A 72,089-nucleotide genomic window follows, 5' to 3' on the forward strand; every position below is an offset into this window, starting at 1 on the left:
GCAGTTACTATAGATGGAACTGTAGAATTGAAATCTTTTTTTCGTTGTTTCTATATATAGCAGTTAAAGAAGGATGCTTGAGAGTGAAGATGAATAGTTTCCGGTTTGGTAAAGTTGAACAAAGAGATCGATTTGGCCAAGAAAAGAAGGAGATCAGTTTTGGGCTGTTTGTGTAGTTGGTTTGGTTGTGATGCGTTGATGTTGATATTTTGAAAAGTGTCCGCATGTTATGTTTTGGGTTAATGGAAAAGTGTCCGCAAGTTAATAGAAATGGATTTGGTGTTTTTGGTTAATATTTTGCTTTGTTAATACTTTATAATTAATGGACTCTACTTTTTATCCTTCTAGCATATTTGTCATCAAATATGTGACAAATGACCAAGATATGAAATGGTATAACTCAGGAGAGAGCTTGTGTACTAGTTGATGGGCCATCGTGGACTGGATCCTACGTGGCAAGATGGCCTCTCCCTTTAATGGACCGAGATTCACCCAATCTCATCTCCAAATTAATCACTCTCTTGACATAGGAAAGCAAATGAGAACAATTTCATAAATGCTCTTGGCAAGTTTATAGCAGTTGTCAAATTGAATGACATTTTAGAAGAATAGTTAGCTAATAAACAACTCGTTTCTTGATAAAATTTCTTTTACGAGTTAGTATTTTTATTCTAACACATAATGAAAAGGACATCCAAAATACCAAATTCAAAGAGATCTTCAGGTACTATCTTATGACCATTTCTCTACACTTAAAAAAACTATGATTAAAACATAGTTGAACTTGAGCATCCCCTTTGAGGAAAAACCTACCAAAGTGTTCATAGTGAATTTTGTTCATTTAGTAGGAAGAATTTCCAACCTAAAAGCCTAATGTGGTATCTTGGAAATTTTGAGCATATATCATCATGTGCCTAATTATTGTAATTTTATTGTTGTTTGATTAAACGTGAATCACTAATTTGACCTTGACAATCCTATAAGGTATGTGGATGAGGGTTGAGGGTAAAATGGTAAATTCACCACCTTGAACAATTGGGATGTGACACATGGCATGTGCAAGCAAGTAACTTGAACTCCAAACTAGGACTAAGGTCACACACGGCAACACTAGTGAAACCCTACATTTTATTTAAATTTACTTGGTTTTTTGGTCATTTTTATTTATTTATTTTATTTCCAATTTGGGTGTAGAGAGTAATTACTCTCACAAACCTTGTACCTCTTAAAAGCCCAAAACCTTGGAGAGGTTTTAAATTTTCTGATTTGTATTTGGACCCAATAATTGATATTTGGCTTATTATTTGGTTTGTCCACGGAAAGTATTTCGAATTCTCACATCACCCCATGATGGTTGTTTTGTCTCACGTTACCCTCTGATGTTATATCATGTGTCTCACTTAACCTGGTTCCGTCAAGTCCGTCAATATCAACCGTTAGAAGTGGGTAAAGTGGAATACATGAATTAGTTTCAGAGGGTAATGTGATACAAAATAAACCTTAGGAGATGAAGTTAGACTAGAAGTTACTTTCAGGGGTGAAATTGTAAGTAAGCCTAAAAATAATGATATTGTGCAACAACAACTATGCAACTCACTGTGCAACAACAACTATAAAAAAGGCAAAAACATGATACTTATATTTTTTTTCTTATATAAACATGTCAAAAGTTCATAAAAATAACATAACACACAAAAAATCACCCTTGGAGTCACATAATTGCAAAGTTACTGTCGAAAAGAACTACCACTGCATAGTTACTATCAAACAACGGCTATCAGCATAGTACAGTGTCTCATGTGCACTTAGCACCTCTTTATTTTTTGGTCAATTTGAGCACCTTTTATTTTTATAAAGCAATTTTATTTCTCATTAGGTGAATCTTTGTAACATTTTGATATATTAGGTGGATTTATTTAACATTAAGGGGAATACCCTTGAAAATCATTTATTTTAAAAATAATCATTTATGATGATTCAAATTGACTAGTATATATGGAGATTATGAGATATCAGATAGATGCATGTTGTGTTCTTTTCTTAACAAAAAAGAGATAGGCCAGCTAATATGTAACTAATGACATTTAAAATAAACAAATTGAATATGTAATACTTAGGGCTGGGTCGGTTTGACCGCAAAATCGGGAATGGACCCGAAACAGAAAAAAATTGAACCAAAGGGAAACCGAAACCGAGACATCGGTTTGTCAACTGAACTGAGAAGGCCGGTTTGGTTATGATTCCCAGACTCTGGAACCGTTGATAAACTAAACCAAACGGAGCTGAGTGTATAACACAAATCACCACCCTACCCTAATCAAATAACACTCTCATTTCCTGTTTGTGCCCCTCCATACCCTTTCTCATATATATATATATATATATATATATCTCTCTCTCTCTCTGTGAAGCCATCATCTCCGAACCCCGCCATCATGTCCGAGCCCCTCCATCATCTCCGAGCCCCGCCATCATCTCTGAACCCCTTCATCATGTGTCCATGCTTCGCACAAGCACACGTAGCCACGTACTGGCTTGTCTAAGCTCCCCATAATATACTAATAAAATCTTCTAGAAGGTTTAGAAATTTGAACCTAAGGTCACATATTGCGCTACCCGAACTATCAGATCAATCATACAAATATAGCAAGTTATAATAATTTAAAAACACAAACATACACAAAATCCATAGTTAGAAATGTAGGATAAATCCCCCTACCTGAAATCTAATGCTCTTCAAGTATTCTCTTACATAGCCTATGCATCCCCATCCGTCTTGAATCTATCGCCTTCTTGTCACGTCACAAAGAAATCCTTCAGTAACTGGTGTTCCTAGTGTTTGACAATACGACAACTTAGTCAAAAGTTAAGTTCAACACAATCTCGTTATGACTCATCTCTTTACGTCACACGTCCTTAAATACTCTAGCCCTAAATAGACTCTTTAGGATTTCTAAGTTTCAAGTTAATTTTAAAGTCAAACTACTTAACTAATTGCCTTGATTTAAAGTAATTCTACAAATTAATTTAGGTTGGAATAAATCAAACCTAAGTATTATCCAAGTATTTAATTAATTAGTATTTCTCCAAAATATTCCACTAATAATTAAGCTTGAATAATAGCTTAAATCTAATTTAATCTCTACAAGGTTAATAACCTTTAAATGAATTTCTAAATTAAGGTTACGACTAATCATGCTTAATTAAACAAATAGATTAAGCAATTAGATCTCCAAAATAAATCTAAGCATGCTTAATTAATAAATAAATCATACTTAATTAATCTAAGTATACAACCTAATATTAAAGCCTAAGAAAATAAAATAAAAGATTTACCCGGTTATAGACCTCCAAAGCTAGACTCCACTCCTAAAGGACTCTTCCAAACTTGGGTCTTCTCTTCCAAGAGAAGGCCTCAAAATGTTTTACTAGGAGAGAGCTTCTTAAAAATATAAGGTTGCTCCAGAATAGAAAGAATAATAACTTTTCTAGAAAGAGAAAGAGAAACCAAAGTTAGCGTGAGAAGCTCTCAAACTCTATTTGGTGGTGCAAGTGAAAATGAGATACAATGGTCTTTATTTATAGGTACAAGGGGGTGAGAAGGAGTTGTAAGTTTTCAATGTGAGATATGATGCTCAAAAGTGTCAAAAACAAGAGAAAAACACATAAGAATCACGAGTTTGGTCAACACAAACTAGCGGGTCACCCGGTTTGTGAGAGAAAACGGGCCGGGTTACCCAGCTACTGTACACGTAGGTCAGGAGAAAGAAAGGCTGGGCTTGACCGGTCTTCACACGAAATGGACGATCCAGATTAAAAGCCTTTAATGAGGCGCAACAACCTTGATTAAAACACCGGAACTGATTGGGTGCAGCATGAGCTCGCTTGCTGGCGCCTCGTCAGTGTTAGTGGACTAGTCGCGTTGCGACACGTGTCGTGTGTCAGTCTAGTCAGCAACAATTTCACTTTTAATTCTTTTTCCTATTTTTCATATTTCTCCAAATTTCGTTAATTCACCAAAAATAGCTCGGGACTCCAAATAATTTCTCTAAAAATCCTACGGACTCGTAATGACACTACTACAAAATAGCATTCAGACAACGGATTTTCACCGTTGTCTAAGTTTATAATTTACCGTCGTCTAATCGAGTGTTGTCTATTCATACCCCCAATAGACAACGGATAAAATCCGTTGTCCTGGTGCACCTACACAACGGTTATAGATGTACCACCGTTGTATATACAACCTTTAAAATCAATGATTTGGAAGATACCGTTGTTGAGTGCCAATTTAAACAACCTTTAAAATCAATGATTTGGAAGATACCGTTGTTGAGTGCCAATTTAAACATCGGTTTATATTTAAAAACCGATGTGTATATATATGTTAAACAACGGTTATGTTAAGTAAAGAATTGGTTTTACAACTATTTTAGGTAGAAACACGAGGTGAAATAGCCATTAAAACAACGGTTTATTGTTAATAACCGTTGTGTAGGCTATTGAAAATAGGTATACTGCCATGTCTATAGGTCTTTCATACTACGTTGTTTACATGAAACCGTTGTATGAATGCATTAAAAACATCAGGTTTTAACCATATAACCATTGTATATACTTATTTGGTACATCGGTTTTGAGTTAGAAACTGTTGTATGAAGGCATTTAGCACAATGGCTTTTTAAGGTTTGTATGGTATGCTTATGGATTAGACAATGGTTTCTGATATTGAACAATTGTAAGTTAAGGGTATAGACCACGCTTTTGATCGAAAAACGGTTGTATAATGTGCCTGTTTACATCTGTTTTAAGAAGCTCCCAATTGTCTTTGACCACAATGCAATTATAAACAAAAATGCACAATCTGATGAGATAGACTGTTTTGGTACAACCATTGTTCCAAATTGATTCCCATCATAATTAACATTCCTAATAAATTATACATTTACAAAATACCATTCACAATAATAAAGAATTGGAATTTATAAAATACTAAATAATATAAGATATTTCAAGATAGTAATTGTATATATGCCTTAACCCAATTCCATTTACAAAACCAACCATGCCATACACAAAAACCCTCCATATATGCCTTTCCAAAATATCAAGCATCAATCTAATCTACCAAATTGCTGCCATATATCAAAAGTACTATCCAGCAAAGCTAGCCTATCAATCATTAATATCCCCAAGCTAATCTAACAAAGTAATCAATCATATATATACTCCAAGCTAATCTAACTAAACACATGGCCTACAAAATCAAGTCAAAAAGGTGTCATATATGCAATAATCCAACATTAGTCTACATATACTACCCCACAAAGTTTGCCCATTTAGCCCGGACTTCATTGATATCTAGCTTCTTGGGTATAAGTGTTGTCCTTCCTCCGCTTCCACTGAAACAAGGCAGAAATGGAGTACTAATTAAAAATAAAATTCAACCCAAAATGCAAACCTTCACAGCAGCAACATCAACACCCGGGGTCTGAGTCTTAAAAATTATTATCAATGCTATTAACAGAATCATTAGAAAGCAAAAAACATAAAAGAGAAAGAACACATGAAATAGATTCCAGACATGTAGCAGTAACATTGCATCCTCTAAATTCAGCATATTAAGCTTGTTCAAGCCTGCCATGCACAAATGAAAGTCGAGCAACTGAGTCTTAGAAAGGTAAAGATAAACAAACATTATGAGGGATAAACGTAAATGATCCAGCAAATTGATACCCTAAAGAAAACAGTATGATAATGTCAAATAGGATGCTGGATTTTCCTTGCTCTCCCTTAGAAAAATTCCTGTTTATAGGCTTTTTCCTTTTATTTTCTCTTAGTACTGTCAACTATAATAATAATAATAATAAGAAATACTCCTAAAAATAGGAGCATCAGCAGTTGTTGCTCCTTTACAGCTTGAGCTAAGATGGTAGTGCATCAAAGTTGGATTCTCTCTCTATCATAGCCAGTGTGTAAGTAGTGTCACCATCCTACTCTTCTAATTGCATATATAAAGAGTCTATGATTGTGTTTGAATGTGTGTGTGTGTACACACGCAAATAAGAAAAACAGAAATTGAGAGAAGCAGAAAACTATTGATGCATTGACAACTAGAAAAACTATGGAATACCTTTCAAAGAAGAAACTCCATAATCATTAATGTTACAGTTGGATATCTATAACTCATTCAAGTTAGCAAACTTCCTACGAGCACATGTTGGAGACATGCATCAATGATGCCTTACCACTCAACATCTCCTCAGTGAGCTCCATCTACTCATTGTAGTCTGCATAAGTCATTGTACTCAGTCATTTCACCTTCCTTTGATTAAATGAAAAACAATATAAGGAATAAGCTAGTAATGAAGTAGTATTGATTTACCACTCAACATTTCCTCAGTGAGCTCCATCAAGTCATTGTAGTCTGCAAAAGGCATACAGAAATTACAGGTAGGGAACTGAGGATTATGAGTCATTTCACCTTCTTTGGATTTAATGCAAACAATATAAGGAATAGGTGTATCAATGTTGGAAGGGACATACGGACAATGCAATGCTGGTATAGTTTAACATTGAACTGTAAACATAATGAGGTAGTATTGATTTGTCTCATTGAATCAAGATGTCACTGTAAGACACAATAATAAATTACCATGAAAATATTTGCCGCTCATACATTTTATTGGTGAAAAAGTAGTATTTGAAATGAAATATTTCTTTGAAATTGTCAGTGTACATACCTTTGTATCAAAGTGCAATCAATCAACACCTTTCCAATTATCAACATCATAAGTAGTGTAATGCTTGCAACACCTGCTACCTTGAGCCTACAACCAGTGGCATTGCCTTGACCACTCACTTCTTGCAGATCCCTAACATAATTCATTGCATAATTTGACACCACCAAAGAATCCTATAGGCATGAAGACTGCAGCAACTAATGAGTCCAAAAATAATCCAAATCTTGTATCTGTTCTTATTGATTCAAGCACACATGAAATTCACTTTAATTGAAAAACGTAGAACAAGAGATTAAAGCATAACTAAAATGAGAATCCCAAAGACAATTTCAGTCAATTACATACCTAAAAAACCTATACATGGAACTCTTAAATTGCCTAGAAAATTTGGGAAGTTAGGAAAAAGAGATAACCAAAAATCTTAATTTCTTTTTTTCCTAATTATGATCGTCTTGGTACTAAGATGATTTTATTTTTCTGCACAATAGCAACAGAGGACTCCCAAAAATTCTTATGTCTATCAGACTCTTAGTAATTGTCACCTTACTCATAATTTTATTAACCCATAACTCCTGTTTAATTTCTGAAAATAGATTAACCAAAAACATAAGTAAAAAAAAAAAAAATCTTGCTTTCAAGAATTTGGAACCCCTTGATTAGTCTAGTTTTTCATTTGTGCAAACGAAATCACTAACAAAAAATAAATAAACTGAATTTTCTTTTCTAGTCCGGCCCTGAACTCTTAGCATCCAAAGACAACCAAAATAATTTTCTCACCAAGCAAACACCACAAAACAGAGCAAGCATCGAGACACCAATTGCTTCAATTGGAACAAAATTCACCGTAGAAATGAACATTTAAACCCTAAACTTCCAAGAGAGGTAACGGAATTCAAAGAAGAAAAACCAAGAACCCTAAAATCGAGACCAAATTCAATGCAAGAAAGATAGAAATGAGAGAAACCCTAACAGAGAAGAACCACTAGGCAAATGAATTGAAGAAATTCAATCACAATAAAAAACACAGAGAGAAGTTAGAAGAGGGATAGATAGGGAACGTACGTGAAGGGCATGTGCGAGAGCGGAGTCAAACCAGAGCTCGGCCTTGTGCTTGTCGTCGTTCTCGTCCTTCATGAAGTCGAAGAAGCACAGCGCCGAGAACTCGTAGACCTCGTCGACCATCATCGTCGTTGTGTTGGAGTCCTCAAGCACAGGCATAAAAAGAAAAAACAGATTAGACACAACACAATGCACAAATAGTGACCAAGCATTTTTTATGCACTTTAGTGACCAAATTAAAAATAGGTCACTTAAAGTCAAATATTTGGTCACAATTAATTAAAATTTAAGGGGCAAAATGAATTTCCTTAGAGCCAAACCTTTTAGTGATTAACCAATATTATTGGTCACTAAATCTACTTCTTTAGTGATGAATTTTACATTCATCACTAAAATTTTCATCACTATAGCCAATATTTCTTGTAGTGAATGTCAGGAAGTACAAGAGTTGCTCCTAGATACCTTGCCACTACAACTGCAGCAATCTACAGAATACCAAGGAATGGATTACTGAGAGGATAAGGAATTGGTTTAAAATATCAGTGGCTAATTGAAAAAAGTACAACAGAAAATCTTTATGAAAATATAAACAAGATATGCAACATCCATAGAGTAGCACTACACATTTCCTATCATATTTAACAACCATTTGATCCACCAATGGACAAAAGGATGAAATGACTGAATTTGTTGCAATTTAGGGAAAAAAAAAATTAGACTATATTCAGGAAGATTAAGTTCCAGTTTAGAGGACCCAGAAAAATAAAAGCCAAATAACTCCATCAACTAAATGGACTTTTAATTTAAATACCTGTGAAACATGGTATTCAGGGCCATTTGTTAATGAGAAAAGGACAAACCCCTCCGTCTGGTCAACATCATCTGCCAACCAGGTAACATGTAAGAATTTACAGAAAGGAATTAGGCAACACAGGACTGTGATAAACAATACATGAAACTATCAGTCACTTCAAAATGTAAAGCAATCTTACCCAAAGCTGGCTTAGACCAACATGGTTTTAACTCTTCGCCACCATTTTCCCAAGGCCCACCATTCTTCTTAGCAGAGGTAACAAGGCCCTCCTTTGAAATCTTGGCATTTTCTAAGGTATCTCTTCCTCCCCCTCCTGGAAATTTCTCCTACATAAAGCAAAAGAGAAGGAAGCCCTGTAAATAAATGCTCAAATTTATTCATTGTAAATAAACAATGTCAACTTCATCTAAATTTATACATGATCTAAATTTATTTAAATTTATACATGAGCTCCACTAGAACTCTATACAACTCTTTTAGAGTGATGACTGATGAATACCCCTAAAGAGAAATTATAACTATTGAATTCAAGAGGGAAAGGATAACAAAAGAGTCTTGAATTCAATAATTAACTCAACATAGAGTTCATCATAACTATATGACTTAGTTGACCAGAAATCTTTCTTCAACTCTTGGAGAACTAAAATTCTGAATCCATTTTGCCTCTCTAATTCCGACAAGCAAAGGATGGGGAATGACACAGTTAAACATTTCAGAAAGTGGCTAAATCTATAGTAACCCGGAAAGATGGGTATTGCTATGATTCAACTTCAATTACAACAAATCAATCAAAACCCATAAAGGAATACAAATCAACTGAAACAGAGACCGAGACAGAGAGATCGATATTACACATATTACACAATGACATTTATGTTGTTATTCTACAAAATGACAGAGAAAAATCATACAAATTAAGAACAGTTAATGAACAAAATTAATAATAATTAAGAACAAAAATTCCTATTAAAAATCCTAGTTCATGAGATTAAACCAAGCAAGAAAATTTTAAAAAGAGATGACATGAAAGGAATCAACCTCAAAAAACAGACGAATCTAACCTCAAATCCCTCCAAAGTAAACCCACAAAAAAATTACAAAAAAAAGAAAAAAAAAAAGATAACAAAACACAAATTCAGCAACGTAGAGGAAATAATCAAGAACTTCATGTGAGAACCCTAGCACAGAGGAAAAACAAAAGAGTAAAGTGAGGGAAAAAGCACCTGAAAGCCCAGTGTGAGCTCAGCGAAGTCAATGGTCCAGATTAGGGTTAGGGTTTCAAGCTTTCCCAAATCTTTGTGTGATTTGGTTGGAGGATAGCATAAATCCAGTGATTTCAGAAGGCATAAACGACTGAGAGTCGACATGATAAGAAGATGTGTGCAGCCATGGCGACGGTGATGAGAAGACGAGTGCGTACATGGTGGTGAAAGGGCGACACAATGGTGGTGAGGGACGGTGATGGGTGATGGCCATAATCAGAAGAGAGAAAGAGAAAGAGTGAGCAAAGTGAGAGTGCGGGAGGTCTGGGTTTTGGGAAGAAGCAAGTCTGGGTTTGAGGGCACGAGGAGGAGGAGGTCTGTGTTCTGTCTGAGGGGTTAAAGGCGCGATGGTTTTTTTCATTAACGCGGGCGTGTATTTTGTCAAATACAAAGACCCGCAAATTTTTTTATTTTTCTGTAACTTGTCCAACACAACGGTTTTACTTAAAACTATTGTGTTTAATAATTTAAGAAAATTCATCCGACCAAATAGCATTGGATATGATACCTTCATATAACAGTTTATTAAAATCCGTTGTGTATTAAATTAAGATAACGGACAAAATAAGAACCGTTGTCTATTGACTGTTGTCTATTTATACAATTGTAGTAGTGTGATGAAGACTAATTTCCTATAGCCTTAAAATTGTCAAATCACTTCCAGAAAAATTATGAAAATTCCTCCTCTCATTTTTTAATTTAGAAAAATGAAAATAAATAAAATAATTACCAAACTCCTAAATTTCCTTTTTCAAGAATTCACTTTCACACAACTAACTCCAAATCTACGACCAAAGGTCTATGTTAGTTAAAACAAAATCAAGGAAAACTTTAATTCATTTAAACAAACCTTAAGAACAAGGTTAAGAGCTTAAGTAACAAAATTAATATAAGTCGAAAATTCACGGTGTTACATCGGTGGTCTCGGCTTGGCCGGGTTCGCTGGCGAGCACCGCCAGACTGAGAAACCGAGAGACAGCTAGTGCAAAGAGAGTCGAGGAAAGAGAACAGAGAAGAGAGAAAAGAGAAAAAATAGGGAGGTCTGGGTTTGTTCGTGAGTGAGAGAGAATCAGAATAAATTCTGATTTGGGCCCTTTTAGAAAAAATCCTTAGGGTGTGAAAAGACAAATTTGCCCCTACACTTTAATTGTCCGTAAAACTCAAACCGCAACTCCGATTAACGACCGTTCACGCCTATGCGTTCGTGAATTCGAGACCTTTCCAATAAGCCCAAACTCAAAGTCAAAGACCCAATAAACCACAAAGTCAATCTTTTTGTCAAACTAATTTTAAAACAAAATTTTAAAATTAACCCAAAACCTTTTATTTCTCAAATCAATTCCCAAAATCTTTAAAATACTTTTCAAAATAAAACTTGAAAAAATACGGGTTCTCACAATTTAAAACAAAACATTTTAAACCCGATAAACTTTAAATAATTTTAAATCAATTTCGGTGAAAACGTCGATTGCATTCTCAAAAACTTCCAAAATAATTTAGTAAAATTTCCGAGGTCGTACAACCCAACTTCTTTAAAGCCTTTTAAAACCAAAGTGAAATAAACACTCAAATTTCTAGTGAAATTTGGGTCGGGTCGTTACAGGAGGAATGAGTGAGAATTGCTGGAATGAGTGAGAGAGGGAGAGAGAGAGAGAGAGAGAGAGAGAGAGAGAGAGTGAGAGAGAGAGTGAGTGAAAGAGAAGGAGTGAGAAAAAGGGAGAGAGTGAAACAAAACCTCCTCCCCCGAGGGGTTGGAACTGTGACACGGATGGGGTGGGGGGAGCTGTTGGGGTGGCAGAGAGAAAGAGAGGAGAGGCAGAGAGAGATGAGAGAGAAAGTGAAGCAGAGAGAGGAGAGGGGCGCGGCTGGGTGGTGGGGGGAATGATGGGTCGGCATGGTGGAGGTGACGGCTGGTGGAGGTATCAGAGGTGGAGAAGTTTTATTGATTTTATTTATTTTTATTCAATTCATCTTTTTTTAAAAGTTTTATTGATTTTTTTATTAATTTTTGTCCATGTAGCTATTTTTAAAAGCCAAGTCAATGCGCCACTCCAACGCCACGTCAGCAGTTAACATATTTTTAATGGCTAGAGTAACAGAGGTAGTCAATTGACGAGATATTGAAGTTGATGTACTCTTATGCAACTTTTTGAAATTGTATAAGTTGGGTATAATTGAGGTATTTAAATGTAATTAGCCCATAAAAATAATATCATTAAAAAGGAAAAAAAAATAAACAAACTCGTAACCCTTCCTCCATCCCCACCCTCTCTACCCTCACTTGCAGACAGTCTACATTCCGGCAACTTCTCTTCGCCAGTCCAGCGGGCTCTCTCTCTCTCTCTCTCTCTCTCTCTCTCTCTCTCTCTCTCTCTCTCTCTCTCTCTCTTTCTCTCTCCCACTTGCGACATATATTCAAATTCCCATTCTCTTTTTTCTTTTTTCCAAATGAAACACATACAAACCCATTCAAACAAACGAAATCAAGAGCCCATAAGTTTTAATCGGTGCTAGACCCAAAGATTACACTTTGAACATCCCAAAATGGACCTAGTTTGTGCCTTGTATTAACAAAAAAGACTTTGGGTGATGGCTAAGCTTCCATTCTTATGAACATTGACATAATATTGCTTGATTCCCTTAAGGATAAGCTCAAATCAAGAGCCCATAAGTTTTAATCGGTGCTAGACCCAAAGATTACACTTTGAACATCCCAAAATGGACCTAGTTTGTGCCTTGTATTAACAAAAAAGACTTTGGGTGATGGCTAAGCTTCCATTCTTATGAACATTGACATAATATTGCTTGATTCCCTTAAGGGTAAGCTCATCATGCTTTACCAATATCCTCACAGGTTTGTTCATTAACTTCCTTGTGATTTCAAGGGCTTTTGGTGGCATTGTAGCAGAGATTGAGAACACCCCAACCTGAACTTTTGATGGAAAAAGTTGGAAAATATCATAAAACTGATGAACAAAAAATTGATGTTAGAACATTGAAGGGCAAAAGGGCATTTAAACTTCCCAAAGATTGCATCACACTTTTGGACCCAGAGAGTGGGGTCATTGGATCTGCGAAGAGATGTCGCAGGAACCCAGACGGCCCGCTGGTGAGGGTGGAGAAGGAGGAGGGGTTACGTGTTGAGTTTTTTTTTGGCTTTTTATCATGTAATCCACCTGAACTTTGACCCGTTATTCACTTCATCATCTAATAAATTTTTTAACTCGATGTGGCACCTTAATTTTAAAAAAATTTCAATGTGAGACCTTCGTCCAATTCCGTCACATTTTGCGTTTAAAATGAGGGTTTGGTCTTTCTATGTTAATTTACTATTCATCATCTTCAACCTCAAGCCCCAGGTTTTCCATTTTTTATCTCAAATTTACCTCTACTTTTGACCCATCAAATCTCCACCAAAATCAACAATCTTATACTCATTTTAATCATCCGTATAAAATTAACTCCGAGTTTAAACTGAACAAGAATCATCTTAACCAAATTGATTTTGAATATACTCATCTTATACTCAACAATCTTAGGCTACTCGACACTGCCACATAAAAATAATCCAACAAAATTGTAGATTTTTCAAATTTCATCGAAATTCAATTTCCTTGAAATTGATCATCACCCAAAGTTAGTTTCGTAGGCTACTAGAACATGTGTATAGCTTTCAAATCAATCATCCAACCTCAAACCAACTTAGAAATAAAGAACATAAAAAGCCTCATTTTGATTTTGATTTCATAGTTTTGGGGTTTATGTTCTTGATAAAGATTTTGATTTGTAGGTTGGTTTGAGGTGAATGATTGATTTGAAAGCTATACACATTTTCTAGTAATCTAAGAAACTAATTTGGGATGGTGACTTTGAAGGAAATTGAAGTTGGGTGAAATTTGGAAATTAAATCTACAATTTTTTTGAAAAATTTGGCAGTTTCGGGTAGTCTACTTTGTGACCAATTATCTCGAGTTTTATAGTCCTTTTTGAATTATTTTTATATGATTGTAAAGAGAAGATTCATAGCTTCAAAATGAGTATAGGATTGCTGATTTTTGTGGAGATTTGATCAGTCAAAAGTAGGGGTGAAGTTGAGATAAAAACTAGAATACATGAGGCTTGAGATTGAAGATGATGAACAATAAATTAACATAGAAAAACCAAAATACTCTCATTTTTAAACGGAAAATGTGACGAAATTGGATGGAGGTCTCACATTAAAATTTTTTTAAAATTGAGGTGCCACATCGAGTCAAAAAAAATTTATTAGGTGGTGAAGTGAAAAAACGGGTCCAAGTTTAGATGGGTAATTTGAAAAGTTTTTTTTTTTTTGCACACGTGCCTTTTAAAAAGAGTGCTTATATTCTCACCCCTTGTCTTATTTTTTCACTCACTTTATTTTTATATCCCTCATTAAATGTGAGAAAAAAAATATTAAAACACTATGCACACCCCTCATTATTCATATAATATCATTTGATATACCAATTGAAACACCCACTCAATAAACACTCTTTCCACTCACCCATTTTTTTTCTTAATTTCTTTCGTCCAAAATCTCTCCAATTATATATGACATCATTGATCAAATATCTCGTGTTCTCCAAGGTTACCCCAAGATGCTGACATGCCTAGTTCACTATGAGCATCAAGTAATATGCATTATTGTCATTATAGATAGTATATACACGAAATTTATTTATTTTTGGCCAAAATATACACGAAAAAATTAGAGCTAATTACATATTACTTTTTCACCCTTTGATATTCCTTATTATAGTTTTTCTTTTATGTTTGTAAACTACTTGCAAATGATGTGGCGAGGGATCCAATTTTTGTCCTCTCTTGACAAAGGATAAAACTTTGTCTTTACTAATACGGTACTCCCTTTTCTTAATTTTTCTCATGCCTATTAATAATAAAAAAAATTAAATGAAATAAATATTATTTATTTTACATGTCCAGGCTCGCATATCCAGGCAATCATTACCAAGATGTGCTAAATAAGATCAAGTCTGATCTATTCCTCATCAAGATTGGATTGAAAATGAGGTCCTACTAAAAAAAAAGAATTGAAAGCATCTCACACAAAGAATTGTTTTGCTTACCTTTTCACTAGGTGAATTCTCTTCGACGTCAATTTGATTGTCCATCATCCAAAAACAGTATAAATAAAGGAATAATGATATGAAAAAGAAGATAAAAAGGTTTCAGGGTTTACGAATTTTAGGTTGTTGTAAAGAGGTGGATGAGTAAGTAGGAGTGGGTAGAGTAGATTGATTTCTTTTTTTATAGTCAAGTCCTTAGAGGTCATTTTACAAACGGATAAATTTATCATTATATTTTTCATTAAAATATGGGTGAAAAAATAAAACAGGGAGTGAGAATAAAACCACTGTTTAAAAAAGGCCGGATCAAACACTTAATAATGGCCACGTCAGCAATTAACAATTATTTTGACGAAACGTGTAATAAGGTATGAAATTGCCAAAAAATAAAAGTTCAGGTATCAATTTACAACTTTTTAAAATTGAAGTATTAACTTGAAAAATATGGTATAATTGAGGTACTAAAATTTGATTCGCTAAAGTTTTGGACACTCAGAAAACTAAAGGAGGAAATGCCTTTTTTCAAAAGAATTATACTTGTATGGCTTGCCTTCCTCGTATATGGTGTGGCGATTTTGAGAAATCAACGGCTTAATCACGCTGGATTTGGCCATTTTGAGGCGATTCTCCCACTTGTTCTTGGCGAGGAGTCTAATGTCCATGTCAATTGAATCGGACTCGAGGATGGTGACGAGTTGACAAATCAGATCGTCGGAGTTCTCCGAGGTGCAAGCAATCAGAAACCTCCGACTTTGAGACGACTCCATTTGGAACTCTCCGGATCTGTCACTATTAGAGTCACTGAAAGCAGTGGATTTGTCGCTGTTACTCAAATCACTGAAGTTCCCCCCCATATAATTAAAATTCGCCTAATATATGGATGAAATTCTCAGCTCCCACAGCATGAAATCCTCTCCTTCAATCACTCGAAAACGATGAAATTCTGTAATTGGAAAAATTGAATCCAAAAGTGAGAGCTTATACGGGTTGGGGTTTTTTGTGGCTTAGAATTAGATGAAAGGAGTACTCTTTCTAGAGAGAAGGAGAGAGCGATGAGAGAGAGAGAGTAGTAGAAAATAATAGATTGTCCTTGAGTTAATATTTTATTTGACTGGATTTCAACATAAAAATCTTTTAAAAACTGGACTTAGGAGTAATTTATTAAAACTTTAATGCTCTTCCCGTGAATATCTCCCCCTCTTTCTTCTATTTCTACTACACACGAGTTTGTGCAAATTCGCTCCTTTGTATTTTTTGTTCTACTATTGTACAAAAGCTCCCTTCTAGGCTCCTTTTAGTGTCTATAGGAATTTCGTCTATTTGTGCTTGTTCTGTTGGTATATAAAGGCTCCCTTGATATGTTAATATGTTATTTTCTTGTTAGTTTGTGAAGTTACGCTAGACTAATTATATTACTGGTCAGTGACTTAGTTGGAGCTTTACTTGGATATCCCGTGGAGGATATGGATTTTTCTGTCCATGCTTGCTTGCATATGTAGATGGATATGATGTTTTTTAATATCGTTTAAGTGTTTTTTTTTTTTAATTTATTGTTGCATGCAAATATATGTGATGCTTCTTGATGTTGTTTGAAGCATTTAAGAAGAAAATTACGCAGTAAACAGTGCGCGCGATGAACAGTACACACGTGAACAGTGACATATGAACCGTGCACGTGAATAGTGACGGTAAACATCATTGCATGAACCGTAATGGGTGAACAGTAGCGAGCTTTTTTACATTTGGCTTGGAGTTTAAGTCTTGTTCTAGTTGGGTTTAGGCTTAATAATCTTTTGGGCAAATTACACAAAAGTACCTAAACTAACCACCCTATATTGCTTGAGTACCCCAATTAAAAAAAGTTGCTCGTAGGTACCTCAATTACTGATTTTGCACACCCCACCTCCGTCAACTTTTCCGTCTGAAAACCGTTAACTGGCTACGTGGCGCGCTGACATGGTTTTAAAAAAATGCCATGTGGATAAAAAAATAATAAAAAATTAAATAAACTTAAAAAAACTGAAATAATGATTAAGAAAACTAAAAAAAATAAAAAACCCAATAATTAAATTAATAAAAAAAAAGAGCTGAGAAGAATCCAGCAACCTGTATCCCCGATCCTTCCTCCCTCCGTCTCCCCCTGTCGGCCACCCAACCCACCCACCTCCCTCCTTCCCCCTCTACGGCCACCAGCTCCACCCCTCCCTTTCCCTTCCCTACCACCTTCACTGTAGATCGCGTCGGCCACCCAACCAGCATCGAGCCCTCCTCCCTCTTCTTCTTCTTATTCTGCAAACACCTCCAACCATGGCTGCAAATCGAAAGGACCAGATTGAAGTCCGAGAACTGAATCTAGCCCCGCCCCTCTCCTCCCCTCCCCGCCCAGCCAAGCCCCCTCACCAAGCCCCAGCCCCAGCCTCGCCTTGCCAAGAAAACCCAGAAGAAGATCAAGAAGATGCACTTTCTCTTTGTGATCTCCCACTTCACAATGACACTGACCAACAACAAAACCCAACCTCTCCTTCTGACCCATCAGACTTCTTCGAATTCTCCACAGACCCAAATGGGTATTCACCCATTGACACCGTTCTTTTCTACGAAAAATCCATCCCTTACGCAGGACCCATTTCCATTCCGACCCGAAAGCCTCAAATCAACGACCCATTTTGCTCCAGATCCGAATCTTTGAGATTTTCACACACCTTCAATTCTCACCAGCTAGTTCCGACTCTCTCCGGTCGCCGTTGAGCAATTCGCGGAAGCACAAGGCGTTGATGAGGGGGTGCAGCAATGGGGTGGGGAGGGGATGGGCAGAAAGTAGAGAGGAAGAGAGAGAAATTGACAGAGGAAGAGAGAGAAAAAGAGGAATGGAGGGAGAGATGAAGAGAGAGGGGGTGGGTCGGCGGCGTGGTGGCTGGGGTAGGCGGCAAGGTGGCTGGGGTCGGAGGGGTGGGTGGCTGGGTTGGGTGGGTCTCGGAGGGAGGGGTGGGAGGCGGAGGGAGGCTGTAAGCTAGCCTGCAACTCCATTTTTTTTCTTTATTTTTTTGTTTTTTTGTTTTTTTGAGTTTTTAATTTTTTTAGTCTTTTTAAATAATTATTTTATTTTTTATTATTTTTTTATCCACGTGGCATTTTTTTAAAACCATGTCAGCGCACCACGTAAGCAGTTAACGGTTTTTAGACGGAAAAGTTGACGGAGGTACCTGTGTGTGCAAAATCAGTAGTTAAGGTACCTCTGAGCAACTTTTTTTTATTGGGGTACTCAAGTGAACAAGGGTGGTTAGTTGAGGTACTTTTGTGTAATTTGCCCTAATCTTTTTTATTTTGGGGTGTAATTTAAAGCACCCTTATAATAATCAGTTGAGAGTAAATTACATATTAACATAATAATTTCGAAAAAAAGGCCTATATTTTTTTATTTTTTTTAACAGGGCCACCCAAATGTCAGGGACGACCCTATTAATTGAGTTGTTGTTTGCTAAGCTTCATAATAGTGTCGAATTTATGGGTACTGAGAATCTTTGATACTAAATGTTATGGTTCGTTATTGTTACTAATTTACTATTAAAATGCAAAGAATTAAATTATAGATGTGACTTTATAAACTTAATTTGTTTTAGGATTAATTACTTGTAGGCTTTATTACACTTTACCCACTGAACTTTGGGGTCAATTTCATTTCACCACCTAAAGCAAATTGTGCCAGATTACCATATGAATTATAAATTTGTTGCAACTTACCACCTCTGACTCATTTTGTCTAAACTTTTGTTGAAAATAAGAGTGTTTTGGTTTTTTTGAGTTAGTTTTTCATTGTGTCAAAGCGGGGAAAGTGTAAAAAAAAAAAAAATATTATTATTTTTTTTTTCTAAAACAAGAACTTGAAAAAGACCAAAATACCTTTATTTTTAACAAAACGTTAGACAAAATGAGTCAAAGATAGTACATTGCAACAATTTTTTAATTCAGGTGGTAAATTAATACAATTTTTTTTTAGGTGGGTGGTGAAATGAAATTGACCCAAAGTTCAGGTAGGTAACATATAAAAAAACCTTATTTGTTAGACCTGGCAAATAGGTCGTGTTTTACGGGTTCGGGTCAAACACGACACGACCCGTTAAGTTTAACGGGTGATAAAAACACCAACATGAACATGATCCGATTATAAAGGGGTGAACACGACACGATCCGTTTTATCCTTTAAAAAAATTAATATTTTTTAAACAAAATTATAATTAATATATATCTTACAGTACTCCAAAAATTTCTACCTAAAAAAAAGTAGAAAAATCGAGATACATACCTAGAACTAGAAAAGTCAAAAAGCTTTCCAATATTAGAGACGATAAAAACAGCAAAAAAAAAAAAAAAAAAAGAATAGCCAATTCTTGAGCCTTCTTGAGCAACCCAGCACATCTATTTGAGAATGTGACTTGTCTGCTATTAGCATTCTCAATCCTGTTGAATTGTTGATCTCAATCTTCCCCCTATGGGCCCTACCCATTTCCTCTCTCTCACAATCCCTCAAGCCCCAAATGCTCTTCCCAAACAGTTAATTATAATTAGGTCTAATTTTAAAGGGTCATTCGGAATAAAACCATATAGAAATTTAGATTTATATTTAAATCCAATTTTTTAGACTAAGGTCCAAAAAATAGACTTTTTAAAAATTTTGACTCATTTTATCTCTTAAAATTAAGATAATTAATATGAATTAATTTATGAAAGATAATATCCATTAGGACTTTTTTAATTTTTACATTTTTTAATTAAAACATTCAAGATTATCTTGTTTTTATGTTTTATAATTTAAAATAATAAAAGATAATATCTATTTAAATTATACAAATATAAAAAAATACATTAACCCACAAAATCGAAAATAATCAAACAAGTAAAAAAAAGTATACATAGGTACATTTCAATTGTACCAATACCTGAGTTGGTATATATGTACGTATATATATTTGATTAGGTGCGCATCAGTGAACATGCATACCTGATCTGAACGCTCGGTTTTCGCTACTGATCGCTTGGTCATGCTGCTTCCTTTCTCGAGTTTTAAGAGTAAATCCTCATCTTTTCACCTCATCCCCTCTTAGGGTATAGAATGAGCTTTATGGAGGCGTTAGGCGCTAAACTATATCATAAACGTCGACAAACCATCGATCGATTATACAATTGAAATGTACCCATAAATAATTTTTTTCCTTATTTGATTATTTTATATTTTTTGGGCTTATACATTTTTATTAGATTAATATAATTTAAATCCCACAATTAATTTTAAGATAATATTAGAATATTAGAATATGATAATATGTTAATATTATAATATTAAGATAATATAAAACTAGGATAATATTCAGATTTAAATATTATTAATTTTAGGATAATATTAGATATTTTTATAATTAAAAATATCTGGATAATATTTTTGAACCTTAGTAAAAAATTAAAAAACATTAAGACATTAGTCTAAGATAAGTGGTAAAATTGGACCAGCCTGTAAATGGCTCATACCCAAATACTCAAAAACCCACCAAGGTAACCAACCCACCAAGCACACCAAAAAAACTTATCTTTTCTCTCTCTCTAAAAGAGAGTATTGTTTCCCTCTCTAGCCATTCTGAGGGTTCTCTTGGGAAAGAGAGGTGGGTTGCCAAATTTATATTGGAGGTGGGTCTATCACCTTCAGACCTTCGACAAGCCCGAAGCCTCCGATTAGGGATGACCATTTGACCCAGCGGGCAGATACCCACAAAACCAAACCCATTCTGTGAAAAATTTGTCAAACTTATACCCACGTAACCCACCCCATAGTATAATAGGTATTACCCAAAGATTTAAATTTCGAAAATTTCGGCGAAATTTCGACGAAATTTTCGATTTTTTGAGGTATGAAAATTTTAACACTAAACCAACAAAATTTCGTCTGGATTTCGATGATTTCGCCGAAATTCTCAAAATTTCATCAAGTTTTCGGTTGGGTGGGATTTCTAGGTTTTGGGGAGGTTAGGATTTGGGAGGAGCTGAAGATGTGGAGGAAGAGAGGAGGGGCTGGGTTTTGGTGGGTTTCGGCAGAAGGGGGCGACGACAGAAGGCGAGAGCAGGGAGAAAGAGGTGAGGGTGGGCTGGTGGTCGGCACAAGTGAGGGGATGGAATACTGAGAGAGAGAGAGAGAGAGAGAGAGAGAGAGAGAGAGAGAGAGAGAGAGGGTGGGCTTGTGGTCGGCGCAAAGGAGGATGAAGTTACTGATGGAGGAAATGAACAAAAGGAAGAAGAAAAAGGAGAAAGAAGAAAAAAAAGAAAGAGAGATCAGGCCATCCGAGTGGGTACTGGGTAGTGGTATTGGGTTGTGTGAATTGATACTGTGGAGAGAGAATTAACATACAAAATTTGATTTTGAATTTTTAAAATTTATGTTTATAAATTTACAAAAATGTCTATCATTTCAAATGTTCATATCTCTCAAACCGTAGCTCCGATTGATGCACAGTTTGCGCTCACATATTCGTGTCTTCGTGACCTTTCCAACAAACCACAGATCGAAGTCAAAAGCACAATAGTTCAAAAAGTGAAAAAACGGGTCAAACTAATTTAAAACAAAAATTATAAAATTAACCTAAAATATTTTATTTCACAAATAAATTTTTAAAATATTTAAAATATTTTTCAAAATAAAACTTGAAAAAATACGGGGTCTCACAATCTACCCCCTTCAAAGGGGTCTCACAATCTATCTCCCTTCAAAGAATTTTGTCCTTGAAATTTCCAATGAAAGTAATAATGGAACAACTTCAAACAAGCACAAACAACAACAATCCAAAACTCTAAAAAGTTCTTTTTATTTATGAAAAACTGGAAAATAAATTACACAAGCTCTGAGGTATTTGTTAAATCAAATTTATGTAATTATTAATTAGTAAACTATTTTTTAACAGTATTTGTCTCCAGCGCGCATTATGTTCATCTTATATCACATGAAACCTACTATATAATTTGGTTTTTTCAATATTTTTTTATCAATGTAGTAGATAATATGTTAAATAAACATATAGTAAAGTTTTATTCAAAATTTCCGTATTTTGATAGCAATTTCCATCGTTTTCGTCTAATTTTTGTCAAAATTTAAAAATCTTCAAAATTTTCTTCGAAATTTCTATCGAAATTTCCTTCGAAATTTTATTCCTTGGGATTACCCTTATCCGCCCCACTAAAGTAACGGGTCACCTGCATTTTGAAACCGATTAGGAGACAGTTTTGGGTTTGGACTAGGAAAATACTCGAATAATCTCTTTTTACATTGAATCGATCTCCCCAAATTGGAATTCAGAAAGCACCCAACAATACCATGGACGCTCTCACTCTTGGTACAACTACGAGTGTCCCCCTTCAAACCCTAGACAAGAGAAAACTTTCTCATAAAACCTCCAAAATTGGAGCAAAATATTGGGGAATGGAAGCATTGTCAGGCTACTTCCCTGAAGAAATCATACGCGAAATTCTGCTTAAGTTGCCCATCAAATTCGTAATCAAATGCAGCGCAGTGTGCAAGTTATGGAACTCTTTGATCAGAAGCCCGTCCTTCATTCACACCCACCACATGATCCCATCCAACAATCAAAACGACGAGGGCGTTCATCTCCTTCTACTAAGGGCTTTTTCCGAAAATACAAAAATTGCCCCTTACTCATTGCGTTGGGACAACCCTGCATTTGGTGAGTATACCAAGCTTATATGTCCAATTTACAACAACAGATCCATGGAACATCGTGTGGTCGGAACTTGTAATGGGCTTGTATGCCTTTCTGCTTACTCCGACGAAGATGGTTATTTCATTGTAATTTGGAACCCATCTATTCGAAAGTATGTGATTCTTCCTAATAGTCCTACCCTCACTAAAACTAGCAGTGTAAGATATGCATTTTGCTATGATTCAAGCATCAATGACTATATGGTTTTGAGAATTGTGAGTAAGGGATCAATTTTTTGGCAATCAAACCCATGTGAGGCTGTTGAGGTTTGGTCATTAGCCAGGGGATCCTGGAAGAGTGTCAGTGCCGCTGCTATTCCTGCCGACTTTTTGCCTTATGGCAACAAACATGCTTTTGTCAATGGTGCTCTGCATTGGGCTCGATGCTGTGAGACAGATGACGAAGACCATGTACTTGTTTCCATTGTCACCTTTGATATGGTCAATGAATCATTTGGCGAGGTGCCCGTGTGTGAAGCTGTGAGAGGAATGTCATCACCCTATGTTTTCAGATATGGGGAGTTCCTTGCGTTGTTTGATTATTTTGAACCAGCTACTGTTGATATGTGGGTGATGACAGAGTATGGTGTGGCAGAATCATGGTCTAAATTATTCAGTTTATGTGTGCAAGAATCTGGTATAGAGCCATTTGGTTTTAGAAAGAGTGGTGAAGTAGTGATTCAAGTGGATGGCGGAATACTGAAATCGGTCGACCCTAAGTCCCAAGAAGTTAAAGACTTTGGAATTGATGGATATGAGTACTACTTCTTCATGGATTCTTTTGTAGAGAGCCTTGTCTTACTTGACCAAGCCAATGCTATATCTTACTAAGGAGCAGGAACAATATGGATTATATTTTTACACATGCTTTCTTTTGTCAACGGTGCCTTGCAATTACATTTTTTTTCTATTGTGACTTTAATTTGGCTAGTGAATAGGTTTGGTAGGATCATTCCTGCTGTTTATTTCATGGTTATGTATGTATTTTTGATTAAAGTTCCAGTTTTATTTGAAATTTGGCGTCCCTTTATTCACTGTTTGATTTCATCGGGTCTTCAAGATTGTGTCTTTGTTTGAGACAGTTGGCAAGAGTTACTCTCTGCGGTAACAGATGCCTAGCAATTGGCATTCTACTTAACATTTATCCCAAATCAACACATAATTGTAAACTTTCAATCTTTTGAAATAGGTTCTTTGGATTTTTCTTTACATGAATTTGGGGTTGTGCATTTAGTGACTTGAATCTAATTTAAGAAAAGTAATTGGGTTCTGAATATCATGTTTACATAGCATCATGTTATGAGGGTTAAAAGAGCATGATTGACAGAACATCTCTGTTAAATTTTCATGGGTATGACCTTATGGCATCAATTTTATTTGAATATATGTGTGTTATATATTGGTGTATATTTCTATGATTGGGTATCTACTTTATTCATTACATAATATTGCATTTATCAACTTTTGGGTTCTCTGTTTTTGTTTTATATACTAGTTTAAATTTCAATCTTTTATTTCTGTTTGGTCAATGATTCAAGGTTTTTCCTATTTGTGGATCTCATTTCATCATCGTAGATTTAAAATAACTTGATTATGTGACTTTCAAATTTGTGCACAGTTGGGTATTGATCATCTGTAAGCGGAAACTATTGATACTGATACTGTCTCTATGAGTTTTTGTTTTCCTTTTTGTTTTTAAATTACTCTATTATAAGAATCTGCCTCATTGAGATATGGTTGTATTGCTTGGCATCACAGATAGAATGTTATCTAAACTCTTGGTATGCAAATGGGAACCCTTCACTTACCTAGGAGTTCTCTCTTTAAAGGGTGCCAAGGGAAGACTGATTGCTGTCCATTTTGCAGGATGTAGTTTGGTTTCAATAGTTTTCTGACATCAATATAGACAAGGTATGTTTTGTGATTTCACTGGAAACACTGTTCTGTCATCTTTTGGATCTTAACGATGTTTTGCCTAGTGATAGTAGCATGTTGACCAAACAGATCCCTCTTCGCATACACACGCTCCTTACTACTGTTTGTTAATTGTATTGCTATTAGTTGCAGTTCAGAAGGTATATATGATTATTTAATTTAATACATGATTATGGTCTTCGGACTTGAGACTTTTGAAATTCTTGCTTAATGTAGTTATGATGACACATGTAACATGTTAAATACAGTCCTCACAGCATATGTTTGGTTTTTTTTTTTTTTGGTTGAAATTCTTGCTTAATTTAGGATATATAGGCCCTTTTATCTAGACTTATCAAACTGAAGATGACTTTACTGGTCATATTTGTTACTTATCCCTTACTACACGCAAGCACACACATGCTGGGAGGGAGGGAGACTGGGAGAGGGTGCCTAACTGCATGTTGAGTTGCAGATTAACAAGCCTCATCTTCCATTGGGATATGTGCAATGTTAAGTTCTCTCAGCATATGTTTATTTATTTTTTTCCCCTTAGTGACTGTTTGATGATTTGCTTGAATGGGTATTTGAGCTTTTGTTGTTTGTAAAACTCTTGAACATTTTTGAACCTACACCAATTGTTTTTGTTTTGGTTTCCTCTAATTTTGGTAGTTTTCAATGAATTAGGCTTCAGTTGTTGATGTAGGTAAATTCTGTATGGGTAATTTAGGCTTTAGTGAATTTGTCTTTCAATAGTAGATGTAAGTTCTTTGTTGTATTTTGCAAAATGGTTTGGTGTACATTAAATTTTGAGCAAATTATCCATAAGTACCTCAACTATACACTGACTTTCAACTTAGTACCCCAACTTTGAAAACTTGACAAAAAGTACCTCAACTTTCATTTTGTGTCAAAATAGTACATTCATTAGTTTTTTTATCAAATAAACCGTTATATGTTGACGTGGCAGAGATATTTTCGTTTTTTTCCCCCCATTTAAAAGATAATAATATTTTTAAAAGAGCAAATTACAATTTAGTACTTTAACTATACACTGACTTTCAACTTAGTACCCCAACTTTGAAAACCTGACAAAAAAGTACATCAACTTTTATTTTGTGTTAAAATAGTATCTCCGTTAGTTTTTCTGTCAAATGAACCGTTATCTGCTGACGTGGCAGAGGTATTTTCGACTTTTTTCCTACATTTAAAAGATAATAATATTTTAAAAAACTTTTTAATAAACAAATTTCTTAAAAATATTAAAATTGAAAAATTTCATAAAATAAAAACCTTTCCCCCTCCCCCTTCCCCAGCTTTGCCCCATGCAGCATCACCCCTCAGCCCCAACCCCGTCCCCATCCCCTCCCATCCCCCACCCAGCTAGCCCCCACCCCAACCCCTCTCCCTGCTCGACCCACCCTCTCCCCCCACCCCAGTCCCGTCGCACCCCCTCCCCCCCCAACCCCAACCCTATCGCACCCCCTTCCCCTAGCCAGCCCCTCTCCTTGCCACAGCCCCCACCATGCCTTCCCTCACCCATCTTCTCCCCTCTCTCTGCCCAACCCACCCTCTCCCCCCTACCCCAGCTCCCACCCATCCCCTCCGCCCCCACCCATCCTCCTACCTCTCCCTGCCCGACCCACCTTCTCTCCCCCACCCCCACTCCCGTTGCACCCCTCCCCCCCCAACCCTCAACCCCGTCGTACCCCCCACCCAACCTCTCCCCGACACCCTCATACAGCCCCTCCCCTCCCCGACCCACCCCAACCCCAACCTCGACCCTCCCTACCCATCCCCTAAAATGTTTTTAAATTTTTAAAAGTTTTAATTATTTAAGAATTTTTTTTATTCAAAAGTTTTTTAAAATATTATTATCTTTTAAATGTGAGGAAAAAGATGAAAATACCCCCGCCACGTCAACATATAACGGTTCATTTGACAGAAAAACTAACGGAGATACTATTTTTACACAAAATAAAAGTTGAGGTACTTTTTTGTCAGGTTTTCAAAGTTGGGGTACTAAGTTGAAAGTCAGTATATAGTTAAGGTACTAAATTGTAATTTGCTCTTTTCAAAATATTATTATCTTTTAAATATAGGAAAAAAGATGAAGATACCTCTGTTACGTCAGCAGATAACGGTTTATTTGACAGAAAAACTAACGAAGGTACTATTTTGACACAAAATGAAAATTGAGGTACTTTTTGTCAATTTTTCAAAGTTGAGGTACTAAGTTGAAAATCATTGTATAGTTGAGGTACTTACGGATAATTTGCTCTTAAATTTTTGTGTAGGTTCAATTGTTGATGAGTAAATACAATGACCATTGTATTCTAAAAAAGCTTCGGTCATGTGGCTGGTGATCTTTGTACACGTTCAACGCGCTTCTAACGAACTTCTATTTTTGGTAATTCTGGGTGATTAGAGCCTTTTCGGGGACGTAACTACGAGACTGTTGATTTTTAGGCTCCTTGATCAAAAGCAGGTGGTGGAGAGCTGGTGGTGAGAAATCGGGGAAGAGGGGTACATTTGATGAAGGTTCTGGGCTCGTGAATGGATCTCTTCTTCCCAAGGTTTTTGATGCTGATAAGTTAGTTGGCTTAGAGCTTTAAAGATAAACTCATGAACTTCACATCTTCTGGTTAGGGAGCTGGATCTAATCCGAACTTCGGGATAGAACTTGATGATGAGGTTACTGTGTGATCAGTTGAGGTTCCTCATTTCTTGATAAAATCTCTTCTATGAGTTAGTATTTTTATTCTAACACATAATGAAAAGGACATCCAAAATACCAAACTCAAAAAGATCTTCAGGTACTATCTTATGACCATTTCTCTACACTTAGAAAAACTATGATTAAAACATAGTTGAACTTGAGCATCCCCTTTGAGGAAAAACCTCCCAAAGTGTTCATAGTGATTTTTGTTCATTTAGTAGGAAATATTTCCAACCTAAAAGCCTAATGTGGTATCTTGGAAATTTCGAGCATCATCATGTGCCTAATTGTTGTAATTTTATTGTTGTTTGATTAAGTGTGAATTACTAATTTGACCTTGACAATCCTATAAGGTAAGTGGATGAAGGTTGAGGGTGAAATGGTAAATTCACCACCTTGAACAAATGGGACGTGACACGTGGCATGTGCAAGCAAGTAACTTGAACTTCGATCATAGTGGAGCTCAACTAATTATGCTATTCACTCAATGCAATATTTTGCAATACACAGATTTTCAAGATTGATATTGCAATACCAACATCATCAAGATTAAAAGCAATTCACTCAATGCAATCAAAACCCATTTGAGAAAAACCCACAAAGAAGAGGCAAAGGAAGAATCTTGTTATACCTGGATAAAGCAATAAAAAAGAAGAGGCACAGTAGCTGAGCCAAGACATTCTTATGCTAGGAATAATATGGGGCTTTGCCTTTGGGAAAAGGGTCGATCAGATTTGGGGGGGAAGAGAACGACGGCAAGAATGGGTTTAGGATAGAATCGATGGGGGAGAGAGGCTGGGTGAATTGATAGAGCTTTGTCCAGTCGCGCCGAACATCCAGTTCCAATCCGGATAAAATTTTGGTCTACATTAATATTACTGAGTTTAATTTTAACAACACACGGTGCACGTTGTTATATTTAATAAATTGCACAACGTGCACGTGCATGTTGCAGTATATGCTTTTAACAGCGTGCAAAACCTGCATGTTGTCAAATACTTTTACATAACACTAATGACAACGTGCATTAAAGGCACGTTGTAAAATACCTTATTTCGCCACTTGCATCAGCCGCACGTTGTTAAATGCATGTTGTCAAAAGACATTTTTCTTGTAGTGCATATTCCTCTAGAGTTTGAAACAACTCTCTTTCGGCCAAGAGTAACTAGGCTACGTTCCCAGTAGTCTTTCTACTTAAAGCGTCGGCTACTTTATTAGCTTTGCTAGGATGATACTGCAGATCAAAATCATAGTCCTTTAAGTAATCTATCATTAGATTGATTAATTAACATACAGGTAAGTTCAACTAAATTAACATGCAAGTAAAGTAAATAAATCCAACTATAAACTTTATTTGCATGCTTCCTAATAAGTCTACCCTTTTTAGTTTTTGCCAATTCTCTAATTCCATTTGACATGCATAATTAGTTAATTTAATTAATCAAACTTATTAACTAATCATGCATTTTATATAATTTAAACATGATTAAGTAATTACTTAAAGAGAGAGTAATGACTAAATATCTGGTTGTAGACCACCTTAGTTTAATCTCCAACAATAGAATTGTTAAAACATAAGATTAAAGCCTAATAAATAATTAATTTTAAGCTTAACCAACTTAACCAAGTTCAAGGCTCTCAAGTTTCCTTACCGAAATACCTTACTTAGGGGCTAGTAGAAAATCCGGCAGAGTTTCCCTTTAAATAGCTTAATGTTTGATTGTTATGTCTGTAGTGCAAAATCCTTAATGGGCACTATTTGGACAACCCAATAAAAAATTAAACTAGGAACTACTTCAACTACTGAAGCTTGTTCCAAGAATGAAGGAAAAATTTTGAACTATGGAACTCCAAAAAAATGGTATGTTCCTTAAATGTGAATTTCACACTTAGAGAGAAGAGAAAGAAAGATGGAAGTTTAGGAGTGAGAAGCTCTTACTTTCAACTTGTGGGTGCATGAAATTGCCACACTTAAATTTAAACTTTCACTTAAATTTGTACGTAATATATATATGACTAAAATTGAAACAAATAAATAAAAATAAATATAGCACATAATTCATTTACATGAAATTTCCAGTGAAAGTCTGAAACATCGCTATTGGAAGAACCACTCATGAGAATTTGGGAAACTAGAATTTGTGACTAGAAAGAAGCTTTGGTATTGAAACGGCCCACTCCGCCCCCCCCAGCCAACCCCACCCCACCCAAATTTTGTATATATATATTCTCCTCTACCATTACGTACCAACAGTTTTCCTTTTATTTTGTTGGTGCCAACATGTACAATCATTAATTTCTAAAACTTTAAATCCTAAAAAATACCCTTAAAATCGTACACGTGTTACAATCTAAGTGGATTGGTAATACCACGTCATCATGCCATGTGGTATTACGGTTACATACAATAATTTTCTCAATAGAAGGAAGAAGTTGATCCATTTTTTAATCTATTGATCATTTGACACTGTTTTTTTTAAGAAAAAGCATAGAAACTGTTTGACATTTTCACTCCGGTCCTAAAAATTGTTAGATAGTTAATTTCAATCCTAAAATCGTGTAAAAATGATACTTATAGGGGATCTCTTTTGACAAGAACCAAAAAGAATTACATTGTTCGGATTATCTCGCATTGTAAACCAATAATTTGAACCTCCTAATTTTTAGATATACATTCTCTGCAAAAAAATTAGCAAAATCGATAGTCGTTTGACCATTTGATTACCCTTATGATGATTTCAATGTTTATCGAACACATTGTGTTTGTCTATTTATTTGGTCATCAATATAACTAAATGAGTTTCAATTTGGTTAATTTTTTGTAAAAATAATCTTTGAATGAAAAATTTAAAATTAGACAGTTCAATCATTATTTTACATTAAGAATTGGGCTCGATCACATGAGATCCCTTTTCGCTTATCAAATGAATCTCTCTTAAAAAAAACTTCTCCTATAAATTGGACAAACACAAACATCTATTACATATGAATATGAATATGATATCATCGATTTGGTTACATATCAATAAGTTATATAATCGATACAACCATACCCTTTCAATTGAGGGATTCCTTAAATAATTTTATTAAAGGGATCCTCATGGGGACTTCATATGATACTTCAATGATCTCAACCGTATATTTTTTAGGTCTCTATTCAAATATCATCTATACAGAAAAACAAGACCGGAAACTATTAAGCTATCTAACTTTGATCAAATAAATAGACGAACAAAATATTTTCGATAAACACTTAAAATGATGACCATTTAATCAAACGGGTAAATGATTTCCAATGTATCTAATTTTTTGGCAAAGATGATCCTCATATACCTAAAATGTATATGATTTCGATAATTGAAATATTATGTAGAATGGGCTCCACAAAAAATTCCTTATTTATCCTTAAATGAGGGATCTCTTAATAGAAGGAGCTAGCTCTTCAAAGATCATCCATACAGAAAAACTAGATCGGAAACTATTAAGCTATCTAACTTTGATCAAATAAATAGACGAACAAAATATTTTCGATAAACACTTAAAATGATGACCATTTAATCAAACGGGTAAATGATTTCCAATGTATCTAATTTTTTGGCAAAGATGATCCTCATATACCTAAAATGTATATGATTTCGATAATTGAAATACTATGTAGAATGGGCTCCACAAAAAATTCCTTATTTATCCTTAAATGAGGGATCTCTTAATAGAAGGAGCTAGCTCTTCAAATTAACGGATGTGGCAGCAAATTCCGCCATCATAGGGAGTATATCTGACAGCAACAAGCTGACATTGAATACAACATGGAGGCAGAAGGAATATAGGGACCTTTTTTTCTTCAAGCCTTGGTGGTCCAACACTCATTATTTCTACCGTTTTCCGAATCTTCCTCAGTCGTTTTACCACCAACACTGGATCAACATCCCCCACAACTGTTAGTGTTCCCTTCTCACCATCTACAGCCACAATATCTATTCATGTTCATCAACCATGCATATATGAGAACATACATATATATATATATATTTACAAAAATGCTCTAGAGCTAACTAGTTAGTAAGATAATACAATACTAACCACCATTTTGGACCCACTACACAATGTAATCTCATAATCCAAACCGTTCATAGTTTAGGTTTCCATTCAAAGATTAACCTTGCAAAAAATCAACCAAATCAAAAATCATTTAGCCATTTGATTATCATTACAATCATTTCATCTTTTATTGAAAAACTTTTGTTCGTCCATTTACAGGAGCACAATTAGCTTACTAATAGTTGGCTAAACGATTTCTGATTTTGTTACTTTTTTCTAAGGATGATTTGAACGAGAGCCTAAAAAATAAACGGTACAGATTATGAAATTACATTGTGTAGTGGGCTCGATCAAAATGATAGTTAGCGTCATATTATCTTACAAACTAGTAGCTCGATCTAGAGCACTCCTTTATATTTATATATATATTGTTAGAATAAATGTAGAAATATGGAGAACTACTTTGAGGTACAATTTGAATCGTTTCCTTAAAGTGTTATTTGTCCCCACTCATATGAGTTTGCTAATAGGTTCTTGGCAAATCACTTCCAGGATACAACAAAGTCTGGAATCTGTGATGTAGCAAAATCAAAGAATTCCCTTAGATCGAAAAATCTAGAAGGAATGTGTATGAGTTGAAGAAGAGGAGGAAAAAGAAAGCAAAGAAACCAATTAGATTTATGGTATAACAAACTGTTGACATATGTAAGTTTATTTATAGAACAGAAAGGGTGCCAGTAATACCCATTAAATTTGAATGTATATACCTTTTCAAATTGAACGTAAGTTGCATCCATTCAATTTGGACACAAGTGTCCAAACGATAAGGCACCCATTGATTTTAAACATAGGTGTCCAAATGATAAGGCACCCATTCAGTTTAAGTGTCTCAAGCAAACCAACTGATACAGAGGTTTTTCACTTTGTTACATATATATATATATATATATATTGAAATCTTCAACAATTCTTCCCAATTTCAATATATATATATATGAAATTGCCACAATTTCTCAAATTAAATATGCCAACAATTCCCCTTTATTCACTAGTCATAATCATACCCATATTATCATGCATACAAGAAGGTGTCTTTCAAATTAAACCTTCAATTAGTGTAAGTAATTCAAAGTTGTAATGAAAACTTTGGTGGTCTTAACTTAAACCAAGTCTCCTTATATTAAAACCGGAATTACCACAAACATGATTATATTATATTTCCTTAAAGAAAAATTATGAACTAGTTAAGCACTATTATGGCCCTGTGCTTCATCCTGGTTTCATGAACACTTACAAGAGAAAACCCAACTCTTGTTAGAAGCGGCACCACTTCTTATGTTCATATAGGTGAGGTTCTTCCCATGCCCTTGCTACTATATATAGACATGAAATAAAATAAAAATAAATTTAACCTCATTAAGAGATAATAACTCATCCTCCTAAACATAGCAATTTTGCACTGATCATTTTGGAATCGGCTTTTATTATTAGTTTCAGTGTCTTTATAACCACATATCAATAACTTGTTATTACTCACTAAACTTTCAAATAGTGATGTTCTAAACAAAGTAGGGTTACCATTACTGGTGGCTTTCGGTGAAGGGTTTTAGCCCCATTCCACTAGATGTTTTAACTACCAAATCTCTCGAGAGTGCTTTTGTAAACGAGTCTGCTAAGTTATTACTTGACCTAACATATATAATATTAATAGTACCATCTGCTATTAATTGTCTGACATATATACTCATGTCTTAAGCTAATGTGTCTAGACTTTCCATTATATATTTTACTATATACTCTAGATAAAGTAGCCTCACTATCACAGTAAAAGAAATTGATGGCATTGGTTGTGGCCACAACTCTATTTCCAATAATAAATTTCTAAGCCATTCTGCTTCTTTGCCTGCCGCTGCCAAAGCTATAAATTCATATTCCTTAGTTGAATGTGCTATGCATGTTTGTTTCTTAGAAGCCTAAGAAATTGCTCCTCCCGCAATTGTAAAAATCCACCCTGATGTAGACTTATTATCACTAGCACTTGTTATCCAACTTGCATCCGAATATCCCTCAAGTACTGCTGGAAATTCAAAGTCATATAAACTCAGGTGAATGGTTCTTTTAAGATAACCAAAAACTTTACTAACTGCTTTCCAATGCACAGTACCCGGATTACTGGTGTATCTAGAAAGCTTGCAAACTGAAAATGCAATATCTAGCCTTGTACAATGCATTAAATACATTAAGCTTCTCACTGCACTAGCATACTCAAGTTGTGCAATTGATCTGCCATAATTATTAAGTGAAGTATGATTAGACTCATAAGGAGCAGTCTCTTCTTTTATTTGTAAATGCTTAACAAAGTTAAGCATTTTCTCTACATAATGTGATTGACACAAAGCATATCCCTTATTATGCTTCTTCACTTTCATTCCTAAGATAGTATCAACTTCATTCAAGTCCTTCATCTTGAACTTTGAATTTAGATACTTCTTTATTTCAAATACACCTTTCATATTTGTTCCAAATATTAGCAAGTCATCAACATATAAACATATAATAACACCATATTCTTGTGTGAACTTAGAATATATGCATTTATCAGCATTATTATGTCTAAATCCATATGACAAAAGTACAGAGTCAAATTTCTCATGCCATTGTTTGGGTGCTTGTTTTAATCCATATAATGACTTAACTAATTTACATACTTTCTTTCATTTCCCGGGAGAACAAACCCTTCTGGTTGTTCCATGTATAATTATTCATCTAAATCACCATTTAAAAATGCAGTTTTCACATCGATTTGGTGTACTTACAAGTGATATAAAGATGCCAACGCAAATAGCACTGTAATAGATGTGATCCTAGCTACTGGTGCATAAGTATCGAAGTAATCTATTCCTTTCTTCTGTTTAAAACCTTTGGCCACAAGCCTGGCTTTAAAGGTCTGTATTGACCCATTGGTTTTATATTTTAGGGATTAATGTCATTTTGCTTCCCAGACTATTACACTTGTATCAGTTTGCTCCCCAGACTTTTAATTTGGAAAAATAAGGATCTTGACTTTGTCAATTTAGCCAATTTAGGATATTCCGTCAACTTATACAATTTCCATCTAAAATTCCGTTTGTATAGAACCACGTGCTAATCACTTGAGTTCCTTCTTTAGGGCAAAATGGTCTCTTCCCTTCCATTGAGACCTGACCATGTTCTCTCCTTCATTTCCCTCCTGAACCTAGGGAATGTTCATTGGTTAGTAATTGAGGCCACGTAATACGAATCGTCCATATCTTCAAAAAGGGATTGTCGGTTCTAAAGCTTGGAGAATCTTCTACGTGGAAAGCTTTTGAAAATGCCCATCAAGTTGAGGGACAAAGGTGAAGCTCCACTGTACTGTAAGTTCCCACTTTTCTCTTTTTGTTATTGCTTGGTTGGGGGCTGCAGATAAATTTGACCATAAAATTGTTACTAGTGAACAAGGAAGCCATAAAATTATTACTAGTTTTTACAACAAAAAAAAAAAAGGAAGCCATAAAGAGTCTTCCGACTTGTTCTGCTTTAAAAATCATGGTTGCTTTAAAGATTAGAAATACATGATATAACAGAGAGATGAATAAACAATTATGCCTTTGCATTATTAAATGATATATATTATACAGTAATGCTACACTTACCACATTTTTATACCATAATTTCATACCATTTTACATGACATTCATACATTGGACACTAAAAATTAAAAATTAAAAAATAAAACCTAAAAAATAAAAAGGAAATACCCTTCCAGTAAAGTAATGACACATCAGGTGGGATACAAATGTGGGACAATTAGCATTATTGATATACTATATTGGTTTAATATATGCTAGCTAAATCTGTACCAAAGAATAGAAGTCGCCAGAAATTGAAGTCATACTTTGTTTTTCAAATACTCCATTTAATTTTGATTTTTTTTTCTATGTTAGGAATTGAAGTCATACAATGATTGTTTTAATTTAACAATTTTCCTCTTTTAACTTACACAAAGTTTTAAATTAATAAGTTATAATAGTTAATTAGGTGCTTTAGTAGATTTTTATAATAATCAAGAATATATATATATGCAGTAGATTGTCTCAGTATACTTGTTGTTGACTACTTCTTTTGGTTAAATGTTGCAGCTGATCCAGATAATTCTCTTTTGAATTGCATTTTGGTGGTGAATTTATTAGTAATAGCTTATACAATGGGGGTAAAGTCAAATGGGTTGATGATATGAATGTTGACTATGTGGCATTGGTAGACTTATTTGATTTTTCTGACCAACTTGGGTACAAAGGGGAGAAGTATGTAGAGTATTATATGTCACACCCAATAAGGGGTATGGTGCATGTGACTAGTGATAAAACACTACTTGAGTGCATTTAGGGGTGTGATTTGGATTGGAAAATCCGAATCCGACCGATTCCTATCCGAAAATTTCCAATTTTATTCCGAATCCGAAATTGCCGAATCTGAAAATGCCGAAATCCGAAAATTCCGAAAAAAATTGGATTGGAATTGGAATGTTTATGTAAATTCCGATTCCGATCCGAATTCCGATCCAAAAAATTCCGAAATGTTCCGAAGGCATTCCGATCCAATATTTCCAAAATTATGCCAATTTATTCCATATTATATATTTTATCATTTATTTAGTATGATACATATAACATATATTTTAAAAAAGATGACTAATACTATTAATATAAACATATGTACATTATTAATATATGTGTATCATAATAACATAAATGGTAAGTTGGTAACACAAACACCCACATTTTTCCGTACATGTAATTACTATTTTTTTTTTATTAGGGAGGGGAATTGAAGATATGGAGCAATTCTACAGTTATTCCAACTAGAATATCCCACCAGTTGTAATTACTAATTACTAAATATTTGAGCTTATTATTTTCAAAATTTCAAACATGATATATATATATGTGAGTAACATGTATCTACTAATGGCATTTATTCTAACAATGTTGGATGAGCTCCAAAGATTAATCCCCCACCTCTAAGATATGTGCTATTAAGCCTATTATACATTCATAGTGACATTTATTTCTCTTATATAATATATATGTTATAATATATAATATATACCATTAAACATACACAATATATATCATACATAATTTATTTCTTAACATACATAATCTAGCAATGAAAAACTTGCTAAATTGCATCTTTTTTTTTTTTTCCTTCTTTTCTAGATTTTTTTTATGGTAATGGTATCAGATGGTATGGTTCTAAATGTTATTTAAATTAATATTTTGAATTTTCTTTTTAAATTGGACATATATTTTAATTACATTTTAATATAAATATTGAAATGCATCATAATCTATTGTCTTTTAATTTTTGTTTGTTTGTTAATTTCATCATTATTCTAAAAAAAAATTCCAAACATGTTCTAAAAAATATTATGAAAATGTGAAAATTCCGATTTTTTATTCGAAAATTTCAAATTTTATCCGAAAGTTCCGAAAATGTTATATTCCGAAAAATTCCGAAAATTCCGAGAAATCCGAAAATTCCGAATCGGAATGAGATGTTGAAATTCCGATTTTTTGGAATGGAAATTGGAACATAAATTTCATTCCAAAATTTTTTGGATTGGAATTGGAACACCCTATTTCCGATCCGATCCGGCCGAAACACACCCCTAAGTGCATTAGTTTCACCATCCATAGTGGCAGAGCTGTGGTCTATATTAAGCCAATTACTGCTAGTCAAGTGTGGGAAAATTTCTTCCAAAATGAAGAACCTCCAGAAGACTTTGGGCATGCAAAAGAGATTGTGAAAGAACCATTAATAGATGTTGACGTTAGAGAGGAGGTAGTAGAAAGATCTCAAGATAAAGGTAAAGGCAAAGGTAAGGAGCTTACTGTTGATATTAAGGTGATAGAAGATAACAATGAGGATACAGATGAGGACCTACATGATGCTGTGGAAAAGGATGATGATTTTGTGGATAGTGATTATGAGCAAGATAATCACAATGAGGATGATGAGTTGTTCAATAAGTATGTTGATGCTGAAGAAGATGTAGAAGCAGATGATGAGTCTGAAGATGAAGATGCTGATCTGGGAATAGGTGAAGCTTTGGGACTAGGAAAGGGTAAGCCTATTGAATCTGACTCTGATGGATTTGATAGCTTGGATGAGTGTGGATCTGATGAAAATGCTGTGAGAAATAGGCCCAAGAAAAAACTTTCTAAATTGAGAGTGTGGAGAAGGGAAACTGACTTAAGGAATCCAAATTTGGAATTGGGATTAACATTTCCTAATAAGGAAGAATGTACATAGGCCATAAGAGAGTATGGCATTAAGACAGGTAAGCAGATTAAGTTCATAAGGAATGACCCTAGGAGAGTTAGGGTGAAGTGTGAAGGTGCTTGTGAAGGTGGCAGTTGTCCTTGGTTGGTGTATACATGTAGACAAAGAAGGTCTACAACATTTGTGATTAGAACCTTCAAAACAAGGCATGCATGTTCAAGGGAGCAGCGTAGCAAGTTTGCAACTGCTAGTTGGCTAGCAAATAGATATGATGAAGAATTGAGGATGAATCCCAAGTGGAAAGTGGGGGACTTCGTGGAGACTGTGAGGAAAAATTACAATATTGATGTTACTAGGAATCAAGTGTATAAAGCAAAGAGGAAAGCTACAAAAAGAATCATGGGCAGCATTGAAGAACAATATGCTAGACTTTGGGATTATGCTGAAGAGCTCGAGAGACAAAATCCACAAAGCACTGTTGTGATCTAGACAGAGTTAAGAGGTGAGGATCCTGTTTTTCAGAGAATGTATATATGTTTCAAAGCTTGTAAAATAGGTTTGATTGAGGGTTGCAAGCCACTTGTTGGTTTTTACAGCTGCCATATTAAAGGTCCACACCCAGGTCAGCTTCTAACTGCCATTGGCATTGATGCCAATAATAGCATTTTCCCAGTAGCATATGCTATTGTGGAAGTTGAAAATACAGATTCATGGACTTGGTTTTTGAGACAGTTCAAAGATGATGTGGTGATAGAAAATGGAGGTGGTTGGGTATTCATGGCAGATAAACAAAAGGGCTTAGGGAATGCCATTGAGAATCTGATGCCATATGCAGAACACAAACATTGTGTTCGGCACCTACATAATAATTTCAAAATTGCAGGTCATGTAGGGCTTGGATTGAAACAAAGGTCGTTGTGGGCTGCAGCAAGGGCAACCACCAACCAAGTGTGGCAAGTTGAAATGGATAAACTGGAGAAAGAATCTGAAAGGGCATACATTTGGTTGAAAGATAGGCCATCATCTCATTGGAGTAGGTCACATTTTTCTATTGATCCAAAGTGTGATATACTACTTAATAACTTGTGTGAGTCATTTAATTCTGTAATATTGAATGCAAGGGATAAACTAGTGTTGACAATGCTTGAGATGATCAGATCCTACTTGATGCTAAGGATGTCAAGGCAAAGAGAGGCTCAATGGACACAACCTGTTGGACCAAAGATTCATTCCATTGTTGAGAAGAACATAGAGAAAAGTGGCAATTGTATTGCTAGTTTTGCTGGTGCAGGGAAATATCAGATTTTACACATTAATGGAGAGACAAACATGCACATGTAGGAGATGGGATCTATGTGGTATTCCTTGTCCACATGCAATGGGAGCAATAGCTAGGAGAGAGCATAACCCAATTAGATATGTGCATCCTTATTATAAGAGAGACGCATATGATAGAACTTATTCTAATTATATATCACCAATGCCTAGTCCAGAGTATTGGATCAGAACTGAGCATAGGGCCATCAAGCCACCTATTTATCATAATCAACCAGGAAGGCCCAAGAGGGTGCGAGTCAAAGAGCTTGATGCGCAAGTGCCGCTTCTAGGTCGAAAAGCAACAAAGCTATGGAGATGTTTTGTGAAGCTAGCATGTGGAGTATGTGGCCAAGAAGGTCATAATGCAAGAACATGTGCAAAGAAAGGAGCAGGCAGTAGCAGTACCAATGCCCAATCCTCATCTCAGGTATTATATGTTTGTGCATTGTGTTCTGTATGTTTTTGTAACCATGGTGTGATCTCTTATATAAATTCCATTTCAATACTATAAGGTGATCTTGATTTATTAAATATGAATTCCATTATCATAGATAAGTTTTATAGTTTTGGGCAGGCTGAAACTCAAACTCAAACTCAAAGACAGAGGCAATCAAGGAAAAAAAAATCAACTGAAGGTCAAGCACAAAGACAACCGAGTGAGAGACAAGAAAATGCTAGGAAATCAAGGGAGAACCAAGCAAGCAAGTCTAAGGCTCCATCTACAACTACAAATGGCAATTCCTAACCCTTGCCTCCAGTTACAACTAGCAATTCCCAACCCTACCCTCCAATAGCAATTTCAAGTTCACAACCACTGCCTCCAACTGCAACTACCAGCTCCTCAATGATTAGGTAAAAGTTGGCTGTCAGGAGGGGATCACATTGGAGACCTTAGACATGATTTGTGGAACTACTATGTTTTTGACATGTAGTAATACTTGTTTAATGTCAATTTGGGTATCAAACCCATTTGTGAACCTTGTTTATTGTCAATTTGGTCATTTGGTGAACCTTGGGTAAGCACCTTATTTTGTGAACCATGTTTAGGTTCAATTTGGGTATGAAACTTATTTTGTAATTATGTCTAAGTTCAAGTTTCAATATGATCCTGTTTTGATAAGACCCGACACTTTTTGGCTTATTATGAAATGAAAGCAAGATTACTTATGAAGGTTTACTTATGTTCAATTATGCCCTTTATAGGTGAATGGTTGGATTAAAATTGTAGGAATGCACAAACGAGTCAATGTAGGAATGCACAGAATGAGAATTTTTCCACAGTACAAATAAAACTTTCATTGGAATTGGGATGGATTTTGATTCACTTTCTTACATCATAACCTTGGATTTTTAGTAACCATAGAAATGTAGATTGAAACCCATAATAAAGAAACCATACGAAATCCATTTTTCGAAATTCCCAAACAGCCATGTATTGCATACAAAACTCAACTGTGATACAGAAAACATACCACAAACCCCATAAATCCAAAACTTCACCAATCCTAAGCCAAGACAACAACGACACCAATGGCCCAAAAAAAAAAAAATACAAAATCATTATTATGACAAGTCACCCATGCACCAATGGTCCCCAGACACCCATCAATTTGAACATCCAAGACAAAAACAAACAAAACCAAAGCTTTTTCTCCTTTGCTTTATGACAAGTCAGTTGGTCCTCCATGGTGTTATTTTTTCTAAGCAACCTAAGTATTATGGATCTTGAACAATCACAAATTGGGGGGTCGTACCATTCCCAGTAATCACACCTCACATTCCCTTCAAAAAATAAATCAACAAAAAATAAAACTTAGTATTATCACCAGAAGCAAACCAAAAATTGCAAAAATTAAACACCATAAACGTTATTTGTTCTACCGTAGGTACCTGGTAAGTTGATTCTTGTTCAACTAGTAATAATTTTATGGCTTCCTTATTCACTAGTAACAATTTTATGATCAAATTTATCTACAGCCTCCAACCAAACAATAATAAAAAGAGAAAAGTGGGAACTTACAATACAGTGGAGCTTCACCTTTGTCCCTCAACTTGATGGGCATCTTTAGAAGCTTTCCACATAGAAGATTCTCCAAGTTTTAGAACCGACAAACCCTTTATGAAGCTGTGGACGATTCGTATTATGTGGCCTCAATTACTAACCAATGAACATTCCCTAGGTTCAGGAGGGAAATGAAGGAGGGAACATGGCAGGTCTCAATGGAAGGGAAGAGACCATTTTGCCCTAAAGAAGGAACTCATGTGATTAGCACGTGATTCTATACAAACAGAATTTTAGATGGAAATTGTATAAGTTGACAGAATATCCTAAATTGGCTAAATTGACAAAGTTAAGGTCCTTATTTTTCCAAATTAAAAGTCTGGAGAGCAAACTGATACAAGTGTAATAGTCTGGGGAGCAAAATAGTATTAATCCCTATATTTTATTCTAAACACCCATTTACAACCTATTGCTTTAGATCCTTGCGGTAAGTCTACTAAAACCCATGTATGATTTGATAATAATGAGTCCATCTCATCATTTATTGCTTCTTTCCAGAAAGCTACATCTCTTGAAGCCATTGCTTCGCTTAGACTTTTAGGATCATCTTCTACATTCAATAAAATGGGTATTTTGTTCAAGACTTGATTTGTATCTCCTTCTATTAAAAATACAATAGCTTGAGAGATGAAATAAAATCTGGATCTAGACTCTTTTCTTTTCTACTTTGACTCTTTCTAGGTTCAAAATTAGTTTGTGGCTGTTTTCTTTTCACATTTTGAAAAGAACTAGGACCTTGAGTAAACAAAGGTGCTTGATTTGTTGATCTATTATAGAACTATGATCATTATAGAATTTATTTTCTATAAACTCAACATCTCTAAACTCAACTATGGTATTAGAGTCTAAGTTAAGCAACCTATATGCTTTAAATTTTTTTGCATATCCAACGAATATGCTTTTGATGCCTCTTGGACCCAACTTGGATCTCTTGGGGTCGATTGCCTTGTAAAAGGCTAAACATCCCCATACTCTTAGATATAACAAATTTGGTTTTCTACCTTTCCAAATTTCATATGGTGATACATGTGTTTTTCTAGATGTAATTCTATTGTGAATATGGCATGCAGTAAATAATGCTTCACCCCACATATATAAAGGAACTTTAGCATTTATCATCATGGAATTAATCATTTCAGTGAGTGTTCTATTTTTTTTTTTTTCTGCCAAACCATTTTGTTGTGCTGTATATGGTGCTGTTTTCTGATGTACAATACCATGTTCTTCACAAAACATATCAAAATCATTTGAAAAATATTCACCACCTCTGTCACTACGAAGACATTTAATTTTTATTCCCTTTTAATTTTCTACTTCAGCCTTGTAACGCTTAAAGCATTCAAAGGTTTCATCTTTATTAGACAGAAGATATACATTAGTATATTTAGAACAATCATCTATAAAGGTAATAAAATATCTTTTTCCTCCTCTAGTCAAAACACCATTAAACTCACAAATATCAAAATGTATTAAATCTAATAAATCTGTATTTCTTTCAGCCTTTGGAAAAGGTTTCTTAGTCATCTTTGCTTGAATGCATATTTTACATTTATCACTAATATTATCACCATTGCATGCTATCGCACATATAATTCGAAGATCTATAATTTATATATGCTAAACGTAAATGCCATAAATAAGAAGAATCAACAATATAAGCATGTAGAAGAATTCACTTTATTATTAATACTGAGTTTGAACATCTCATCACAAGAATAAACCTTTTCGACAAACATCCCATTTTTCGACATTATTAATTTGTCGGACTCTAACACGATTTTTATACCGTTTTTACATAACATATTTGCAAATACCATATTCTTTCTAATTTCAGGAACATGTACTACATTGAGCAAAGTCAATTTCTTGCTTGAAGTAAATTGCAATTCAACGGTCCCTTTTCCTAGAACTTTGGCAGAGTTGTGATTACCCATTAAGACCTCTTGATTGTCCATTGCTGCTTCATATGTCTTGAATTGTGCTTTGTCATTACACACATGGATAGTAGCCCCAGAATCAAGCCACCAATTAGAGGATTTCACAGCCATATTTAATTCAGTAATCATGCTAATGTACATCATGGATACCATTTCAATAATGTCATCTCCAGAATCTTCCACCATGTTTGCAATATTTGTTTTATTGGCATTTTGTGCACTAAATTTCTTGTGCCTGCAATCACGAATGTAATGGTCTTTCTTGCCACAATGATAGCAAGCCCCATTAACATTCTTCTGTTTGTTGTTAGAGTTGTTCCTTTTGAACTTCTCAGTATCCTTTTTCACTTTGAAGTTCTTCTTGTATTTGCTTCCTTCCACATTGTGAACTTTGGAGGAATCTTGAGGAGAAAAACATTTATCACGATTTCGAGTTTCTTCTTCAATTTGAATACTCTTTTGCAAATCCCCCAATGTAACGACCCGACCTAAAGTTGACTTTTAAAACTAATGGACTTTCGTCTTTGACCTTGGGTCCGTTTGATAGATCTCGAGTCTACGAGTTCGTAGACACGAAGCACGTATAAAACAGAGTTATAGTTTGAGAGATACGAGCATTTGAAGGAAAGGACAATTTTGTAATTTGGTAGGAGTGGGTTTTAAATACCCAAAATCCAGAAATTTCTGGACACTCTCTCTCCTCTCTCCCCGCTGGTTTTTTTTTTTTCTCTCTCTCTCTCTTTCTCTCTCTCTCTCTCTCTCTCTCTCTCTCTCTCTCTCTCTCTCTCTCTCTCTCTCCCCCGTGATCTCTCTCTCTTCGACCCTCGGTCGTCCAGTGCCGGATTTCAGTGATCCGACCGGCGTTGGACTCGCCTCCACGCCGCCGACCTCCCAGTGGGGTCTGATCAGCCAACCAAGCCGCAACGGCGGCGCAGCGACGCCGTTTCTGAACGAAGCTCTCGACGGCGACTCGATTTTTCCGGCAAGTTCGAGGCCGATGACCACTTGGGTTCTCTGGCCAGGCTCCGGCGAGTTCAGCGGCGTCACCCCCTTGCTCCAATGATCGCTCACGGCGGCGAATCGACGATACAAAAACCGGCGGCTTCCGCCGTCGATTCCGGCGTTTCCGGCTACTTTCCGTTGGTTCAGTTGACAAAATCGATCCTCTAGGTACGGGTAATCTTTCCCCTAAGGTGTTGATGTTCAATTTTGAGATTTTAGAAATTCGATTTTAGGGTTTAGGTCTATTTTGAATATCTTGAAATCGGACTCAAATTTGTGATGTTTATGTGCAATTGAAGGTTCTATTATATAATTAGGATTGTTTGGAGTTGAATTTGGATATTTCTAGGTTTGTGCCGCCGCTGCCACCGACGGCTCCGCCACTTGTGGCGGCGAGTTAGGTGGTTTTTCTTGTTAATCAGCCTTCCCAGGACTCTTAGAGGCCAACCCTAGGGTCTGTTTACGTGTTGGTGAGTATTGTGTGTAATTTGAGGCTGGGCAGCCACCGTGCGTGGTGGTTACCGTCCATTTCGCTCGTTGAATGACCAAATTGTGAACCCTGAATATTTATAAGTTGGATGTCTGGTCTTAACAGGTACACGGGCTCGGGAAATCTCATTCCCGATGCCGTTATGCTGCCGGATTTGGTATCCGAGCAATGGCACCGTGAAGGGTTTTTCGGTCTTTTACGTAGTTAAATTGTGAGTGAAACTTATCTGCTTATATTGTTGAGTACCGTGGTTTAATTGTTTGTTTTATGGATTTGCTGCTTTACGTTAGAGAAGACTAGGTGTGGGATTTGAATTAGGAAATGAATTGACGAGAATTTGAGGCTAAGGAATTAATTGGGGAATTATAGAGTTGCTTTAAGGAGAGTCATCGATTTAGAGAAGGATTGTTTATTGTCGAGGTTAATGATTGATGATTAGGCAGTTATCATATACAGAACGATCAAATTAATTATTGAGGAAGTGTCGGTATGTTTTAAGTGACAGACAAGTGATGGTTTATGAGCGGGAATCAATTTCGGAAGGATTCGGCATAATACGGAGTAAATTGTGGGTGGAATGTTGTGAGTTGGAAATGTGAGTACTGATCGGTCGAGCCTGCCTGTGTTAAATGCACGGGATTGTGGCCAGGATACGAGCCTGCTCGTGCGGGGTGATCCCTCCGTACGAGATTGTGGCCAGGATACGAGCCTGCTTGTGCGGAGAGACCCCTACGTACGAGATTGTGGCCAGGATTTGAGCCTGCCCATGCATGGGATTGTGGCCAGGACATTGTCTACAGTATGGGTACAAGTATGGTGTGAGTTTAAAGTACAAGTGTGTTGGTATATCAGTTATAAAGATAATTTCAGTTCAGATTGGTTATTTCTCTGCTTTGAAGTTTCATTGGTTTTTCAGTATATTGAGGTTCATTTGAGATGATTTTCGGAGATGGATTTGTAAAAAGGTTTTAAAGCTGGGGGATTCCAAAGAGTGAGATTAGAGGGATTTCAAAGAGCGACGTGAGTGGAATTAGATAGTTTGTTTTGTTGTCTTGTGTGCTTGTGTGCTTATGTTTGCTAGGATTTGGTTTTAGCTAGGACTTGGTAAAGTGTAGGCTTGAATCTTGAGGATGAAATTAAGGATGATTATGCATTGAGGTTATTATTTAAGACATGAATGATTTGAGATTGAGGTTAATAGTTGACGTTTAGGCAATTGATTTGCCAGAATGATAAGTATTATATATTGACAGGATTGGATTAGAATACGAGGGTTTATGATTTATCTTGAGATTTGGATGATTTGTGAATTTTACTTAAATGTTTTGGGCTCACACTCTAATTTATTTAACGTATTTATTTATTATATTAAGTGCATGGCTCATTCTTTGAAAAGAGGTTTAAAGGACAAAGTTTCAGTGTATTTTTGGGCCCGAGGATCAGGGTGTTACACCCAAGCTAATATCTTCTACCATATGCAGAAGTTTCTTTCTATAATTATTCCATGTTTGGGGTAATTTATCCATAATAGCCCCACCAATCATAGGGTCTGGAATAATGATTTTAAGTTCACGAAGCTTTGAAACTAAGACCAATAACTCATGAACTTGGTCTAGGATGGGCTTATTGTCAGACATAGTGAATTCATAATATTTGAATATCAAAAATTTGTCAGTACCTTTCTTCTCTGTTGTGTACTTATTCTCCAAAGCTTCCCAGATTTCTCTTGGAGATTGAATGTGAGAATATAAATCATATAAGCGATCGGTTAATGTGCCCAGAATGTTTCCTTTGCAAACCAATTCATCTTCATCACGTTTCTTCCTGTCTGCAATTATTTTCTCTGTGTCTTTGTCACTTGGTTTAGGAAAAGGCTGCAATTTTGGGTCCAGCACATATATTACATTGAGCATAAAACGCATCTTGTCCTTCCATCAAGTGAAATTTGTTCCATCAAACTTGTCTAATTTGTAGACATCATGATTGATAACATTCATTGCCATGTTACCAGACTTGTTCTCCATTGCAAAATAACACTTTAAGATTGTTAGAATAAATGTAGAAATAAGGAGAATGACTTTGAAGTAGGATTTGAATCGTTTCCTTAAAGTGTTATTTGTCCCCACTCAAATGAGTTTGCTAATAGGTTCTTGGCAAATCACTTCCAGGATACAACAAAGTCTGGAATCTGTGATGTAGCAAAATCAAAGAATTCCCTTAGAAAATTCTAGAAGGAATGTGTATGAGTTGAAGAAGGGGAGGAGAAAGAAAGCAAAGAAACCAATTAGATTTCTGATATATCAAACTGTTGGCATATGTAAATTTATTTATAGAACATAAAGGGTGCCAAAGATACCCATTCAATTTGAACGTATATACCTTTTCAAATTGAACGTAAGTTGCATCCATTCAATTTGGACACAAGTGTCCAAATGATAAGGCACTCATTCAGTTTAAGTGTCTTAAGCAAACTAACTGATACAGAGGTTTTTCACTTTGTTACATATATATATATGAGTCACTAATTAATTAAATTAATATTCCAAGTTTTTAACTGCCTTAGTATTGGAGTCTTTTTTGTTGTTTACTTGTAAGCTTGGTAACGACTTTTAGCACATCTGCGACTAAAAAGAAGCTTTGGTATTGAAATGGCCCGGTCCACGTGTTACATACTAAAAAATACCCTTAAAATCGTACACGTGTTACAATCTAAGTAGATTGATAATTCCACGTCATCATGTCATGTGGTATTGCGGTCACATGTAATAATTTTTCCAATAGAAGGGTGAAGCTGATCCATTTTTTAATATGCTGATCATTTGACATTTTTTCTTTAGAAAAAGCATAAAAAATGTTTGACATTTTCACTCCGGTCCTAAAAATTGTTAGGTAGTTAATTTCAATCTTAAAATCGTGTAAAAATGATACTTATAAGGGATCTCTTTTGACAAGAACCAAAAAGAATTACAGTGTTCGGATTATCTCGCACTGTAAACCAATTTGAACCTCCTAATTTGTAGATATACATTTAAAAATCATCTCTACAAAAAAATTAGCAAAATCGATAGTCGTTTGACCATATGATTACCCTCGTGATAATTTAAATGTTTATTGAATATATTGTGTTTGTTTATTTATTTGGTCATTAATATAACTAAATAAGTTTCGATTTGGTTAATTTTTTGTAAAAATAATCTTTGAATGAAAAATTTAAAATTAGACAGTTTAATCATTATTTTACATTAAGAATTGGGCTCACATGAGATCCCTTTTCGTTTATCAAATGAATCTCTCTTAAAAAAAGCTTCTCCTATATATTGGACAAACACAAACATCTATTACATATGAATATGAATATGATATCATCGATTTGGTTACATATCATTCAGTTATATAATTGATACAACTAGACCCCTTCAATTGAGGGATTTCTTAAATAATTTTATTTAAGGGATGCCTCGTGAGGACTTCATATGATACTTCAACGATCTCAACCGTATATTTTTTAGTTCTCTATTTAAAGATCATCCATATAAAAAAAACTAGACTAGAAACTATTAAGCTATCTAAATGTAATCAAATAAATAGACGAACAAAATATTTTCGATAAACACTTAAAATGATGACCATTTAATCAAACGGGTAAATGATTTCCAATGTTTCTAATTTTTTTGCAAAGATAATCCTTTAATATATACTTAAAATGTAGACAATTTTGATCATTGAAATACAATGTGTAATGAACTCCACAAAAAATCACTTATTTATCCTTAAATAAGGGATCTCTTAATAGAAGGAGCTAGCCCCTCAAATTAAAGGATGTGGCAGCCGATTCCGCCATCATAGGAAGTATATCTGACAGCAACAAGCTGACATTGATTACAACATGGAGGGAGAAGGAATATAGGGACCTTTTTTTCTTCAAGCTTTGGCGGTCCAACACTCATTATTTCTGCCGTTTTCCCAGTCTTCCTCAGTCGTTTTACCACCAACACTGGATCAACATCCCCCACAACTGTTAGTGTTCCCTTTTCACCATCTACAGCCAGACTATCTATTCCTGTTCATCAACCATGCATATATGAGAACATATATATATATATGAGTCACTAATTAAATAAATTAATATTCCAAGTTTTTAACTGTCTCAGTATTGAAATCTTTTTTGTTGTTTACCTGTAAGCTTGGTAACGGCTTTTAGCACATCTGCCTTGCAAAGCTGACAATTAATATTGACTTTTATCACAATTTTCTGTGATATGTATAGAAGAAACAATCATTAAAACTCAAAAAACAATGCGTAAGCTAAGCATATTGATTCTCTACTTGTTTTTTTTTTCTTTTTATTTGAACTGTGTATTATATATTTTAGAGTGTGTGAATAAAAGAGTATGTGGTAAAATCATATAACACTTTTTAAGTGTACATGTAAAGTCACATTCATAAATTAATTTATAATACTTAAATTTGTACGTAATATTTGATTAAAATTGAAAAATATAAAAATGACATTGCACATGATTCATTTCCATGAAATTGCCAGTGAAACAGTGCTATTGGAAGAACCACTCATGAGAATTTGGCAAACTAGAATTTGGGAAACTAGCTAGAATCTGTGACTACAAAGAAGCTTTGCTATTGAAATGGATGCATGAAATTTGGGACAATATTGATGCATGAATGCAGTGGTACATGCACATACCTTCATGGTGGCAGCTGTGTGAGAAGTATATGCAGGTGGATTCAACTTTCTGCCCCCATTGTAGAATCAAAACCTGTTCAACCAATTTATATATAGAACTCCCTCAGGCTCAGGGCTGATAATCAGAAATAAAATATATGTGAAATTATATTTGAAGTATAAGCTAGCTTGAGGGCCGTCTGAGTTGAAATTATTGATGTAAAGTACGTGTTTATTATAAATTGGCCAAGAAGATATATATCAAATAAATAAGGGAAGTTTTATTGAATATAAAAGAAAAACCAAGTACCAACTTGTTGGTTCTGATGGATATATGAAATTATTAATAAGTAGAGTTTGGCCGAGTAAATCTTAGTCTCGTCCAAGAGGATAATACTACATCTCTACCGGCTACGATCATCTAGTGGTCTAGTAGTACATTTATATATACCTATAAAAGTAGGAGCATTCAACATGGGCACAATGCAGTACATATATGAGCTCATATCATTGACTTCTCTATTCATGTATATATATATAGGCCTAATTAAGCTAGTTTATTATCAAAAAATGTAATGTACAATCCTAATTAAGACGTTCAAACTAATCTCTTTCGTATACGGTGCACACTGTATCATACACTTAACTGTCCAAAGTTGTATGACTCAAGTTTTATTTTCCAAACATATATGAATATAGGAAATACGTATCTATGTTCACCAAATAATGTATCTATATGTATACATAATTTTGTTTATAATACAAACATTATGTGACATACAAATAAATATAACGGTGGAAAAATCTGTATAATAAACAAAATTATCTCTATTAATTTTGTAAGTGTAGATAGCAGGGCCCATGGGAAATAGGAATGCATGTCAACATGGGCATTTGATGCAAACTGCTGGCAATGGAGAACCATTCAACACCATTTTAGACTTTATTGTCAATTAAGTCTCCTTCTGCCTTCGTGGAAATTAAATAATTAATTAATTTATCTACCCAATTGAATACCTCTGTTCCATATATTTAATAGGTTGAGAAGGAACCCTCAACCTTCTGGCCGACAAAAAAAAAGGAACCCTCAACCTTAATTATAATTGGCTGGGAATTATCAACACTGTTATCAGCGACAGTTGCTCTACTCCATTAATTGACATATATCCACTTTTTGTTTTGGTTAAATATCCACTTTTTTAATTAGAAAAAATATATATTAAAAAAGTAAATTGGCATTTAGTTGCTTAAAAGATGATCATTTAGGAAGATATTTTTCTTTATCAACAAAGCTCAATAAAAATTATAAGATAGCGGGAGTTTATACTTTTAGTAGTCGTAACCTTTGTTTTGCAAATTGATTTGTTTGGAATGTCATTGGAAATGAGAATCAGTGATTCTCGTTTTAGTGTTTTATAAATCGATAAAATTGATGGTTAAGATTTTCACGTAATAAAAGATATTTTAAATTTATAGTGCAGGAGATGCTACACTTATTTTACAATCCCCACTTAAATATTTTGGATGATATATACATACATTTACCTACAATTCAAATTGAAAATAAACGTATAAATATATATATGGAAATAGCTAGCTGTGGTGTATATGAAATTCAAATATAAAAATTGCCCAACTAACAACCTAAAACATTTAAAATAAAATCATCGAATACTTAAAACCAATTGGTTCCAGTCTTCCATATTGCCAGTTTGCATTTGCTCATCAGTCATCATAAACAATTTGACATGTTCTTCCTATATATGTTGTCGTTCGTTGTTGAATAAAATTACTGGTTTCTTATTAATATACATATACACAAGTTTCTCTCTCCATCAACAATGATATTTTTCTTTCTCCAGATCATATCTTTGGAGAGTTGAATCATACAACTCCCGGCCACTAGGTTCATATATATAAAGTGGGCGGTATTTAATTGGAAGGGTCTTGAACCCTTCTTAAGATGCAAACATCTTTATATATATATAATTAACTAGTAAACTATACTTAAATCCTCATTGGAAAATAAAAATAAGGTCAACATCCCTTGCTAATGTGATATTTTAGTCTACACAACTATAATACGTGGCAAAAGTTAAAGTTAATAGTGTACGTAGATATTAATAATTATACGCATTCAATAATTTAATGTAAATTATTAACATATGCCACATATTCTACGATCACACACAAAAATGTTATCACTTTGCATAACTCTAGTGGTACAACTTATAGATAACACTTCTGACTTGAGCTAGGCTGCCACCACAACATAATTAAACACAATATCAAATATAAAAAATATAAAATATAAGTACCAAATCTTAATTATTTTATTTCAAATGAGTTTTTACCAAAAAAAAATTAAAAACAAAGCCTAAGCACATTTCGTAGCTCTTAAGTTTTAGTCCAGTACTTTGATATAGTAGATGACATCTAGTTTCCCTTGTATGAAAGAAAGTCATGAGTTTAAAACTCAATGGACAACAGTCGTTTGAAAAAAAAAGTCTAAGTCTACTTTAATGGATGTATACACTGGTTGTGCTTGTCTCTCTCATTATATACCGAGAGATTCAGGGTGCATAATTGGTAAAAAAATGTCTACCAACCTCAACCTCCATCCCTCTTCTGAAATAGGCCCAGGCCCACCCGAATTTTATTAGTAATCTGACTTGAAGAAAAAACCGAAAACAGCCATACTGAAGGAAATAGGATCGATATATAAACGTCGTAAGACTGTTTATCACAATGGGGTAGTGTCTTTAGTTGGGAGAGAAACTTTGATAGATGAAGAATAAATAAAACATTTGTTGTTGTATAAGAAGTTATGTGTGGTTGGATTCCTATTTATAAGGTCCAACCAACACAACTTCTCATAACTAACAAGGAGACACAACTCCTTGTACAGACATATCCTTTTGTCAAAGGATATATCACTTTATCACTCAAACGACACATCTCTTGATTATGTGTGTTGGTGTACCAATGTTATGGTACCCTTTCACACATCATGTCACTACAAGAAAAACATATTTGGGCGATGAACCTATATTCATCACCCAAAGTAATTTTGGGCGACGAACAAGAAAATTTGTCGTTTAATGTCATACAGATTTGGGCGACGAACACCATATTCCTCGCCTAAATACACTTTGGGCGACGACATCATTTCGTCGCCTAAACTCACGCGCCAAAATATTAATTGACAAATACATTGGGTGAGGAATATGCATGTTCCTTGCCCAAATTAACTTTGGCCGAGGAAAATTTAAATTCGTCGCCCAAACGTACTTTGGGAGACAACAAATTTCGTCGCCCAAAAGGACTTTGGGCGAGGAACATACAAATTCCTCGCCCATATCCATTTTGGGCGAGGAATATATTTCGTCACCCAAAGTACTTTGGGCGAGGAACATGTTCGTCACCCAAAATGTCTTTGGGCGATGAATTTGTATGTTCCTCGCCCAAAGGCTCATTCCCCTTTTTTTTTTTGTACAATTATATGTATGTTATTCATACAATGTGATTGTGTTTCCAACGATCCGAACCGTTCAATTTTTAATTCCTCATTGAAAGATCAGCATTGCAAAAAATTAGGATTATTGGAGATGTAAAAGTTATGTAACGGTGCGCGAATGTATGAATGATCAAGAATTTGCTAATACTAATCGATGGAGTAGATGAATTCCGATTTGGGCGATTTTTTGCAGGAATGATCTTTGAGTATAAACGAATAAAATGAACGGCTCCAATCGTTAAAATTACATTGTAGTCTTCACAATTGTTGAATCGACAAAGTTTCAATGAAAAAGCTATAGAATTATACTCTTCAAGTGTATTTGTATGTAGAAGATCACTTTTCTATTGTGTTTTTAACGATCCGAACCAATCATTTCTTAGTGCCCCACTCAAAGATCATCCATGCAAAAAATTATCTCAATTGGAGATGTAGAAGTTAGGTTTGGCATTTAGAGTGTATGAACGATCTTGATTCTTATAATAATAATCGAACTGGTAGATGAACTTCGATTGAGACGATTTTCTGCAGGGTTGATCTTTGAGTATGAACGTATATGATGAATGGCTCTGATCGTGATAATCACGTTGTGGTCTTCACAATTATTGAAGCTACAAGGTTTTAACGAAAGAGTTAATAGAATTTTATTCTTCAAGTGTAAAAACCGTTCATTTATATGTATAACCTCATATGTCGATCGTGTTTTCAATGATCCGAACTGTTCATTTATTAGTTTCTCACTCAAAGATTATTCTTGCAGAAAATTAGGTCAATTGGAGATGTAGAAGTTTGGTATCGGAGCTCGAATGTAGGAATGATCGTTTTGTAATAATGATTTGGGCGAGGAACTTAACATTTCGTCCTTTGGGCGACGAATTTAACGTTTCCTAGCCCATGGTCACTTTGGGCGACGAAATTTTAAGTTCCTCGCCCAAAGTTCCAATACTTTTTTGTTTACAATTTTATATATGTAATAGCATACGATACGATTGTATTTCCAAAGATCCGAACCATTCATTTTTTAATTCCCTACTCAAGGATCATTCCTGCAAAAAATTAGTTCAATCGGAGAGGTAGAAGTTAGGTAACGGTGCTTGAACTTATGAACGATCGTGAATTTTAATAATAATCGAAGGAGGAGATGAATTCTGATTTAGCCAATTTTTTGCAGGGATGATCTTCCAGTATAAACGAATAAAATGAATGGTTCCAATCGTTGAAATCACATTGTAGTCTTCACAAATTGTTGAATTGCCAAAATTTCAACGAAAAAGTTAATAGAATTATACTCTTCAAGTGTATTTATATGTAGAAGCTAAGATTTCTATTATGTTTTTAACGATCCGAACCGATCATTGGCTAGTCCCCCACTCAAAGATCAGCCATACAAAAAATTATCTCAATCGGAGAAGTAGAAGTTAAGTTTAGCATTTTGTGTGTATGAAAGATCATGGTTTTTATCATGATAATCGAACGGCTAAATGAACTTTGATTGAACCGATTTTTTGCAGGGATGATCTTTGAGTATGAACATAGATGATGAACGATTGTGATTGTTGTAATCACGTTATGGTCTCACAATTATTGAATCGACAAGGTTTGAACGAAATAGTTAATAGAATTTTATTATTTAAGTGTAAAATCCACTGATTTATATGTATAACCTTATATGTGGATTGTGTTTTTAACGATCCAAACCGTTCATTTATTAGTTTCCCACTCAAAGATCATTCCTCCATAAAATTAGGTCAATTGGAGATGTAGAAGTTTGGTATTGGAGTTCGAACGTATGAACGATCATGGTTCATACCAAAAATCAACTTTGGGCGACAAACTATTCGTCGCCCAAAGTCTGAAATTTTGGCGGAATGAAACGGTGCCCTAAAGTCAACGACTTTGGGCGACGAACAGGATTTCGTGAAACTTTGAGTGACGAAATCATGAATTCCTCGCCTAAAGGTTCTTTGAGCGACGGAATCATGTTCGTCGCCCAAAGTCTTTCAATTATAACTCGGTTTCTGGGTTTCAGAATACTTCACTTCTCACTTCTCCCTCTCAGCTCTCGCTCCTCCCTCCTTTCGGCTGTTGACTCGTCGTCCCGCCTCCTCCCTCCTCCTTCCTCCGTCATCCTGAAAACCCACCCCCCCCCCCCCGCCCTCCCAGCTAACCGAAACACCCCCCTCCCCCACACACGGAATTTTTTTTTTTTTTTTCAATTTCAGTTCTTTTAATTAAGTTTTGTTATTTTATGTTTTTTATGTTTTCTAATATTGTGGATTTTGCATTTGTAGGATTGGACAATTTGCACTTGTTGTGGATTTTGCATAAATTGGTCGTGGAATTTCTGATTTTTGTGGTAATTAGTTAATGTTGTGGTTTTTTTTATTTTAGTGGTTTGGTTGTGAAATCTGAATTTAGATTGATGTTGGGCTAATATTTGACAATGATTTATTTTTTTGGTGAAGGAATGATAGTGTTGCATTTGTTGTGAAGGATAATTACATTTTTGGTGAGGTATGTGTTTAATCTATCTTTTACTTAAGTTTTTGTATGATTTAGTATTTAATGTTTCATATATAATTGTATTAAACTTTTGTAGTGAATTAGTTTATATGTTAAAATTAATTATAAAATTGATTAGTTAGTTTGTATGTTCTTAAATGCTAAAATTTAATAGTTTGTTTATATGCTTGTATGTATATTGTTAGATTAATTATAGTTTAGTTTGTATGTTACATTTAATTTAGTTGTAATTGCAAAATTTACGATAACGTAGTCCAGCACTCCACGAGTATTGGGTTAGGTCATGTGGCACGAAGCGCCTGTGCGAAGTTATCAGTCGATAACTTTGTACATTTAACTAGTCGTGCAAAGTTATCAGTGGATAACTTTGTACACTAAACTTAAATTCACCTTAGACCCGTTTGAGAGTCTGTTGGACGCACGCATGGATGCGGGGCGTGACTGTGCTCTAATATGATTCTTGAATTGTCCAAATTACCTATGGACAGTTTGGGAGTGCACAATTATGTGTTGTGGTTAGCGGTTCATGTGACGTGGTTTTGATTTGAGAAAATGTCGGCAACATCTTCCTATGTGTTCTTCAAGTGCATACTAGATATTTGTTTTAAATATCTACGTCGTGTACTTGGAGAACCATAGGGAGATGCTGCCGAAATTTTCCCAGATCGAAACTACGTTGTGCGAGCTAACAACCACGACACATATGTGCATTCTCGAATGGGATAGGGCCCTTACCGGAGGGATAAAGAGACGAAGAAGGGTGACGAATCTTTTTCTAATTATCGTGTAATATGGAAACAGGCATCATGGACCGACAGTGGATACGTAATACGAATCGTGTTAGTGATGAATATTTTTATGAGATCGAGTCATTTATCAAACTTGCACAGGAACATGTCAATGCTCAGAATAATATAAAGTGTCCGTGCCAAAATTGTAACAACACTTTATGGAAGACAGTGCGTGAAGTCAGAATTCATTTGATGAAATATGGGATGTCACACAACTATACGACATGGTATTATCATGGTGAACCGAGAGTTTATGCTTCGACTTCCTCGAATGCTTGAACAATTCTGCAGCCTACTGAATTTGTTGGTGATGATAATGACCAAGTGATGGGCATAATAAACGATGCTTATCCATATGTATTGCTTGATCACGAAGTCAATCAGGATGATACAGAGAGCGATAATATGGATGAAGATGATGGGTTGCCCGAAGTCCAAAGAGAAGAGTTTGATAAGTATGAGAGATTGTTGAAACAAGCTCAGTGGGAATTGTACTCTAGTTGTGAAGAGTTCTCAGTGCTAACTACTGTTGTAGAGTTAATGCATTGGAAAATACTTAAACAATATTTGAATCGAAATTATGATCAATTGATAGGGATTTGGGCGACAAACTATTCGTCGCCCAAAGTCTGAAATTTTGGCGGAATGAAACGGTGCCCTAAAGTCAACGACTTTGGGCGACGAACAGGATTCCGTGAAACTTTGAGTGACGAAATCATGAATTCCTCGCCTAAAGGTTCTTTGGGCGACGGAATCATGTTCGTCGCCCAAAGTCTTTCAATTATAACTCGGTTTCTGGGTTTCAGAATACTTCACTTCTCACTTCTCCCTCTCAGCTCTCGCTCCTCCCTCCTTTCGGCTGTTGACTCGTCGTCCCGCCTCCTCCCTCCTCCTTCCTCCGTCATCCTGAAAACCCACCCCCCCCCCCCCCGCCCTCCCAGCTAACCGAAACACCCCCCTCCCCCACACACGGAATTTTTTTTTTTTTTCAATTTCAGTTCTTTTAATTAAGTTTTGTTATTTTATGTTTTTTATGTTTTCTAATATTGTGGATTTTGCATTTGTAGGATTGGACAATTTGCACTTGTTGTGGATTTTGCATAAATTGGTCGTGGAATTTCTGATTTTTGTGGTAATTAGTTAATGTTGTGGTTTTTTTTATTTTAGTGGTTTGGTTGTGAAATCTGAATTTAGATTGATGTTGGGCTAATATTTGACAATGATTTATTTTTTTGGTGAAGGAATGATAGTGTTGCATTTGTTGTGAAGGATAATTACATTTTTGGTGAGGTATGTGTTTAATCTATCTTTTACTTAATTTTTTGTATGATTTAGTATTTAATGTTTCATATATAATTGTATTAAACTTTTGTAGTGAATTAGTTTATATGTTAAAATTAATTATAAAATTGATTAGTTAGTTTGTATGTTCTTAAATGCTAAAATTTAATAGTTTGTTTATATGCTTGTATGTATATTGTTAGATTAATTATAGTTTAGTTTGTATGTTACATTTAATTTAGTTGTAATTGCAAAATTTACGATAACGTAGTCCAGCACTCCACGAGTATTGGGTTAGGTCATGTGGCACGAAGCGCCTGTGCGAAGTTATCAGTCGATAACTTTGTACATTTAACTAGTCGTGCAAAGTTATCAGTGGATAACTTTGTACACTAAACTTAAATTCACCTTAGACCCGTTTGAGAGTCTGTTGGACGCACGCATGGATGCGGGGCGTGACTGTGCTCTAATATGATTCTTGAATTGTCCAAATTACCTATGGACAGTTTGGGAGTGCACAATTATGTGTTGTGGTTAGCGGTTCATGTGACGTGGTTTTGATATGAGAAAATGTCGGCAACATCTTCCTATGTGTTCTTCAAGTGCATACTAGATTTGTTTTAAATATCTACGTCGTGTACTTGGAGAACCATAGGGAGATGCTGCCGAAATTTTCCCAGATCGAAACTACGTTGTGCGAGCCAACAACCACGACACATATGTGCATTCTCGAATGGGATAGGGCCCTTACCGGAGGGATAAAGAGGCGAAGAAGGGTGACGAATCTTTTTCTAATTATCGTGTAATATGGAAACAGGCATCATGGACCGACAGTGAATACGTAATACGAATCGTGTTAGTGATGAATATTTTTATGAGATCGAGTCATTTATCAAACTTGCACAGGAACATGTCAATGCTCAGAATAATATAAAGTGTCCGTGCCAAAATTGTAACAACACTTTATGGAAGACAGTGCGTGAAGTCAGAATTCATTTGATGAAATATGGGATGTCACACAACTATACGACATGGTATTATCATGGTGAACCGAGAGTTTATGCTTCGACTTCCTCGAATGCTTGAACAATTCTGCAGCCTACTGAATTTGTTGGTGATGATAATGACCAAGTAATGGGCATAATAAACGATGCTTATCCATATGTATTGCTTGATCACGAAGTCAATCAGGATGATACAGAGAGCGATAATATGGATGAAGATGATGGGTTGCCCGAAGTCCAAAGAGAAGAGTTTGATAAGTATGAGAGATTGTTGAAACAAGCTCAGCGGGAATTGTACTCTAGTTGTGAAGAGTTCTCAGTGCTAACTACTGTTGTAGAGTTAATGCATTGGAAAATACTTAAACAATATTTGAATCGAAATTATGATCAATTGATAGGGATTTTGAAATGAATGCTTCCGAAGAACAATCATATACTTGAAACCCATTATCTTGCGAATAAAGTGTTGAAAGATCTCGGTTTCGGATATGAAAAGATTCATGCATGCAAGAATGATTGTGTATTGTTTTACAAAGAACACTAAGGGAAGAATAAATGCCCTGTGTGCAATGAGCCGAGATATAAGAACAAGTCTGTAGAGAGAAAGAAACAGATTCCGCAAAAGGTGTTGCGTTATTTCCCACTTAAGCCAAGATTGCAACGAGTGTACATGTCGACACATACTGCAAGTGACATGAGATGGCACAAAGATAAGCGGGTTGATGATGATGTGATGAGACATCCTGCAGACGGAAGCGCATGGAAATAATTTGACAAGATATATCCTGATTTTGCAGCAGATCCACGAAATGTCAGATTAGGACTTGCTACTGATGGATTTAATTCATTCGGAAATATGAGCACATCTCACAGCACTTGCCCAGTGGTCGTGGTACCTTATAATTTGCCTCCCTGGAAATGCATGAAAAAAGAATTCACAATTATTACGCTATTAATTCCGGGACCGCAATCCTCTGGCAAGGAGATCGATGTATATTTACGGCCGTTAATTGATGAGCTGAAAGAATTGTGGCAAAATGATGTGCCGACATATGATAAGTCCACCGGAACAATGTTTTCCTTGCATGCAGTAGTCATGTGGACAATAAATGATTTCCTAACTTATGGGAATCTATCAGGCTAGAGCACCAAGGGTTATATGACATGTTCTACTTGTAATAAGGATATAACTTATGTTTGGCATAGTGGTAAAGTATGTTATATGAGCCACCGAAGATGGTTGCCGGGGGATCATAAATGGTGTCACAGTAAGGAAGCCTTTGACGGAAAAAAGGAGATGGGTGTGAAAGCTAAAGAAATATCTGGTGATGACATCTTGAGGCAGTTGAATAACTTAGAATTTGGCTGGATTGGTAAACATCCCTCTAACAAAGAACGAAATATGTCAAGGTCACCTGCACATCTAAATTGGACGAACAAGTCGATATTCTTCGAGTTGGAGTATTGGTCAAAGTTGAAAATTGGTGGGGACAATTTTGGGCATTGAGGGAAAATCAAAGAACACAATTAAGGCTCGACAAGATTTGCAAGAAATGGGCATCAGGAAACATTTGTGGTTAACGAAGAAGAGTGATAAAATGATAAAGAAACATCCATTTTATATAGTGAAGCCTGGGGATAAGAAAGAATTCTTAAAGTTTCTTGCATCAGTCAAATTTCTAGATGGATACGCGGCCAATATCTCACGAAATGTGAAAATCGACTCTGGAAAAATTTTGGGCTTGAAAAGTCATGATTGTCATATTTTATTGCAACGTCTGCTTCCGGTGGATATTCGAAAATTTTTGCTCGAAGATGTCGTTGAACCAATTGTTGGGTTGTCGAGGTTCTTTCAGCATATATGCGCTAAGACGTTGCGTGTGTCGGACGTGTCAAAATTGAAAGATGAGATTGTGTACATTCTATGCAAATTTGAACAAATATTTCCACCGGTTTTTTTTGATATAATGATTCACTTGATAATACATTTACCGCAAGAGACAATTCTTGCTGGGCCGGTTAGTTATCGGTGGATGTACTCAATAGAAAGGTAACAATTCCTAAACTTTTTTGTTACTATTCTCCAAGTTTAGCTCTATGTTACTCATAAAAGTTTTCTCATTATGTACTTACATTTGCAGAATGTTGAGTAATTACAAAAGGTACGTCTGAAACAGGGCACGCCCCGAAGGCTCCATAGCGGAGGCATACATTGCAAATGAATCCATCACCTACTGTGCAATGTATCTCAGCATTGTTGAGACGTCATTCAATCGGTCCCAACGCAACGACCACGGTGATGAAAAAAATAAGACACTTTCTGTCTTTTCTCAAATTACACGACCATTTGGCGAAACCCCTAAACCAGCTGTTGTATTCTCAAAACACGATATGGAGGTGGCTCATTAGTTCATACTCAACAATTGCGAAGAAGTTGACTCCTTATGCATTGAGCATGAGGAACTAATGAATTGTGACTATCCAAGATGGGACAAGGAACATGTACAGAAAAAGCATCAGGAATTGTTTCCTAAATGGTTTAAGGAACATGTAAGTGATTACTGACAATAATTATCAATTCGTTCATGTGATTGTATGTTTTTTGTAATATATTAATTACATTGTCTTTTAACAGATGGAAAAGCTAACTGATGATAATTCGCCATTATACAAGGAGTTAATGAGTTTGGTGAGTGGCATTCAATGGGTTGAAACGTTTTCCGGATGTAATGTGAATGGAGTTAAGTTTTTAACTGTAGAACGAGATGCTATCTTGAGCACTCAAAATAGCGGGGTTTGTGTAGAGAACTTGGAGACTGGCACGGTAGATTTCTACGGAAAGCTGACGAGTGTACATCAAGTGTTGTATTCACATCGCTTTCAAGTTGTGTTATTTAAGTGTCATTGGTTTAATACAGACCCGAATAGGAACAACTGTATTAAACTCGATTATGACTTAATATCTGTGAACACAAACACTCAATGGTATGAGAATGATCCATATATTCTTTCCACAATGGTGAAACCAGTATGTTATCTGGATGATCCTAAGGCGGGTGTAGGTTGAAAAGTAGCTAAGATGATTCAGAATCGAAATATATGAGATATTCTAGAAAAAGAAAATCAGGATGACGTGGCCTATCAAGAGGATTCATCTTCGATCATACCTCATCCATACAACAATGATGTTATCATACAACAAGTCGAGATACATGACGTTCCTCCAATTGAGATCGATGCCTTATCAATTGATCTTGGGCCACTTCCCCGAATTGATGTTAATGATTTCATCGATGATGATGATGATGTTGATGGTATCGATGATGATGATGATGATGAAATGAGTATTTCTAGTGGTGATTCAGATTAGTAAGTGATAATTGTGATTCAGATTAGTAAGTGATAATGATGATTCAGATTAGTAAGTCATTACTTTAGTTTTCTTTTTGACTAACATAAATATTTATTGAATTGTGCAGATAAGTTTGATCTCGAACAGGGGTGGATCTCGGAGGTCCAGTTCAGCATCCATGTTCGCCTCTACAGCCCACCCCGCCCCTGCAGTACAATCTGACCTCATAGTCCAGGGCGAATCGACCCCGGCGATAGCCCCAGATCTCTCATCCAGTACTGGGTCTGCGATTCCGTTGGCACGGAGGGCCCGACGTGGTCACCATTATGGTGTATATGATAATGTTGCGTCATCTACTCGTACTGCCTCATCATCAGAGAGTAAGAAAAATGTTTTTATAGCACTTGTGTTTAGGTTTTATTTTATTTAGATATTATAAGATTACTGTGAAATTAATATGTTATATTTGCTTTTCTAGGTACCAAAAGCACGAGGGGGATAAGTAGAGGGTTGAAGGCGTCCCGAATCACGCGCAAGACGAACGAGATGATTCGAATCGTTCTTCAGCAAGATCACCTACGACCGAGGAAGAAGGTCTATAATACTTTCGCTTCCTTTGTCAGGGCAATTATCCGTGCCGACTGCTCCATGCTTTTCCCCAGTTGGGAAAAGGTTGATGAAGTTATCAAGATGAGCATTATGGGCTCCATTTCTGTGAGCATATTTCGATTAATACAAAATGATTAATTTGATCATTCATAACAATTTAATAATTATTTTTTTTCAGGTAAACTATGACATTCGGATGGAGGATCCAGATGTAGCTATGTATATGGAGAAGTTATTGAGAAACGTTTACACACAATGAAAGCACGAGCTGCACAGGGAATATAACATGTTTGGATCGGCAGCTGAGGCATTGGCCAGCCCTCCTCCGGAGATGGCATCTCGGCTTGATCAGTGGCAGTGGTTGTGCACTCATTTTCAGAGTCCAGAATTTTTGGTATGTTATATCATTTTAAGACTTCAAAAATCTTTTTTCTTATGTTATTCCTTTATTGTGTATGCACTAATGCATTTACAATTTTCTTAATATTTAACAGAAGAAGTCGAATGCCAATCTTAAGAACCGGAAAGGGCCCGCAATGATTGATCATCATGGTGGTTCTATGCCCTTCTCATACCGGGTGGAGTCGTATCGTCAAGTGCGCCATTATTTAATTTAATATATATATTCCTTAGTATTGTTTGAGTTTTTGTCAACATTACATTCTTTTTCAGGCTGGTTCACAATTTTCGGAACTCGACAACTACGAGGATGTTTATGGCCGACCCGTCAACGACAAGGGCATAGCGAAGAACGTTAGTTTTTTATATTTTAGTTTTATTTCACAATTTTTAATATTTGTATTTGATTTCCTAATTTCTAACTTGTGTATAACATTTTGAAAGCTGAGTTGCTCGCCAAGAATGCGAGTTATTTGGAGGAGGTGGCCAGCCAGTACGCTCCGGACACTCCGTTGGCGTCGATCTCAGTCCCCGATCGCGATATCGGTCTTCGTATTATGACAGAGACACTAGGTGTTAGGCGTGGTAAGGAGATACGCAGAATGGGAGCGGGTCGGGTTCGTGATCTCAGCGCCGGGTCTTCGTCTCAGCCTTCTGCAGAATTCGTCAACCTGCCCACTGAAGTGTAGTGGTTGAAAGGTCAGCTAGAAGAATCTAGAGCGGCATATGCGGAGCAGACGAGTAAGGTGCATCAAATGCAGCAGATGTTTGGCCATTTGGCCAGGATTGTACCTGGGTTTGTGCTGCCACCGAACATTAACCAGTGCATGCCAGACTCCTCCACCAGTGCCGATGATGCTACTGACCTAGGGGGTCATTAGTGATTGTATGTACCGATTATATTTGCATACAATATTAAATTGTTCCTACTTTGTATGGATATTTGAATATATAAATTTATTAATTTTGTTTTATATAGTTTTTGAATAATGATTTTTTTTAATATTAAATTCAAATATATAATCTAAATAAAAATAAATAAATATGTTTAGGCGACGAAACTATTCGTCGCCCAAACATGCTTTGGGCGAGGAACTTAATTATTCGTTCGTCTCCTAAAGAAAGTTTGGGTGACGGACATTAAGTTCGTCGCCCAAAGCATGTTTAGACGACGAAATACTTATTCCTCTCCCAAAGCATGTTTAAGCGACAAAATTGTTCGTCGCCCAAAGCATGTTCGGGTGAGGAACTTAATCATTCCTCGCCCAAAGCATGTTTAGGTGACGAACAATTTCGTCCCCTAAACATGCTTTGGGAGAGGAATAAGTATTTCGTCGCCTAAACATGCTTTGGGTGACAAACAATTTCGTCGCCCAAACTCTCTTTAGGAGACGAACGAAATCCGTCGCCCTATGTATCTTTGGGCGACGAAATTTATTGGTTCGTCGCCCAAAGCCTTGGGCGACCAAACTGTCGACAAAGACAATTCGTCGCCCAAACGTTTGGGCGGCGAAATTCGAATTTGGGAGAGGAACTAGGTTCGTCGCCCAAACCCTTTTTTCTTGTAGTGTGTGCACCCCTTTGTGAAAACCATATCATAATGATCATTATCCAACATCTCTCATTGATCATAATGATATAAGATCCTTTTGCCTTTCTAGTTTGAATGTCTTTACCAAGTATCAAAAACCTTGATTACTCTTGACTATTTCAACTTTAGTTTACAAATTCTTGTAAACCAACATAAGAATGTGGTATGGCTTATATGTGCGCACACTTCATACCAACATTACTGATTTCGCTCATAACAGCGAATTCATCTTACTATCTTGCAAGTAAAATGGCACCATTATCCTGTACTAGGGAATTACCATCCGTACCTAATAACTAATGGCAACTTCAGCCAAGTCTAACCATTCTTGACCTACATTGAAATTTTGATCAAGTACTTCCTTTTAAGCCTTTCCAAAGAATTTCTTTGATACACCTTATCAACAACTTTACACTACGCGCCCAAATATTATACAGATTCATATTTGATGCCTAAAACGGGTTTTACATACAAGAGGATCTGTTATAATTTTGTTACTCGCTAGTGTCCTCAATCTTTTATTTGACCAATATAATTTAGACAGAGTTGCATAAAATTGTTCATTTCAGGCGTCCCCAAAATCCTTCCAACGATGCCCATTCACATGTTCCGACTACAATATCTAGATAATTTTTAAACCCATTATAGTCACATGTTCTTTGAATTTTTCAAGAGATAACCCTTTGGTCATATAGGATCAGCCACCATTTCTTCAAAGGGTATGTAGTCGACTTTAATTTCACCCCTCTCTACTATATCTTGTATATAGTGATATTTTACATCAATGTGTTTTCTTTTGGAACTATCAGCTCCACTCTTAATAAGAAAAATGGTAGACCTATTATCACAAAACACATCGGGCTTATTTGGTATACCTATTTCTAGGCTTTCTATAAAACGTTTAGCCCATACTGCAGTACTTACTAATGTACTGCAAGAGATGTACTTCCTAATTTATAACCTCAGACTTCTTTCTTTAATTCCTAGCTACATATTGCATATAATGATCAATAAGACAGTTTTGCTCAAAATGGAATTACTTCAAAAAATATAGCCAAATTCAATTTCTGCCGCTACTCCTTGCTTTGTTTGCATCCAATCCCCTTTTCTTTTTTGCAAATATAGGTACTACCAAGTGCGTTAAGCTTACTCAACCAAATAACTTTGTCTTAGCTATCCCTAGCTGCAAACTTTTATCATCGGTATAATAAACGGAATTTCCAAAACTTTTATCCTTCTTTGTTTTTTGTGTGTTTTCATTTGCTACATAAACTGATATTTCTACATACATATTATATACATACAGGGTGCAAACGAACAGTGTTTACTCTATTAATTATATTTCAAAGTTTAACACCCCATTAATCAATTTATACCAAAATCACATATGGCACCATCAAATTTCAAAAGAAGAGAAAAAGATCAAACCCCTCTACAAAATCAATACATATATAAAATCAACCAAAAAAATATATCAAAATCACAACCTAAAATACAGAAAAAATTCAAAGCAGAATTCCTTAAATTTTTTGTATTTTTTTAAAAAAATATGAGATTGGAAACCTAAAACTGAAAATTTGACAAAATTGATGAGCTTACCATTAAATTTTAAAGAGATTGAGATGAAGCCTAATCATTCAAATGCCATTTCAAAGAGTTGATGGGTGAGTGGTCGCCATTACTGATAGATTTTCTCTAGTTGGGAGTGAGAACCCAAGATATGAGTGATGGACTGTGATGAGAGATAGAGCTGCTAGACAGAGAAATGCAGTGAGATGTCAGTGAGTAGGAGTCTGGGAGAGAACGTGCATGTCAGTGAGAGAATGAAGGATAGGTGATGGAAGCTCACCTTAGCATTTAAACAACACCTATATTTCATTCAACTCAGGATAAAAATGTGACAGATAGACAGACATAAATTATGCGCAGTGCCCGCGCCTGCACAGGGAAACGGTAATAAGCATAAAACAAAACGATTTCAGACATAAAGGGATAGGAAAAAAACACATTGCAAACAACAACATCTAGAAACATAAAGGGTTGGGACAATAAATTTAAGGTCTTAAGTTCAAACATATAATGTAAGCCCCAATCAACTCAAACACACATTAAGCAATGAGCATACACACACATGGATATAAGCATAACTGCATAAGCATAAAACAAAAGGATTTAGGACATATGCATTTGGAACCGGTTTATAAGAGAGATCCATTGTAAATAACAGCATCCAGACACATAAAGGGTTGGAAATTACTTGACCAAAAAAAAAGGGTTGGAAACTAAGCTAAAACAATCACTTTTTAAATTGGTTGTGAACAAACTATAATGTAAGCCCAAATCACACTCAAACACACATTAGGAAATAAACAGACACACACATGGATATATTGAATCTTAGAATTCTAAGAGTCATGTAGTGAAAACCACAGAGAATATAAATTGGCAAAAAGACATTATAAACAACAGCATAACAAAGCTAAAACATTAAGGCAATAACCAGACACACACATGGATAGATTGATTTAATCTTGGAATTCTAAAAGTCATGTAATGAAAACCATAATATAAATTGGCAAAAGGACATTGTAAACAACAGCATCCGGAAACCTAAGGGTTTAAAACTAAGCTAAAACATATTTAGATTAAATCTTGAAATTCTAAAAGTCCTATACTGAAAAACTATTTGCTTACCACTGTTAGTAGATGCGTTTAAGCACAGAGAATATAAATTGGCGCTTGCCAGCATGCCAATAAAGCCGAACCTCATCCCCTTGTCCCATACTCCGTCATCGGCCTTGCTGTCTTCTCCCACTAAAGGTACTCGTTACCCACTTTCCAATTTTGTTTCATATGCTCGTCTATCACCTTCGCATCGTTCCTTTTTAGCACTTGTTTCAGGAACTGTGGAACCTGCTTCTTTTGTTGAGGCTGCGAATGATCCTAAGTGGCAACAAGCTATGGCTGCAGAAATTCATGCCTTGGAACAAAATCATACTTGGTCCCTTGTCCCTTTACCTCCTGGGCACCAACCCATTGGTTGTAAATGGGTATATAAAATCAAATACAAGGCGGATGGCACCATTGAACGCTACAAGGCCCGCCTTGTAGCCAAAGGTTATACACAAGTTGAAGGACTTGATTATCGTGAGACTTTTTCACACACTGCCAAACTCACTACCTTTCGCTGCCTCTTAGCCAATGCCTCTTCTCGCAATTGGTCTCTTCATCAAATGGATGTTCAAAATGCTTTTTTACATGGCGATCTTGAAGAAGAAATCTATATGCTTCCTCCACCTGGGTTCAATCGACAGGGGGAGAATCTAGTATGTCGACTGAACAAGTCTCTATATGGGCTTAAACAGGCATCTCGAAACTGGTTTTCCAAATTTTCCACTGTTGTTCAAGCTACTGGTTTTCAGCAGTCCAAATCAGATTATTCCTTATTTACTCGGAGAAACGGTCATTCTTTCACTGTTGTGTTAATTTATGTAGATGATATTTTGATTACAAGGAATGATCCAAATGTCATTGAGGAACTTAAAGTGTTTCTTCACAATCGTTTCCGAATCAAGGATCTTGGTGCACTCAAATATTTTTTGGGTATTGAGATAGCTCGCTCCAAGAAAGGCATATTTATCTCTCAAAGAAAGTATGCATTAGATATTCTCCATGATGCAGGTCTTTTAGGAGCACGCCCATCCAAATTTCCTATGGAGCAACATTTGTAACTCACTCCTACAGATGGAGATTTGTTAGACAATCATTCTCGTTACAGGAGGTTGGTTGGGAGACTCATTTACCTCACAGTCACAAGGCCAGACCTTATGTACTATGTGCGAGTCCTTAGTCAATTTATGCAAAGCCCAAGAAAGCCATATTTACAAGCAGCATTACGTGTACTGCGTTTTATAAAGGGATCTCCAGGTTAGGGTCTATTCTTTCCTGTACATAATGACCTTACATTAAAAGCCTATTGCGATTCTGATTGAGCAAGTTGTCCAACAACTAGAAGATCAACATCTAGTTATTGTATCTTTCTTGGTGATTCCTTAATTTCTTGGAAGTCTAAAAAGTAAACTAATGTTGCCTGCTCTTCAGCCGAAGCAGAATACCGAGCCATGGCAGCAACTTGTCGCGAACTCTCATGGTTACGATATATATTGCAGGATTTACAAATCAATCATGTCAAGCCAGCAACTTTATTTTGTGACAATCAAGTTGCACTTCACATAGCAGCAAATTCAGTTTTCCATGAGAGGACAAAGAACATTGAGATCGATTGTCATGTGGTGCGGGAAAAATTACAGGCAGGTTTGATTTCCACTGCCTTCGTGCCTTCCTCTCTCCAAATTGCAGATATTTTCACTAAGGCGTTGGGAAAGGACAATTTTGAATTCATGGCTTGCAACTTGGGACTTCATGACATCCACTCTCCAACTTAAGGGGGAGTGTTGAGAATTCAGAAATTAGACAAGATCCAATATCATAGGAGTAATTGAAGGCTTGTCTTTCTGCTGTAATCTTTCTTTACTTAGGTTCATCAATTCCCTTGATTGTAGAAACTGACTTGTTAACCAAGCCTAGAGTAGTCTATATAAAGTTGTATATACGTTTGTAATAGAAATTGAGAAATTCATATACTGAAGTTCTTCCACACCTTTTCCATTTTAACACCCTCCGTATTATAAATTCTTGACGCCAACTTCCCCCAAGCTTATAGCCCACCCTCTTCCGAAACATAACAAAATGCAGTGTTCTAGAGTCATAATCGTACACTTGAACTGTACGTTGAGCTTGAGGTTGAGTTTCAAGGTTACCCAAGTGGGGAATCAGATGTTTGTTCACCAACTTTTTACTCAACCCCAAATTGTCCATATCTGAGTATATAATGACCTTTTTGAATGTCCAAGGGTCTCTGTCGAGAGTTAATTTGGTGTACACCCCACGCCGACTTTCCTCCTCTTCTTCAGCTTTGGTATAATTTCTGAAAGATTCAAGATTGGCAATTTGCAATCTCTCTTCTTCGGCTTCGTGTTCCTCCATTGTTATCATGTGATGATCTTGTTGTAGATTCATAAAAGCAGGTTCTTGGATCCAAGAAGGATCCCAGAGAAAAAAGGGCAGTAGATATGCCAATATCCATGGAGAAAGACGAAAACTTTGTGATAATGCGAAGGAAGAGAAATCAGAGAAAGATGTAATCTTCGTGACAATGCAAAAGGAGAGTAATCATAAAGAAAAAAGCTTTCTTTGTGAGAATGCGAGGGAATTATGAGACTATGGGAGAGAATGGGAGGGAGACTAATCGAGGGGACTTGAATGATCAAATTGAAAAGCCTATCTATATTATATATGTCTTATGGTGACCCAAGCAATTTCAGCCCACCCCACGCCTAATCAAATGAAAAGCCCAATCCAATGGAATTAGAGGAGATTCTTTTAATAAAGGGTTAAAAACATTTTTAGTCCTGTTTTTGCTCCGAAAACATATTTGGTCCATATGGTTTCAAAATTTTACATTTGGTCTCTGTGTTTGCAATATAAGGACAATTTTAACAAACTCAAAATTTTTAATTTTTGTTTAAAAATCAAATTAAAGGTTACACATATATGATTTTTTTGTCATTTTTTCGTAAAACTCACGAGTTTATTAATTTTAATTTGAGAAAAAATCTCGTCTTGGTTATAAAATGTTCTTAAATTGCAAATAATATAAAACATAAGGACTAAATGCGGAATTTTGAAATTACAGGGACCAAAAATGTTTTTTGCCCTTTAATAAACCTCATGTGTTTTAGGTTTTATTTTCTTTTATTTATTTATTTTTGGTAGGGGCTTCCTTGTTCAGTTTTTTTTATCCACGTAGTGCATTTTCTAAAAATTACTCTGTACTAGATCTTTGCTATGGCTTTTAACTTCTAATACCATAATTATTAATATATAACAATCAGGTTAGTTTGACTGCATGTTATTCTGTTGACTCCACCTGAGTGGGCTGCAATTAGCATTTATTTCTTATTTTTGGTATTTCTCTTTTTTCTCTCTTCCTCCTTGAGTCTCTCTCTTCTCTTTCCTCTGTTCTCTCTCTCTCTTCTCCTTTTGGAGCTTCAGCGCGTTTCAATGGCAGCATCAATTTCTGACTTGGCCGCGTAGGCGGCTTTGAGAGCCCAAACCTGGTTGCCTTGGCTCTCCACCTCTGAGAGCTTATGGGCAAGGGATCTGCGGTTGGATGGAGGATTGGGTATGATCACAGCTCGAGGTAAACTCTTACTTTGATTTATTATCAGTAGCAGGATATTGATTGTTTTTTTTTTTAAGCTTAGTTTCTGAAACAGCAAGTAAAAATCTGAAACTGCAATATCTGGAACTGCAAGTAAACAAAAACTGCAATTTATTGGAGTTGCAAACTTGCAATTGTAGTTACTAACTACAAGTGAAACTGTGAAACTGCAAGTGAACTGAAACTGCAGTTTATTGGAGTTGCAGACTTGCAATTGCAGTTATTAATTGCAAGTGAAACTGCAGTTTATTGAAGTTGCAATTACTATAGATGGAACTGTAGAATTGAGCCTCTTTTTTTTCATTGTTGCTATAGCAGTTGCAGAAGGATGCTTGAGAGTGAAGATGAACAGTTGTCGGTTTGGTAAAGTTGAAGAAAGAGATCGATTTGGCCAAGAAAAGAAGAAGATCAGTTTTGGGCTGTTTGTGTAGTTGGTTTGGTTGTGATGCGTTAATGTTGATATTTTGAAAAGTGTCCACATGTTATGTTTTCGGTTAGTGGAAAGTGTCTGCAAGTTAATAGAAATGGATTTGATGTTTTTGGTTAATATTTTGCTTTGTTAGTACCTTATAATTAATGGATTCTACTTTTTATCCATCTAGCATATTTGTCATCAAATATGTGACGAACGACCAAGATATGAAATGGTATAACTCAGGAGAGAGCTTGTGTACTAGCTGATGGGCCATCGTGGACTGGATCCTACGTGGCAAGATGGCCTCTCCCTTTAATGGACCGAGATTCACCCAATCTCATCTCCAAATTAATGACTCTCTTGACATAGGAAAGCAAATGAGAACAATTTCATAAATGCTCTTGGCAAGTTTATAGCAGTTGTCAAATTGAATGACGTTTTAGAAGAATAGTTGGCTAATAAAAAACTCGTTTCTTGATAAAATCTCTTCTACGAGTTAGTATTTTTATTCTAACACATAATAAAAAGGACATCCAAAATACCAAATTCAAAGAGATCTTCAAGTACTATCTTATGACCATTTCTCTACACTTAAAAAAATTATGATTAAAACATAGTTGAACTTGAGCATCCCTTTTGAGGAAAAACCTCCCAAAGTGTTCATAGTGAATTTTGTTCATTTAGTAGGAAGAATTTCCAACCTAAAAGCCTGATGTGGTATCTTGGAAATTTTGAGCATATATCATCATGTGCGCCTAATTATTGTAATTTTATTGTTGTTTGATTAAACGTGAATTACTAATTTGACCTTGACAATCCTATAAGGTAAATGGATGAGGGTTGAGGGTAAAATGGTAAATTCACCACCTTGAACAATTGGGACGTGACACATGGCATGTGCAAGCAAGTAACTTGAACTCCAAACTAGGACTAAGGTCACACACGGCAACAATAGTGAAACCCTTCATTTTATTTAGGGCCAATTTAGTATTGTTGTGAGGAAAAACAGCTATAAAGTAAAGTCATCTGTAAAGTAAAGCAGTTAAGTGTTTGGTAAACTATGTTTTCAAAAGTATTGTGAGTGCAAAAAATAGTATCAAAGTCTTTGGTAAATGT

The 72,089-nt window shown here is 35.6% G+C and overlaps 3 protein-coding genes, 1 long non-coding RNA gene and 2 pseudogenes across 4 annotated transcripts; 2 read left to right on the forward strand and 4 right to left on the reverse strand.

Moving 5' to 3' along the window:
- Nucleotides 1–5,516: 5,516 nt before the first annotated feature.
- Nucleotides 5,517–6,993, reverse strand: LOC147277859 (uncharacterized). Its single transcript, XR_015124041.1, has 3 exons — nucleotides 6,744–6,993; nucleotides 6,386–6,427; nucleotides 5,517–6,290 (listed from the first exon to the last, which is right to left on the reverse strand). It is a non-coding gene; the product is annotated as an uncharacterized LOC147277859 (long non-coding RNA).
- A 1,400-nt stretch (nucleotides 6,994–8,393) lies between these two features.
- Nucleotides 8,394–10,349, reverse strand: LOC147277860 (protein MANNAN SYNTHESIS-RELATED 1-like). The gene is made up of 4 exons (XM_086255424.1): nucleotides 9,840–10,349; nucleotides 8,795–8,942; nucleotides 8,614–8,684; nucleotides 8,394–8,483 (listed from the first exon to the last, which is right to left on the reverse strand). Exons 1-4 carry the CDS (start codon nucleotides 9,981–9,983, stop codon nucleotides 8,421–8,423), a joined length of 426 nt encoding a protein of 141 aa, XP_086111550.1. The 5' UTR covers nucleotides 9,984–10,349; the 3' UTR covers nucleotides 8,394–8,420.
- A 12,006-nt stretch (nucleotides 10,350–22,355) lies between these two features.
- Nucleotides 22,356–23,598, forward strand: LOC147277861 (F-box/kelch-repeat protein At3g23880-like). The gene has a single exon (XM_086255247.1). It carries the CDS (start codon nucleotides 22,446–22,448, stop codon nucleotides 23,571–23,573), a length of 1,128 nt encoding a protein of 375 aa, XP_086111373.1. The 5' UTR covers nucleotides 22,356–22,445; the 3' UTR covers nucleotides 23,574–23,598.
- Nucleotides 23,599–33,386: 9,788 nt separating this feature from the next.
- On the reverse strand, nucleotides 33,387–33,926 carry LOC147277862 (secreted RxLR effector protein 161-like). Its single transcript, XM_086255745.1, has one exon. It carries the CDS (start codon nucleotides 33,924–33,926, stop codon nucleotides 33,387–33,389), a length of 540 nt encoding a protein of 179 aa, XP_086111871.1.
- A 2,742-nt stretch (nucleotides 33,927–36,668) lies between these two features.
- LOC147277863 (uncharacterized) lies at nucleotides 36,669–39,781 on the forward strand (annotated as a pseudogene).
- Nucleotides 39,782–48,339: 8,558 nt separating this feature from the next.
- On the reverse strand, nucleotides 48,340–49,235 carry LOC147277864 (heavy metal-associated isoprenylated plant protein 2 pseudogene; annotated as a pseudogene).
- Nucleotides 49,236–72,089: the final 22,854 nt, after the last annotated feature.

Source organism: Dryas octopetala, chromosome 8 (assembly GCF_963921425.1).
Source record: "Dryas octopetala chromosome 8, drDryOcto1.1, whole genome shotgun sequence".
NCBI lineage: Eukaryota > Viridiplantae > Streptophyta > Magnoliopsida > Rosales > Rosaceae > Dryas > Dryas octopetala.

What these genes read in the sequence shown, in the direction of transcription:
- LOC147277860 (XM_086255424.1), bottom strand. Translation starts at nt 9,983, where the DNA reads ATGTCGACTCTCAGTCGTTTATGCCTTCTGAAATCACTGGATTTATGC. An exon ending in AGCTCACACTGGGCTTTCAG is followed by an intron (nt 8,943 to 9,839) that starts GTGCTTTTTCCC and finishes TGCTTTATGTAG; the next exon opens with GAGAAATTTCCAGGAGGGGG. An exon ending in CTGAATACCATGTTTCACAG is followed by an intron (nt 8,484 to 8,613) that starts GTATTTAAATTA and finishes CAACAAATTCAG; the next exon opens with TCATTTCATCCTTTTGTCCA.
- LOC147277861 (XM_086255247.1), top strand. Translation starts at nt 22,446, where the DNA reads ATGGAAGCATTGTCAGGCTACTTCCCTGAAGAAATCATACGCGAAATT.
- LOC147277862 (XM_086255745.1), bottom strand. Translation starts at nt 33,926, where the DNA reads ATGAAAGGTGTATTTGAAATAAAGAAGTATCTAAATTCAAAGTTCAAG.